Raw genomic sequence first — 72089 nt, 5'->3', positions numbered from 1 at the left:
CCGCAGTGTTACGGGAGCATTCCAGCGTTGTGTTTCCCCTAAGGAGGGTCAAGAAATCTTACGTGAGATTCACGAAGGGGATTGTGGCCATCATGCCGGCTCAAAATCCCTTGTGGCCAAGGCTTTTCGTCATGGTTTTTATTGGCTGACGGCTCATGCTGATGCGGAGGACTTGGTCAGTAAATGTGATGGTTGCCAGAGGTTCTCGCGACGGGCTCATGTGCCGGCTCAGGAGCTGAGGATGATTCCAATTACTTGGCCATTTGCGGTCTGGGGGCTTGATATGGTTGGGCCTTTTAAAAGGTCCAAAGATAAGAAGACCCACCTCTTGGTGGCAGTTGACAAATTCACAAAGTGGGTTGAAGCAGAGCCAGTTAGCAAGTGTGACGCAGCCACAGCGGTTCAGTTCATGAAAAGGGTGATATTTCGCTTTGGCTTTCCACACAGCATTATAACTGACAATGGTACCAATCTGTCTAAGGGCGCCATGGAGGAGTTTTCTAAACGAGAGCATATTCGACTTGATGTTTCATCAGTGGCTCATCCTCAATCCAATGGTCAAGCTGAGAGAGCTAATCAGGAGGTCTTGAAGGGCATTAAGCCCCGGCTTTTGGTCCCTTTGCAACGGACGCCGGGTTGTTGGGTGGAGGAGTTACCCTCCGTGTTATGGAGCATCAATACTACTCCTAACAGGTCTACGGGTTACACGCCTTTCTTCATGGTTTATAGAGCGGAAGCAGTCCTCCCCAGTGACATCCGTCATGACTCGCCTCGAGTGGTGGCTTATGTTGAGGCGGATAATGAACAGGCGCGCCAAGATGCTCTTGACTTGTTGGACGAACAGCGTGACGTGGCAGCAGCTCGCTCGGTGATTTACCAACAAGACCTGCGCCGTTATCACAGCCGCCGGGTTAAGTCCCGGGTCTTCCAGGAAGGTGATCTGGTGCTCCGGCTCATCCAAGATCAAACAGATGCACACAAGCTATCCCCGCCTTGGGAAGGTCCCTTTGTGGTCAGCAAGAACTTGCACAACGGGTCATACTACCTTATTGACGTTCGGGAGCATAAAGATTCACGCAAGTCGGAGGAAGAGACCCGTCGGCCGTGGAACATAGCTCAGCTTCGGCCTTATTACACTTGAGCCACCGGCTCTCATAATGTACATATTTCTATAACCATGTATATATAATAAAGCAGGAACTCTGTCCTTTTCTCCTCCAAAGGTAAACGTGTTATTTCCATTACAACATCACATGGTCACTTGGAGGTGGATCCGGCTTATGATCGTATTCGAATCTAGCCGTAAACAATGTAATCACCTGGGGGCTTCCTGTTCAAACATAGGTCGTATTCGAACCAAAGAGAACATAGCTGTCGATACCCACTTGATTGGCAAAGTGCCAAGCTCATTGGGGAGTTTTCTTTGATCATATTTGAATCATAGCTCAACCCCCTTTGGGAACCGACGTGGATCGTATTCGAATCAGCGTCGTTAAACAACTCTTAAGGTCATTTGGGGGCTTCCTGTTCACACATGGGTCGTATTCGAACCAAAGAGAACATAGCTGTCGGTACCCTCTTGATTGGCATCGCCAAAGCCACTGGGGGCTATATGATCGCATTCAAATCTTAGCTTAACCCCTTTGGGATGGTTCTCTGGTCGTATTCGAACCGGAAGCCCCTAAAGTTTTTGATCTTCTAACTTACAACAAGTTCTGTTGGTCACATCAACAGTGTGCAAGGGCGGCTTTCCTTTGCCGACTTAATTTTGATTCACAATGTTGATAACATATAGTAAGTATTCTTGACGCTGGTAACCCGGAGTTGAGATCTTCACCTCATTATTCGGGTTACATAAGCCGGAACTATACTCGAAGGCTCGTAAGTATGCCATTATGGTTACATCAAAGATGTAATTAAGGGCCAGTCTTCGGTGATTTTTAATTCATATTCCGGGTTATATATGTAAGGTCTATGGTTCTCAGTGCGGTAAGCCGCCTAGAGACTTGTGACTTGTTTTTCTATGCAGGATGGTTAAGGACAACAAATGATCAATTATGACCCGGAGGAATATAAGGAAGCAACTTCAACGGAGCTAAGCATTCAACATGTGCACGATGGCACGACAAGATTAACATGTTTGTCCTACTCTATTACAAGACTCCCCGAGTCCAAAAGGTGAGGCATTGTTTTAAAGGCATAACCATGGGACGCCTAAGAGTCAAGATGCTTGCTGGGTCGAAGTTTCCGGCTCATCCCTCTCCGCTCCTCTGGCTGTTCCCATGACCTGGAAGGTTGACGATTTCCAGTCAATGCCGCTCAAAGCTTCAAATTGAGCCTCCTCGTCAATTAACCCGGCCGGGTCAACTTCTGGGGCGAAGGTATGCTTACGAGTCGGAGGGATCAACCTGATTGCTTTGTAGCATGGAGTGGCGATCCTCTGATTCTTCGAGTCATAGCCCGGCTGATACTTGGTCAGGTCGGTGTCATTCCCAATCGAGGTGGCCACCGGGCGCACGATCTTCACACAGGCAGCAAAGTCTTTTTGGTCGAAGGGGGTGCCGTCTTCCTTCAGGCTGGGGTATCCAAGTGCGATGTCTGCCGGGTCTAGCTCCGGAAGAAAAGCCTTGGCCCGGCTCAGAGCAGCTATGGCTCCGGCTCATGCAAAGGCCCGTCGCAGCTCTTGGAAACGCTGAGGAAGAATGGCAAGCCGCCGAAGTACGTCCGCCAGGTGAGTCGGAACCTCATTGGACAGGGCCACAACGGCCAAGGCGCGATGTGACCCGGTGTAGAGTTGCTCCACCAGAGTGTACACGGCCTTCAGCTTGGTCAGCACATTTTGATTGAGGTTGGCGCTTCTGGGACCTGTTTTACAACATCAGGTAAGCCGCTAGCAACGATGGGACTTATGAGACATAAAGAAGGTACACTCATTGAAAGCTCGCAGAATGACTTATCGAAGATTGCGGCGACCATCTGTGACACATGGCGTTTTAAGCCGGAGAGTTCGGCGGTTCTCTCCGTCAGAGCAGCCTCCGCCTGTTCGGCCCGGCTGACCAAAGCAGTTTTCTCCTCGGTCCAAGTCTTCCTTTCGGTTTCAAACTTCTTCTTCAACTTCCTTTGTGCAGCAACACTGAACTCGAATTTGGCGTTGGCCTTCCAGGTCTCAGTTTCCTGAGTCTTCAGGCGGTTCTTCAGCTCAGAGATTTCAGCTTCAAATTTTTTGCAAGCAGCCTGTACAAATTCCGGGTTATAGCATGAGTGATTGTTATGCAACATTAAAGTCCCAAGCACTTTCCAAGCAAAGACACTTGGCACTTGGGGGCTAATGCATATTGAAAGATTCTATTTACAAATTGCCGGTTCATGAAAGTAAGCAGGAAGTTAAGTCTACAACATATTCTATCATAAGTAATAGACTTGGGGGCTAGCATAGTAAGACTGACTATGGAGTAAGCAAGAGATTTGTACCTCAGATTTTTGTTGGATCTGCTTCACCATATGAATCTCCAGATCCCGGCTGTTGTGCACTTGACCAATGTAACCCGAGACAATGTCTCCAATGCTCAAGTTAGCATAATCAGTAATTTCCAATCTAGCCCGGCGGCGCTCTAGCAGCTCTTCCTTGGCAGAGCATCTGGCCAGCACGGTGGCTCTTCCCGGCTCAACGTATTCAGTCCGGGTAATCACCACATCCTGGTCATCGGCCGGTTGAGCTGAGCTGGGGATCTCCGGGTTAGCAGAAGTCTCTATGATTGGCTCGTCGGTTGGAGCGGTGGCTTCAGGAGCAGAGGCAGCTAGCGGCTCTTGCGCGAAACCTCCGGTTCAGTCAAGACCGGCTCTTCGACCGGTTTATTCTTCTTCGCTCTCTTGCTGAGCTTTGCTTGAGCACTAAAAGGACAAAAGGTTAGTACAAAAGCATGAGTAAAGATAAGCACAACACAAGATGATCATCGTTACCCGGGTGCGGTCTTGAAAGCCGGCAGGTTAGATTGCATAGAATCACCAGAGGAAGGTGAAGTTTCCTGATAATTTGAATCAGAAGAATTGAGCGGTTGACGAGTAACGCCCGCCAAAGGATGAAAAGGATATAAGTTGGAGATAACCTCGGTCCGGCGCTTCCTTGATGCTTCAGGTAAGCCGGAGGAGAGGTCTGCATCCTTGTTGGTCCGGGTGTACCGCCGGCTCTCATGAATCTGTTGCTTCAAAAGAAATTGAGGATCTTGATAAGCTAAAGGATGTGAAAATCTTACTTTCCGGGTTACTCTTCGGACTTTCAGCCTTGGCAAGGGCTCCGAGTCGGAGGAAAGTGTCGTTACCTCTTCAGTCACCGGGTTACTTGCTCCGGTGTCATCCTGCTGATGATCAGTATCGATAAGGTGGATAGGAATAAACAAGAAACAAAACAAGAGCCTACAGATTCAGGGGTTACCTCTGACTCGGAGTTGTCGCTTAGCTGAAGCAGCTCTGAGGCAGTAGGCCTGCTTCCCTTCTTGCGGGGAGCGGCTCTCCTGGCGGCTTTCTTAGCCTTCCTGACTTTTTTGGCCGCCTCATGGTCATATTTGACCTTCTAGAACTTGTCATTAGCCTGAAACATACAACAAAGATTTCTTAAGGTTCAGATGAAAGCTATTAAAAGGAAAACCAAGGTGTTCAGGTCAGTGGCTTACCGCCGGAGCCGGGTTAGCTCGGCAGAAGGGGTTTAAGCCGGTTTTCCCACAGTCGGCTAAGCTCTCATTCAGGAGAGACTTGGTCATGTCGTCCATGATGTCCTCAGGGAGATCGTTGGGGCTGTGCCACAGAGGGTCATCTTTCCGGCCTGTGTAATCGCACATTAAGCCGGGGCGGCGGCTCAAAGGGATCACCCGCCAAGAGATCCAGACCCGGACCAGATCAATGCCGTTGAGGCCGTTTCCCAGGAGAGCCTTGATCTTATTTATGGTGGGGATCAGAGGTTGACGCTCCGCTTGAGATAGTTTGTCTGGCAAAGGGTGATTTGGCTCCAGACGCAGGGCACGAAAGCCGGGCAGAGGGCTCTCGTCAGCCAGAGAGGTGTCCTGGCAGTAGAACCACGTCTGGTTCCAGTCCTTTGGATGGCTTGGCAGTTCAGCGTAAGGAAAAAGGCAGTCTCTCCGTCCTTGAATGGAGATTCCACCAAGTTCCAAGCTCGGCCCGTTGGCGCACTCATTCTGGCGGTTCAGATAAAACAACTCCCTAAAAAGCAGTAGGATGGGCTCTTCTCCAAGATAGACTTCGCAGAATACTTGGAAGTTGCAAATATTTGACACAGAGTTGGGTCCTATGTCTTGCGGCCGCAGATCAAAGAAGTTCAGAACCTCTCTAAAGAATTTTGAGCCGGGCGGTGCGAAGCCCCGGCTCATGTGATCAGCAAATATCACCACCTCACCATCTCTTGGTTGAGGTCTTTCCTCCGACGGGTCAGGGGCACGATAAGACATGATCTCCTCTTGGGCAAGTAACCCGTCTTCACGAAATCAGCTAAAGTGTCGTCGGTGACATTGGATCTCATACAGTTGCACGTGATGGGTGCCTTGGGAGCTTTGGGTGGCATTGTGAAGGATGAAGCCTATGACAAAAGGAAAATGTCCGGTTCAATTATAAGCCGGCAGACGTATACAGTTCAATACTCAAATGGCGGCTTATGAAGGGGCCTAATGATACATGGCTAAGTGCATCAGGTTATCTAAACCGCTGAGGGTATCGTGAGTAATTCAAATTGTCTACAGCTTTATCATAAATGAGCCAGAAATTTTACAGCGCGTGGCTTCTTTTAAGCCGGTAATGTGAGCCGCCATAGCTAAACAGATGCAGTTTTTGACTAAGTGTGGCGAATACAAGTTCCACAGACCGCAGTAATTATTTTGGATCAAACGGTCGGTTAAAAAGAAAAATTTCTAGACCTAGAACTGACGCAGAAGAAGTTCATGGATTTAGGATGGGATCTTATTTCAAACAAAGGGGATCTACTAAAAAGAAAAATTTCTAGACCTAGAACTGACGTAAAAATGGATGTGCAACAACTACCGCAGGAGCTCTGTACTACTCTTGGATCAAACATGACTATAGTGGAAGAACTACAGGAAACTCGAGAAGAACAGCGATGAACAGAGGAGGAACAGTGGAACCCTAATGTGGATCTACGGTGGAGAGGTGCAGGGACTTACAGATGCGGAGTTACTGCGGAGGTTCGTCGCGTTTCTCTGGTCACGTCAGGTTGATACAGCGGCCTGAGTTGGTGAAGGCGAGGAAACCCGCGGCGGCAGCGGCGGAGCTCGGGCGGCAGCACAGTGGCGAGAGGAGGAAGAAGATGGAGGCGACGAGTAACTGGAGGCTCATGGGCTGGGCTATTTATAAGGTGAGGCTCATAAGTGGGTGCGAGAAACGAGGAGGCCACGGCGTGATTATCTCGCCACGAAAGCGCCTCGATTTTCGGGATAGCCATTAAAGATAAGATCCGTTGGAGTATAACAGAATAAAAAAATGGACTTAATGGAAGATGATGTCATGGCGGGTTACCAGGAATCCGGAAGATGACGTCACGGCGGGTTATAACCTTCGCCCGACCATAAGCCGGAAGATTTTTTCTCTCAAAGGAATTGAAGATTGACATGAACCGGTTCAAATCAATATGGGGCCTAATGTTGAGGATATAACCATTAGAGTCACCCGCCCAGGAGGGGCCGGGTTACTCATAATGGTCATCACGCGAAGCCCAGTACCAAGCTTGAAGACGGCGGGTTAGATAATGGGCTTAAGACCTGGAGGAGGCTTAAGGCCCGTAGTGATAAACCGCCGTATGGCAAGACTTGTAGTGTAAGGCAAGAATAGTTGAGAGTCCGAGCCGGACACTCTTATGAGCCAGCTGGGACTCTGAGAGCCGCTGGGCGACAACCTCTCTATATAAAGGGATGACCCGGCGGCGGTTTAGGGACAAGTAAGATCTCGTCGAGAGCCAGGCATAGCGATCAAGCTCCCTGGTCATCAAAACCGTAAACAATACCACCTCAACAGGACGTAGGCTTTTACCTTCACCGTAAGGGGCCGAACCAGTATAACCCTCGTGTTCCTTGTCCCGTTTAACCCCTTTAAGCTTCCTAGCTGCGATGGCTCCACGACTAAATCCTAGCTCGAGGACATCTGCCGTGACAATTCCACGACACATATAGAAAGCAAAAATGAGTATGTTGGGATAATCTTTCTAGCATTTGATCAATAAAAGGTAAAGGGTAATGATCTTTCCTAGTAGCTTTATTCAATTTGCGAAAATCAATTACCATTCTATAACCTGTAACAATTCCTTGAGGAATTAATTCATTCTTATCATTAGGAACAACAGTAAATACCTCCCTTCTTAGGGACACAATGAATAGGGTTTACCCATTGACTATCAGCAATAGGATAAATTATACCTGCCTCCAGAAGCTTTAGTGTTTCATTTCTTACCACTTCTTTCATCTTAGGATTTAACCGTCGTTGACGGCTAACAACTGGCTTAGCATCTTTCTCCAATTTAATTTTGTGCTGACATAGAGTGGGACTAATGCCCTTAAGATCATCAACAGTATATCTAATAGCAGCACGGTGCTTCTTCAGAGTTTTCAATAATTTCTTTTCTTCATGCTTTCAAAGGTTAGCACTAATAATAACAGGATATATCTTATTTTCATCATGATAAGCATATTTCAAAGAATCAGGCAATTGTTTAAGCTCAAACACGGATCACCCTTGGGTGGAGGAGGATCCTCAAGGATTTCAATAGGAAAATTGTGTTTCAAAATGGGACCTTGCTTAAAGAATACTTCATCTCACTACTAGGAAAAGGCCTGCTAGTGGCGCACCTGTTTTGCCTACTAATGGCGCCCTACAGGTGCGCCACTAGCATCACGCCATTAGATTTTTTTACTAATGGCGCACCTGTTGTTTTTTACTAACGGCACACCAGGCAGTGCGCCATTATCTCGGGTCACTATGGCTTAATCTCGGGTCAATATGCTTAATCTCAAGTCAAATCGCACTCCATGGTCAAACTTCCCGAAAGGTCACCCATCCTCACACTACTCCAGCCCAAGCACGCTTAACTTCAGAGTTCTATCCAACCCTAGCACCAGCTCACTTAACAGGCACTTGTTGATATATCTAGCATATCAATCCTATTAAACCTTGTTGATGTCTAGGACTTTGTTCATGTTCATGAGTGTGATGAAATATTGAAAAAATATTTCAAACTTCCGTTCATATTACGTATCATATTTTGAACATTTTCTCCAAAAAAAATTGAAACTCTTTTTCAGTTACTAGTGGCGCACCTAGCAAATGGTGCGCCACTAGTAAGTTTGAAATTTTTTCCATTTTTCCCCCTCGAGATCTTAAAAGTCCCGTATCTTTTTTTCTGTTAGGTTTTTGGGGATTCTAAAAATCTTGAATTCGGATGTATCTTTTCGAGTAGATGATTTTTCATATAAAAAACTTTTTAATCCGAGTTCGTATGCAAAAGTTATGCCCATTTTACAAATTCCAGAGAGATTTTGCAAATAAAGTTGAAATTCATATTTGTAAATTTTCCCAACAACTAGACCACAAATCACATGGGAAACTTATTTTTTTGACATTTCCATCATTTTCTTTTATTTTTCTAAAACTGAAAAGGCGGTCCACCGGGGGGGCATTCAGTGGAATTTTTGGGCAAAGTTAGTAATGGCGCACTGTGGGTGTGGTGACTAGTAATGGCGCACCACACCCACGGTGCGCCATTACTAACTTTCAAAAAAAATTGTTAGTAATGGCGCACCGAGGGTGTGGTGCGCCATTACTAGTTAAAACTAGTAATGGCGCACTGTCCCCTGGTGCGCCATTACTAGTTTTGAAAAAAAAATTGTTAGTAGTGGCGCACCGAGGGTGTGGTGCGCCATTACTAGTTTTTAAAAAAAATTGTTAGTAGTGGCGCACCGTGGATGTGGTGCGCCATTAGTATTTGGACACTAATGGCGTACCAACACATGGTGCGCCTTTAGTATATAGTAGTGGCGCACCACATATGTGGTGCACCATTAGTGTCCATATTATCTATAGCCATTTTCCTAGTAGTGTCTATTTCTCTTATTTCATTCATAGACATATGATTTTCGTGGTCTGGCAAATATAGTTCTAAAGGATCATCAGGAGGCACGGCAATAGAAGCAAGACCAATAATTTCATCTTTACTAGGCAATTCTTTATCATGGGGTTGTCTACGAAATTTAGAGAAATTAAAATCATTAGACATATCCCCTAAACCAATAGTAACAATATATTTCTCGCAGTCTATCTTAGCATTAACAGTATTCAAAAAGGTTTAGCAAATATAATGGGACAAAAGTTATCTTGTGGGGAACCAAGAATAAGAAAATCAGTAGGATATTTTATCTTCCCACACAAGACTTCAACATCTCTAACAATCCCAATTGGTGATATAGTATCCCTATTAGCAAGCTTAATCGTAACATCAATATCTTCTATCTCACCAGGTGCAATATAATTCATAATTTCTTTATATAAGGTATAAGGAATTGCACTCACACTAGCACCAACATCACATAAGCCATGATAACAATGATCTCCTATTTTAATAGAAACAACATGCATGCCAACAACAGGTCTATGTTTATCTTTAGTATCGGGTTTAGCAATTCTAGCAGCTTCATCGGAGAAATAAATAACATGCCCATCAATATCATCAACCAAGATATCTTTAACCATCGCAATACTAGGTTCAACTCTAATTTGCTTAGAGGGCTTGGGTGTTCTAATATTACTTTTGTTGACCACAGTTGAAGCTTTAGCGTGATTCTTATTCTAAGAGGGAATGGTTGTTTCTCAATATAAGCAGTAGGAATAATAGGATCCACATTATAGGTAATAGTTTCTTCTTCAACTTTAATAGTTTTAACTACTTTAACTTCAATGGGAGGATGATATTTAAAACACTTCTCCTTAGGGAGATCAACATGAGTAGCAAAAGATTCACAGAAAGAAGCTACTATCTCAGAGTCAAGTCCATAATTAGTGCTAGAATCATGAAAAGCATCTGTATCCATAGAAGATTTAACACAATTAAACTTAAGGTTTATACCTGACTCATTACCTTCGTCGATATCCCAATCTTCAGAGTTGCGTTTAATTCTTTCCAGTAAATCCCATTTGAATTCAATATCCTTCTTCATATAGGAACCAGTACAAGAAGTATCGATCATTATGAGAAAGCCGAGCGTAAAATTTTTGAATAATAATTTCTCTTGAAAGCTCATGATTGGGGCATGAATATAACATTAACTTAAGCCTCCCCCAAGCTTGAGCGATACTTTCTCCTTCACGAGGCCAAAAATTATAAATATAATTTTGATCACGATGAACCAGATGCATAGGATAAAACTTTTAATGAAATTCCAATTTCAATCGATTGTAGTTCCATGTCAATGCCTTTCCCTTCAAAGATAAAGGGAAGACCTTCTTCTTGACAACATCCTCAGGGCATACCTGCAAGCTTACATAATCCACAAACTTCATCCACATAGATTAGGTGCATATCGGGATGTAATGTTCCATCTCCTACGTAAGGATTAGCTAGCAATTTCTCTATCATACCCGAAGGAATTTCATAATAAATATTTTCAGTATGTGCAGTAGGTTGAGGAGCAACTCTTTTATCTTCTAGTCGAGGTGAAGATACCCCGAACAAGCCCCTCAAAGGATTATTTTCCATAGTAACAAGTGGCAGTAAATTTCAGCACACTATGTAAATGTTTCCTTACCAAAGGCGCTTCACTCCCCGGCAACGGTGCCAAAAAAGAGTCTTGATGACCCACAAGTATAGGGGATCTATCATACTCCTTTCGGTAAGTAAGAGTGTCGAACCCAACGAGGAGAAGAAGGAAATGACAAGTGGTTTTCAGCAAGGTATTCTCTGCAAGCACTGAAATTATCGGTGACAGGTAGTTTTGTGATAAGATAAATCGTAACAGGTAACAAGTAATAAAAGTAAACAAGGTGCAGAAAGGTGGCCCAATCATTTTTGTAGCAAAGGACAAGCCTGGACGAACTCTTATATAAAGCAAAGCGCTCCCGAGGACACATGGGAATTCTTGTCAACTTAGTTTTCATCATGCTCATATGATTCGCGTTCGTTACTTTGATAATTTGATATGTGGGTGGACCGGTGCTTGGGTGCTGCCCTTCCTCGGACAAGCCTCCCACTTATGATTAACCCCTCTTGTAAGCATCCACAACTACGAAAGAAGAATTAAGGTAAACCTAACCATAGCATGAAACATATGGCTCCAAATCAGCCCCCTACAAGACTTCTCCCATGTCCTCAGGAACAAATGTAGCTACTCACAAAGCATATTCATAATCATAATCAGAGGAGTATTAATTATCATTAAGGATCTAAACTTATGATCTTCCACTGAATAAACCAACTAGCATCAACTACAAGGAGTAATCAACACTACTAGCAACCCATAGGTACCAATCTGAGGCTTTGGAACCAAGATCGAATACAAGAGATGAACTAGGGTTTGAGAGGAGATGGTGTTGGTGAAGATGTTGATGGAGATTGACCCTCCCTCAATGAGAGGATCGATGGTGATGACGATGGCGATGATTTCCCCCTCCGGGAGGGATGTTTCCCCGGTAGAACAGCTCTACCGAAGCCATAGATTGGTTCTGCCCAGGTTCCGCCTCGAGACGGCGGCGCTTCATCTCGAAAGCATCCTTCTGATTTTTTTTTCCAGGGTAAAAGACACCATATAGCCAAAGACGGGCACCAGAGGTCTGCCAGGGGGCCCACAAGGTCGGTGGGCGCGCCCAGGGGGTAGGGCGCGCCTCCCACCCTTGTGGCTGGCTGGTGGCCCCCCTCTGGTACTTTCTTCACCCAATATTTTTTATATATTCCAAAAACATGCTCCGTGAAGTTTCATGACTTTTGGAGTTGTGCAAAATAGGTCTCTAATATTTGCTCCTTTTCTACTCCAGAATTCCAGCTGCCGGCATTCTCCCTCTTCATGTAAATCTTATAAAATAAGAGAGAAAAGGCATAAGTATTGTGATGTAATGTGTAATAATAGCCAAAATGCAATAAATATCAACATAAAAGCATGATGCAAAATGGACGTATCAAGGCCGCTCGTACCAAGGCCGCGTCACCTCATGCCCCTCGTCGGCGTCACGGGATCGGCCAAGCCTCTTCTTCGGCGGAAGTAGCCCAACCTCCTCCCGAGGGGCTTTTCCCTTCTCCACCGCAGAAAACCTCCTGAGCGGCGCCATGGATGCTTCGACAAGACGGCGAGACAAGGAAGAAGGAGAAGAAGGAGCGGGCAGCGAGAAGGAAGAGATGAGCAGGGGGCTCAGCCCCTTCCCCCATTTATAGACAGAGGGAGGCCAACCGCCGGCCTCCATGATCCCTCGTAATGATGGTGTTTCTGCATGCAGCAGGCTATAGTCAAGTCTGACGGTTGCCGAGGCTGCGTGGGGAAGCGGAGAGGCCCACGTCCCATCAAGCGCCACGCGTCGACCAGGCCCGTAGGCGGTTGGGGCCCGTGACGCTCCGCCCTTGCCCTTTCGCTTTGCCTCGAAGCAGAGTCCGCGCGTGCCTTGGGCCCGGGGGCTACTCTCGGCATTATGGGAACCGGGGTACCCAGACTTGCCTGCCTGCGGCCCATCACATGGCTCCATTGACGGCCTGCTACGGCCCATCTTAAGCACCAGCAACGCGAGACCCTCATGAGGCGGGCGACGCCAAGACCTCCAGAAGGAGAGGCCTCCTCAGGCTGGCTCCTGAGGAGCGGAGACTTCTATGCAAGCCCCCACCTCTTGAGGCTCGGGTGACGCAAGCCATGACGACAAAGGCCAGGAGGGCGCCCGTGGGCGCAGTACAGCAGGTTTCCTTTTTGGTGCTATGGAGGCAAGCGCAGGTGCGGAGTCCCGAGGAATCAACCAAAGGTTTCCATTTCCATGCTACAATACCAAGACCACCATGACGGCTGGATGGAGGTCATCGCCGAGCCCACCACGGCGTCACGACCAGAAGCTTTGCAGACGACGACTACCTTTTGTCAGGATAAGATGTACTAGTTGTCTCCCTTCGAATTTGGCCGTTGTGGGATCCCTTCTTGCCTTCATTTTGGGAAGAGGACCAAGGCCACTATAAATAGAGCCTAGCCACCACCATAGGAGGGGATCCGGATCCAGTCCATCCTCACCCACCAGCTCACACAAGCACAAGAACACACCTCCTGAGGTTCTTCTTCCACTGTACTAGTTCATCCTCAGCCCACCTCGAGGCTAATCCACCACAAAGCAGGAGTAGGGTTTTAAACCGCAAGGTGGCCCGAACCTAGGTAAACTACTGTCTCCCATTTCCTTTCGGTTCATCGAGCTAGGACGTGGGATCGACGAGTTAGCAGACAAGGGAGGTTGAGTTCTTCGCACGCACCCCAGAGTTCGAATTTATCCAGGGTCTGCGGAGCCCGGAATTCGACAAAAAGATAGATTGGTTTGTAGTAGATTGGATAAATAGATCTTGCAAAAACGCAAAATAACATAAATAACAAAAATTGCAGCAAGGTATTTTTGGGTTTTCGGAATAATAGACCTGGAAATAAAAGCGAATTAAAAAAGATCTTGAAGAAATATGATAAAGAATAGACCTGAGGGACGTAGATTTCACTAGTGGCTTCTCTCGAGAAAAATAGCATACAACGGGTAAACAAATTACTATTGGGCAATTTATAGAACTTCAAATAATCATGACGATATCCAGGCAATGATCATTATATAGGCATCACGTCCAAGATTAGTAGACCGACTCATGCCTGCATCTACTACTATTACTCCACACATCGACCGCTATCCAGCATGCATCTAGTGTATTAAGTTCACGGAAAAATGGAGTAATGCAAAAGGAGCGATGACATGATGTAGACAAGATCTATTCATGTAGGAATAGACCAGATCTTGTTATCCTTAATAGCAACGATACGTACGTGTCATGTCCCCTTCTGTCATTGGGATTGAGCACCGTAAGATCGAACCCATCACAAAGCACCGCTTCCCGTGGCATGAAAAACCGATTTAGTCGGCCTAACTAAACCAAAGATTCAAAGAACAAATACGAGGCTATAAGCAATCATGCATATAAGAGATCAAAACTCAAATAACTTTCATGGATAATATAGATCTAATCATAAACTCAAAGTTCATTGGATCCCAACAAACACACCGCAAAAGATTTACATCAAATAGATCTCCAAGAGACCATTGTATTGAGAATCAAAAGAAAGAGGAAGCCATCTAGCTACTAACTAAGGACCCGAAGGTCTATAATGAACTACTCAAGAATCATCGGAGAGGCACCAATGAGGATGGTGAACCCCTCCGTGATGGTGTCTAGATTGGATATGGTGTTTCTGGAACTTGCGACGGCTGGAATTATGTTTCCTCGACTCCCCTAGGGTTTTGAATTTTCGAGGTATTTATAGAGCAAAGAGGCGGTGTGGGAGGCGGCTGAGGTGGGCACAACCCACAAGGGCGCGCCTGGGGCCCCAGGCGCGCCTAGGTGGGTTGTGCTGCCCTCGGAGGCACCCTCTAGTACTTTCTTGGCCCATCGTGCATCTTCTAGTCCAGAAAAAATCGCAAAAAAGTTTCGCGGTGTTTGGACTCCATTCGGTATTGATTTTCTGCGGAGTAAAAAACTAGCAGAAAATAGCAACTAGCACTGGGCACTATGTCAATAGGTTAGTCCCAAAAAATGATATAAAGTTGCTATAAATGATTGTAAAACATCCAAGAATGATAATATAACAGCATGGAACAATAAAAAATAATAGATACGTCGGAGACGTATCAGTATCCCCAAGCTTAATTCCTGCTCGTCCTCGAGTATCATGTTCATCACATATTCTTTTCTTTTGTAGCATGGACATTTGGACTTTTGTATGATTCAAAGAAATAGTTTAGTTTTGACATGAAGATTTCAATACTCAAGCATATCAACAAGCAACCATGTCTTTCAAAATATCAACACTAAAGCAAGTTATCCCTAGCCCATTATGCTCAATAATTGGTCCATTCATGAAACACACTCTCATATTATTTACACCCAATGCTCAAGTGCAATCATAGTGCCCCTTAGTTGGTGCTTTAAAAGAGAAGATGGAGACTCAAATAAAAAAATTGCATAAAGTAAATTGAAATGCCCTTCGTAGAGGGAAGTAGGGATTTGTAGAGGTGCCACAGCTCAAAGCGGAAAAAGATAGGGATAAAACTTTTTGGGTGGCATGCCTTTCCTGTCAACGAAAACGATCAAGTAGTTCCCAATACTTAGGCGGTTCCCAAACTCAAAATAAAGTTTATTACTTTTTCCACCATACTTTCACATTCCACGGCTAACCGAATCCACAGGTACCGTCCCGACCAACACTTTCATTTCGGGACTGGGCATCCGTAATACCTTTGTCGTACTCTCGTGCAATGACAAGTAACAAAACACTCATCTTGAGAATAACACATCTAGCATGGAAAAATATCAGCCATCCCCTCCCGTTTCATGAGCGGTACGAGCACGCAAAAAGGAAATTTATTTTGAAGATTAGAGATGGCCCATACAAATTTGCTTAGAATGGAAAAAGAATACCGCATATAGGGTAGGTATAATGGACTCACATGGCAGAACTGGGTTTATGGATTTTGGATGCACAAGTAGGAATCCCACTTAGTACAAGTGAAGGCTAGCAAAAGATTGAGAAGCATCCAACCAAGAAATGAAAAATCTCATAAGCGAGCATTAAGATTAACTAAAACTGAATAATGCACCACAAGTAGGATGTAATTTCATTGCATAACTATTTACTTTCGTGCTTACATAGGGAATCACAAACCTTAACACCAATATTCTTACCAAAGCATAATTACTCATCAACATGACTCACATATTATATCATCATACCGCAAAACTATTACAAAGAATCAAATTTATTTTGTCCAATGATCTTCATGAATTTTTTTATTATACCCCTCTTGAATATCTATCACTTTGGGACTAATTTCATACGTTCCTTCTGATAGCTCAAACAAATCTAAGTGAAGAACATGAGCATAAAAATATTCTTCAGCAAAATAATTTTAGTGAAACATGAGAGAATTTATTAGAAAAATATTTCTAACTCTCAAATAAATCTAAGTGAAGCATGAGATCATTTCTTCAAAAATATTAAAGCACACCGTGCGCAAAAAGATATAAGTGAAGCACTAGAGCAATTCCATAGCTCAAAAAATTTAAGTGAAACACATAGAGCAATTCTAGCAAATCATAGCATAATTTTGGCTCTCTCAAATATGTGTGTCCAGCAAGGATAGATGACACAAACTAAAACGCAAAACAAGCAATGACTCATATAATACAAGACACTCCAAGCAAAACTCATGATATGTGACGAATAAAAATATAGCTCCAAGTACAATATCGATGGTCGTTAGAAGAAACAGGGGATGCCACTCGGGGGCATCACCAATCTTAATTGCTTGTTCCTCTTTGAATAATAACTTGGGGTGACATGGGCATCCCCAATCTTAGGCTCTTCTTACTCCTTATTCCACCATCCATCGCGATCTCACCCAAAACTTAAAAACTTCAATCACACAAAACTCAACAAAATCTTCGTGAGATCCATTAGTATAAGAAAGTAAATCACTACTCTCAGTACTGTTGCAAACCCATTCATATTTTATCTTTGCATTATATCTACTGTATTACAACTTTACTATAGCTTATACCCTCCAATACAAACCATAGATTCATCAAAATAAGCACACAACGCAAAGAAAACAGAATCTGTCAAAAACAGAACAGTCTGTAGCAATCTGCAAACTTCGAATACTTATGTAACTCCAAAACTTCTAAAAAAATAGGACAACATAGGAAATTTGTACATCAACTGTTTGTAAAAAAATTCAGAATTTTCGTTGCTTCTGTGATTTTTGAAAATTATTTTACTGGACGCAAAGGTTGTTGTTTTCCAACAAGATCAAATCAACTATCACCCAACATGATCCCAAAGGCTTTCCTTGGCACAAACACTAATTAAAACATAAAAACCACAATCATTGTAGTAGCATAATTTTGCAAACACTCAAGATCAGAAAGGAAAAGACAAAAATAAATTTTATTCATTGGGTTGCCTCCCAACAAGCGCTATCGTTTTATGCCCCTAGCTAGCCATAATGCATAGATCTAAGTGTTGTTCGTCTTTAGTTTCCAACTCCTCAATAAAACACTTAGAATTCTACAAAGATTTAGTATACAAATTTTCAATAACAATACTCCTAGGAACAAGTTTGAAGAATTCATTCTTGCACGTACGGTCCTTTATCACTTCAACAAAATCTGGGTGAATACTAATCATCTTAAGGTCTTCTTTGTTACTATTAGAAGTTGCACCCTTGTTTTTAGTGACTTGATTAACCTTGCCAATTTTTACCGGATTTTCTTCAATAGCGGAAGAAAAAGGCGTGCTTAAATTACTAAAAAATTCTTCTAACTTTATCAATTCTAGCGGGATCTCCTCTATTCTTTCGTTGAATGTGGGTTGTTTTTCTTTTAGTAATTTATGAGAGTCTCCCGCTTTTGACCCGATTCTATTAGCAAGATTGTGCATCCTTTTATCTAATTTTTCAATATTTCTTCAGTGAGCATTTTCTTTTCAATAGCATCTAGCCTTTCCATAACATGCTCGAGAGTTATAGTTGTTTCATTAATCACAAGAGGTGGTGAACCCACTAGATTCCCCATGGCATTAAAAGCATCTAGAGAAGGACACATCAAGAAATTCCCACCGGTAATCGTATCAAGGATGAATCTATACCAAGTGGTGATGCCCACATAAAAACAGCGAAGAAGAACAATGGTAGATTTCTTACGAATATATCTATTACGAGCATTGCAAATCCTATACCAAGCATCTTTTAAATTCTCCCCCCCCCTTTGTTTGAAGTTAAGAACCTCGTTCTCAGGGGTGCACGCAATAGAGGAAGAACTATCCATAACGACAAAAAGTGATAAACAAAATTGCACACAAAAACGGATCTGACGAGAAAATGGCGGACGAAAAAGAGGGCGAATAAAACGACAATTTTCTGTAAACTGGAGGAGATGAAAATGAGAGGCAAATGGCAAATGATATAAATTGCAAGGAGATGAGATTTGTGATCAGGAACCTGATAGATGTTGATGATGTCTCCCTGGCAACGGCGCCAGAAATTCCTTTTGATGTGGCTTGAACTACGTCGGTATTTCCCCAAAGAGGAAGGGATGATGCAGCACAACTATGGTAGGTATTTCCTCAGTGATGAGACCAATGTTATCGAACCAGTAGGAGAACCACGCAACACTATGTAAACGGTACCTGCACACAAAGAACAAATACTTGCAACCCGACGCGTAAGAGGGGTTGTCAATCCCTCCTGGGTAAAAGATAGATTGGTTTGTAGTAGATTGAATAAATAGATCTCGCGAAATCGCAAAATAACATATATAACAAAAATTACAGCATGGTATATTTGGGTTTTTGGAATAATATGTCTGAAAATAGAAGAGAATAAATATAGATCTCGATGCAAATATGATAAAGAATAGACCCGGGGGCCGTAGATTTCACTAGTAGCTTCTCTCAAGAAAAATAGCATACGACAGGTAAACAAATTACTGTTGGGAAATTGATAGAACTTCAAATAATCATGACGATATCCAGGCAATGATCATTATAAAGGCATCACGTCCAAGATTAGTAGACCGACTCCTGCCTGCATCTACTACAATTACTCCACACATCGACCGCTATCCAGCATGCATCTAGTGTATTAAGTTCTTGGAAAGACGAAGTAATGCAATAAGAAAGATGACATGAAGTAGACAAGATCTATTCATGTAGGAATATACCACATCTTGTTATCCTTAATAGCAACGATACATACGTGTCATGTCCCATTCTGTCACTGGGATTGAGCACCGTAAGATCGAACCCATCACAAAGCACCTCTTCCCATGGCAAGAAAATCGATCTAGTTGGCCTAACTAAACCAAAGATTCGAAGAAGAAATATGAGGCTATAAGCAATCATGCATATAATAGATCAAAACTTCCAAGAGACCATTGTATTGAGAATAGAAAGAGAGAGGAAGCAATCTAGCTACTAACTATGGACCCTAAGGTCTACAATGAACCACTCACGCATCATCGGAGAGGCACCAATGAGGTTGATGAAGCCCTCCGTGATGGTGTCTAGATAGGATCTGGTGTTTCTGGGACTTGCAGCGGCTGGAATTGTATTTCGTCGACTCCCCTAGGGATTCTGGATTTTTAGGGTATTTATAGAGCAAAGAGGCGGTGCGGGAGGCGGCCGAGGTGGGCACAACCCACTAGGGCGCGCCTGGGCCCCCAGGCGCACCCAGGTGCGTTGTGCTCCCCTCGGAGCCCCCCTCTGGTACTTCCTTGTCCCATCGTGTGTCTCTGGTCCAGCGAAATTCTCCAAAAAGTTTCGCTGCGTTTGGACTCCGTCTGTATTGATTTTCTACAAAGTAAAAAACAAGCAAAAAACAGCAACTGGCACTGGGCACTATGTCAATAGGTTAGTCCCAGAAAATGATATAAAGTTTCTATAAAATGATTGTAAAACGTCCAAGAATGATAATATAACAGCATGGAACAATAAAAAATTATAGATACGTTGGAGACATATCATCTAGTCACTTCACTGTGAGGAGTAGCACGTAATAATTTTACCAACGGGTAGTACAGTACTACTACATTGGTAGTACTACTAGTACTAGCACCACCGTCTGGATTTAGTAGTACTACCACCTCCGTCAGGTTTTAGTATGTGACTAGCAATATCTAGTAATCAATGTCACAAAAAATATACTAATCCCTCTGTAAATAAATACACGGAGTATTGTTTTATTCGGTTTTGAACGTAGTTACCAATGATATTATACACGCTCCCTACTCCTCTCCCTTTCAGTAGACGGCTCAAATCTGAAATCTCATCAATCAGACTACTATTGTACTCCCTCCGTACTGGTGCATTACTCACGTTACAAAAACCATGTAATCCCAAAACTTTTAGGCATGGTGCATTAACTACCCACCTCGTTCCCTGTTTTTTGCCATGAAAAACGAAATCATCCAATAGGAGACGTGGGGTTCGTATGCATTCAATGGCTTGAGGCTACTTAACACAACATGCAGTGCTCAATTCTCTGCATGCAATGACATTAATTACAAAATACTACTCCCTCCGTCTAGGTGAATAAGTCATCTTAGGTTGTGCACCATGACCAAGGAAGATGGGAAAACGAGAGAACATAATGTTTATTTGCTAATTAATAGCATTGCATGCAATGAACTAACCACTGCATGTCGTGTTTGGTAGTCTCAAGTCATTCAAAGCATGCACGCCTCGCATCTCTTATTGGTTGATATGTCAAGAAACAAGAAATGAGGTGGGAGTTAATGCACCTCGCCTAAGTGTTTTGGGATTATTTGGTTTCATAACTTATACACCTAGACGGAGGGAGTAGTAAGGCTAGTCATAGTGGGGAGTAATTTTAGACTAGTAACATGCATATGTTACTAGTCTATGTTAGTACTTTTATAGTGGAGAGTAACATATGTGTGGTATCATGCAAGTCATCATTTATTAAGATGTAGACTCATTTTATCTTAGGATGCGTTATGTTATAGTAACATATTATGTTACTCCAAACACCTCTCTCCTCATTAACTACATGCCACATAAGCAAACTTCTCTTGGGGTGTGTTATGTTACTAGCTAAGGTACTCCCACTATGACCAGCCTAAACATCAAAGTTCTCTCGTTTTGCCCCAACTTGGTCTCGGTGAGAGGACTACCACACTGCATCGGTACGGAAGGGAGGGCCTAAGAGTAGATGGCCAACACACATGTGAATACAACGCAGTCTGCACTTCTCATATAAAGGCTCCCCGTCAGTCCAGTCTACAAAATCCTATGCACCTACGCACCCTAACCAAGGGCAAGAGTGATCACTCCAATCGCAAGATCAGTTGACTAGAAGCTAGACCCATGGAGGAGATGAACGCGAGCATGAGCTGGCTATGCCAGATGGTCCACGATGCCGGCCTGCGGCCCGGCATCGAGGAATGTCTCCAGGTCGTGCTTGAGGCTGCCAGGGCGAGAGGCCTCTTGGCTGACAGCGTCGTCTCCTTGTTCGACAAGGTCCTCATCGGCTTCCTTGACAAATTCACCATCATTAAGAAGCTCGTGGATGACCTTGACGTACGCCTCCAGCCCACGTGCCCAGGCTCTGCGATGCCCGCCACCCTTAACTGCCTCTATGGTGACAACCTCTTCGGCGCATTGGTGGTCGTACGACTTCCCACCGTCGCGCTGGAGAATGTCCACCTTGAGGTCGCGCTCGCCGCGCAGCGCCTAGCGCAGCAAGACACCATGGACATAGTCATCCACGTCTATGAGAAAATCGTCCACTAGGACTACTACGTGCAAGAGGAGGACGATAGGACGCTGGCCTTCTTGGATCGCAGGGCAACCTTGGACGGCATTGTACAGAAGCACGTTGAGCTCACCGCCAACGTCGTTGCTCCTCACATGTCAGTTGGTGAACCGGCGCACTAGGGCATGAGGATGTCGTTGATGGATCCATATGTATCTTTATCTTTCCATCAATTCCATGTAGTAGTATATTGTACTAGTAATTATCTTACCTTTCGCATCAACTTCATAATTTTCGTACGTACTCGTACTCCCTCTGTTCCTAAATATTTGTCTTTTTAGAGATTTCAAAACATACGGATGTATATAGACATATTTTAGAGTGTAGATTCACTCATTTTGCTCCGTATGTAGTCACTTGTTAAAATCTCTAGAAAGACAAATACTTAGGAACGGAGGGAGTACCATGCATGAACCGCGCTAGAACCAAACTTCTCATTACTCTAGGGAAATCATTATTTCTATCTATTGGTCGCGCCAAGGAGCATACCCATATTTTACAAGTTACAAGTTCGAAAGGAAAAGCCTACCGTGTTCGTGTCACACCCCCACACGGTTGGTCCAGGACGCCGCTCAAGGGGGAATGCATGATGTGTTGCATTTTCACTTACATTTGGAACAGCAGTTGAGCAAACTGACTATATGCAAACCCCACCCCGCCCACCGCGCGATGGCTGAGTTAGAGAAAACAGGAGGGAGAAGAGATAGTTGTAGCAGGGACTCCAAGAAAATTGGTGTCAGATGGGACTCGTGGGTGGCGTGTGTCATACTGCTAGACGTGAATGCTAGTTATGGCCCATGCCACCCCACTATATCGAGGTGCTGGTTATGTAGAGTGGACACATTATCTCTCCAGGAGTACAGTACACCACTAGTACTACTCACATTGTCGCGAAATTTCCTGGAGTCCGTGCTCAGCTCTCCTCTCTCTCTTCTCAGCCAGCCAGCAGAGACGCGGAGTGTGCCCATCGTCTGTTAGCTTACACGTAGTCCCACATGTCAGTGAAAACGCAAGACGACCCACTGAACCTGCACATCTTTCACCTCGACGTGCTGGTGATGAAAAACAAATCCAATAAAGATCTTCGGTGGCCGCTTTTGGAGTTACTCAAGAGTAAGATTCTATTTATAGTTTAACCCAGGATGCACATCACGTGGCTTGAACTAGCATTCCATTTTCTTGCATGGCATGACCTGGATGTTGGATGTCCCACGTGTCGGCAAAAGGAGGAAGAACTCGACCAAATCTTCTCCACATTTAGACCGGAGGAGTAGGAAACACGGCAAGCCTTGTGCCTACATCATACATACAAGCCCACCTCACGCTATCACCATATTTCTCGGCCTCCGTGCGACACCTAGCTCTAGTTGATGGTATACTACTACTAGGACTAACTATTGTACTAGCATACTATTAGGTTGGCTCTATGTGATGTGGCAACTTCATATAACGGGATGTTGGCTATACTAGTACGGTACTCACACTCCAAGAAGTGACTGGAAAACCATTCATAAATTGAGTTTATCACATGCATATGCAAATGCACCATTCATTACATACAACAAGTCATCAACACACAATGACAACGAGGATACATGTTTGATTATAGATTATTTCTAACAAAACATTCTAGCAAATACTAAAGTTTTTATCACACAACAAATAACAAGCAATGAAATGAACTTCAGCTCAACCAATCCTCGGCGTTGGAAACGCTTGCTTTGAACCATAAGTAAGCCTTTGGGAAGGTTCAGCTATTGTCAATATTGAAACCAACGCAAGACTCACCATCCAGGATAAGGCGGCCTATATCAAAGCGATGAAACAAACTTCAGGTCAACCAATCCTTGGAGTTGGAAACGCTTGCTTTGAACCATAAGTGATTCTCTGGGCAGGGCCAGCTATAGTCAATGTCGAGACCAACCCAGGACTCATCATCCAGCCTGAAGCGGCCTATATTAGGACGCATATTGTGATAGCCAGTGTAGGGAACCATAACAATGTCTGATGTATAGATATATTTGCTTCTCATAAATGGTAGTAACGTTGTGCCAATAGCAAAAGGATCGCCTTTCACCATCATTGGATAGTTTAGTCCAAGGAAGAGTGAGTTTTCTCCAAGACTATCAATATTGAACCAAGGAGAAGGTGCTGGCACTAGCACACTAGTATCCATCCCGAATACCCTGCAACGGATGTTGGAATAGGTCCGTAGAGTGCGACCATGGGAGACAACACCTGCTTCCTTATTAACATCAGCAGTGCCCTGTATATAGACAAGAAGAGGTGATCCATCGGAATAAGTTGCCAGGCGCCACTGAGTATGTAGGTCCTGCTCGTGATCATCACCATCGTCATCTCCCCCTTGGTTATAAATTTTTTTAAGTATAGGTGGTGGAATGTTCACAGGACCTTGGAAACACAAGAAGGTTAATTAGTACGGGGATACTAACTTGCATGCATGTGGACGAAACAATTCTAATTATGGTGGAAGACAAACGTACCGAAACAATAAGGATTCCATGCAAAAACAGTGCCACGAGTGGTGGCAGCAAACACAAGATGCTCATATTGAATTGCATCACAGTACTCATCCGTGGACAGAAATCGATTTTTGAGCAATACCCATTGAGGCGTGGAAGTAAGGACAGCAACAAGCTTGTCGAAGATAGCAACAACATGATAGTTCATGTAATCCCAAGAGTGGTTGGGAACTCGAAAAATTCCTATCTTCCGTAGACGAGAGTCACCATGATCGTATTTGAACGTACGTAGATCATATGTGTGCTCAACCTTAGGGCACTCTGAGATTTTTGGAAGTGGAACCCGGTGACGAGTGTACACATTCATGAGTACCCACTCGCAGTTGTACCTAATATAAACAACCCAATCTCCATGCGCCTTCCTAGGCCTTACCCTTCAGCGATGGCATCCTAACATCACACGTATCATTATCAAGTGGCATGAACTTGCACAAGGCAAGGCTTTCGTCATCCGCGCGCCAGCGAGCAGGGTCATGGCGAAGAAGATAGGGGAGATCAAACCGCTCTTGGACCCTTGGGTTCTTTGTAATGATGTTATTTGTTGAGTCGAGAATGGTCTTGAACAAACCTGCCATGCTAGCTGAGGTGATGACGTTGCACCGATCAATGAGTTCCTCCACCACATCATCTTTCAGATCGGGGCAAGAATAACGGGGTCGTTTCTTGCCTGTTCCCTCCATGGACAAGACGATCGAACAATGGCAGAAGGAAGAGTGACGGGAAATGGAGGGAGGAAGAGCATGCGACAGCAGTTCCAAATCAAGAGGGAAAGGTGAAGAGGTGGTGGATGGTTGCCACGGTATAGGAAGAGGCGCCCCGGCCTACATAGATGTCCGTTCGGAAATTGTACAAAAGGACTCGCTGTCATCTCACTGACATGTTGGAACGGGACCACATGTCAACAAAACATGGTGTGTCATTTCTCGTCCAAAATGCGATCTGGCCGCATTGGCCTGAGGTGCCGCACTATTTCTTGACTTTATTTTTTTAATTAATGGCGTTCCATTTAGCTTTGAAGCACAACTAATTGGTACTGTATGCAGAGAAAATACAAACTACTCTACCACTCCTCCACCTCTAGTACTAGTACGTATCAAAAAAGATACTATATAGGTTGGAGCTTCAACTCTTTCTTGCTAAGTGTTGCCCACTTGCTTCTCACAATATCACCCTCTCTCAAGATCTGAAAAAGATGGTAGTGGCCCCTCTCTCTCCCTCCTCACCGGTGCTCACAGATCCGCCAGGATCCCGTCTGTCGGGGAAGAAAAGGACATGCAGCATTGACGCACTCGTCGGCGGCGAGCGAGGTCACACACTGACGACAAGGCCATCCTCTCAGAACTAGCACCCACATGGGATGGCCTCCGTCCCCAAGCTCGCTGACGTAGTGTGTGTGGAGGATGACGACCACGAGCGAAGCCACTTCCCACCGACCCTCAGGTATGCTACCTCTTTTTGAACCATACTCTTGCTCTATTGCCCCATCTGCCACGTCGCCGCATGTGGATCTTTTTCCACTCCACCATCTCTCCAATTTTCTATCCTCTACTCTACTGGTCACGCGGACGAAAACCTTAATTTTCACTATTAAAGGAAACCCTACTTCATCCAGACTAATCCATGTCTGGGTTGAATAAGGAAAGGAAGGGAGAAAGTACTGTCAAGAGACTAGGTATCGAACCCGCATCTAGGTTGAAAAGGGGAAAATCAATAGCTAAGGAACAAGTCTCGTGTCTCTTGGTTGAAAAAAGGGTAGAAAGGCATGACAACGCAATAGAGAGTGACTAGGTCAATCGGTTTGTTGTCCTCACATATGAAAAAGGTAGCTAAAGAGAATAAAAATGGGACATAATCCACAATGTTGCATGGATATTTGTTGCTCTGGGCAACCATACCTCCCTCGCCACTCTATGCATCGGTGGAGGTACATCGTACTGGTGCGCCCACTGTCCGAATGGGCCTGCCATGCTCTTATTGCCACCCTTTTTCTGTTAGTATAATGCCACCGGTAAAGTCAAGCAATGCTACTACTAAAGTGATGCCACATTTAACTAAGGGATAATTAGATTTATGCCCCTAGTTGTGTCCCACTCGTCTGTTTTACCCCTAATTCCCAAAAGTCACTGGTTCTGTCCAAGTCACTTTGCTCCTATTATGCTTTTGCCCTTTGACCGTTTGACCATCAGTTTGAAAACTCCATAACTAATTCATACTAAATCAAAAAAATGCAAATAAGATACCAAAATGTTCAGAAAAACATCACCTATATGTCAGTGTCATTTGCATTCATGAAAAAAGTGTTGGAAAGTGCCCATGTGAGTTTTAGCTCTTATGCTACCACCATGAATAGTAAAATCTAAAAAAGTTCAAAAAAATTAAAAAAAATTGGTGGCAAAGAATGAAAAATGTTTTAGGGTTAGCTGTTGATTGTGGATGTATTAAAGATTTTTCGGCTAAGGCATTCTAATGTTGTTGCACAGCCAGTATACCAACAATGAAACTTATTACTACCTTCAGATTTTTGCACTGTTAATGCTTATAGATTACATACCTCACATTAATGAGATAAGTCAATTTTTTGTACAGTGTCACCAAAATGCGAAGGCGTTGTTGTCATTTTATTTTGGTTAAACTACACAAAAAATTATGAAGAGAAGAGGAAAGGTCAAGAGTGGGCACCTCCTCCTCCTCCTGCTGTTTTCTCGATTCGTTTGATCATGTTTTTATGTTTGATCGATTATCAAGGTTGGGATAGCAATTTTTAGGTCCCCTCGAGTTCGAAATGATATTTACCTTGAAGGTACATGGTTTGCAAACTATCATTAGTTAATAATGCTAGTTACCTTCAGACTTTCGTATTTTGTTTAATGTTGTTGCACAGCTAGTATACCAATGCTGAAACATATTACCTTTACATTTTGTATAGTTAATGCTTATAGAAATCTTCCAGTGCTAGCTTATGGAAATCTGTTCAGTAAAACCACTGTAATGTACCCCCTAATAATAAAACTACTCTACTGTTGCACTAGCCACTGGATTAGTGTATATTTGTACTATTCCAATGGTGTTGCATTAGCGTATGGACATATATAAGGTGTGGCAAGCTTTCCCAGATATGTGCTCAAGAAAACTACTGCCTGTTTTTCAAAATACTAGACGTTGGGTACTTTAAATTGAACTGCAAAAATGTCTTATATTAAGGAACAATGGGTGTAGAGTTCACTCAAATTATGTCGGTAAAGCTAGTCACAGCTTTGTTAAAATTAATGTTTATTATGTTATCGGAGGAGGTCTGCATGTTTGTCTGTAATGCCTGTCGATTACATACCTGACATCATGATGTAATGGTAAGTCATTTGTTTTTGTACAGTGTCACTGAATTGTCAAGGCGGTGATGGCATTTTTTTATTTGAACTGCACAAAATATGCTCAAAATAAGAGGAAAGGTCAGGAATGGTTCAATCTATCAGAAAATACTATGTATGCCTTCCTGACATCAGCCGTTGTTGCCTTATTTATTTCTTCAAACAGGTGGTTAGAAACAGTCTTGCTACCTTTTCCCATTAAGAAATTGGAATGCTTATCTTTGTGAGTCTATGCTTTAACTAGTGCCACTTTCATAGTAATCACACTTTCAATATCTGTGTATCCAGGGATGCTCGATTTTAGTGGAACTGCACAAAAAGTCCAAATGGTTCAACATTATGAGCATGTTCTCTTCCAAACCGTTATATCCAATTGGTGGCACTATGAGCTGTTCATTACGAAGGTACATGGTTTGCTACTATCTTGGTACTCTTGTTGTTATGCCATTAGATAGTAATATTAGTGGTCTGCATGTGAAATTATTGGCAGGGTGGACCTACATTGGAGGTGCAGGACATGATTCAATGATTGGATGCTCAATTTCGGTTGTATTGATTTCACCTCTTCCATCACTATGAACATGGATATCCTTGGTCTGATGAAGTGTAGGCGCTATATTTCTTCTCTGTACCAGCAAATCAATTCAGTACGAAATTGTCCAGGGCAAAACATGACAGTATCAAATTGTCCAGTGCAAACATGACAGATGCCAAGCGGAAACGACAAGCAGAGACGTGTTTAAACAGAAATACAAGGTGGGGTATTGTGAGAACCCAAAATTAACTTCCAGACCCTCCTGTGTATATTTGTCAACCCCGGGATCGTTGTTGACAACACAGCAAAATGGTATCATTGTACAATACATAAATGTATTACAAGTTTAATAAATCTTGCCACAAGGCTTACATAGGGAAATGTCTAATGACATTGAGAAAACAACGGAAAGTAAAATACGTAGTGACTCCATCTCAGCCACAGGCACTCAATGTAGTCCACGTGACCTCACTCCTACGGATCGCCATAATAGTCGTAGTCATCACCTTCATCTTCATGGAATTTGTTGCCAACCAAATTATTGCCATGAGTACATTACGTACTCAACATGCCTCCCTCGCGGAAGGACCTATTAGCTACATGTGGCTTCAAAGGAAGGTTGTATGGCTCATTTGCATAAAAGCTAATTTTGTTTGAAAAATAGCAGTTGAATAAAAGTAGTTTTTGATGAAAAACATGTTTTATCTCCATAATAACATTCATCAAAGTGAGGATCCTCGATCAACTCATGTCCTTCATAGGTTCTAAGAACAGGGCAAAGAGGGAATAAGCAAGACATGTCTTGTATGTCAGGAAATATTCATGTGTCGTCCATGACCGCGGACACGGCTATTCGAATAGTTTTACACTCTGCAAAGGTTGTACACTTTACCCACATGACACAATCCCGGCTTCTTGCCACTAGCCATCGCTAGCGTAGTACACCATTCGGTATACCGGCAGGGAGATTGTGACGAGGTCATTGGAATAGATCCCCCAAAGATGTGACATGCCCACCGGGTCTGGCGCATGGAACTGAGAGTACATCCTCAATCCGGTCCCCCCATCTGTGCCGGGGATACTCCCCGCAGGGAGCTATCCCATCTGCAGTATGACGACATCCACACCTAAGGCTGACTAGCTTACTTAACCAAGCCAGTGCCCATATAGCATGTGGATGTACTGTTATCACAATCTTCAAATCCAAGACTTATTAGGCCTCATGTGGCACGGACGACTTATTTCCCCCATCAACTTGTGACGGGCTGCCAATCGCTGTTGCCTGCGATAGTATTCAGATGGTAAGTTTCACCCAGAATAGAAGAGGATATAGGAAATCAACAAGGGCCAACCGGCCTTGCTCAGCGATAAGTTTCAACTGTCAATGACCCAGAGGTCATTCAACAAAGCACCTACAGGGTAATAAGCATGTCTAAGCATTTCTACTCTACTAGAATACTACAATTCTACTCAGGTGTCAAGTGAATAGGCGACAAGTGGATCAAGGTAATGTGTCAACTGACACGCTAGCTACAAGATTAAAAAGCATGCATATTGTAACCATAAAACTCAATGCAAATTTTGTAAACCATAGGATAGGTGTGGTCAAAGAAGGAGGCATGCCTTCGTTGTTGAGTCCTTCGGTAACCTGATTGTCTTCATGTCCAACATCGTCATCACTCCCTACTCGTCATAATGATAACAAATGAAAATGAAATAAATACAAAAGCACCAGTAAATCCAAATAACATCCAAAACATATTAAGAGTGGATGGATAACAGGATATTGATCAAGATGGAGATTGCAAAATGAAGTAGCACGATAGGAAGGTAAGAGACATGATTCAACGGAGGGAGAGGGTTAGGTTGACACGGCTAAGGAAGGTTTGCCAACAAGACTAACGTTCTGATACGAACTATGCTGTTGACCACGAGTAGTTCCAACAACGCATCTCGACTAACTATATAGAAAACTACTATATAACAAACACAATGGCATCAAACACACATGAAATGGAACAATCCTATGCATGAGGACAAGAAGGCACAACATGGCATCATAATGATAAAAACTTACTTCAATAGCATCCAATTATATACATCAACTATATATATAATCATTCATAAGCAAGTGTTGACAAGCAGACCAACATTATAAACCATACTAGTTAAGCAATCAAACACCATTGAACAACAGGAATTGAATTGATCTAGGTTTAGACCTAAATCATTATTAAAAGAAAATAGGACCAAGTACATAACATCAAATCAATTCGTTTGTCAAACAATTAACAAGAAGCTATACAACACAAGGAACAAAAGGATGAACAACTATCCTAGACATGATATGATTATGAGCGGTAATCAACCACAAAAAATATTTAGATAACTCTAAATATTTATAATGGTCAAACATTAAGTAAAGGATATGAATCCACCAAGCATCTAATAGCACGCATTCCACAACAAAAGCCAAACTAACACTAAGGTGAAATGTAATCAAACCATTAATAGAAAGATGCACCTAATACAAGGCATGTGAATTATGAATAACTAGTGGTCTTAACAAATAACACAAACATCAGACATATGAGTTCTACTGCAGGATGCTGCTAACGCGACACTACGATCAGAGACCCTTCTATGAAACTGTGTGCGGTGCAATAATCGCAAACGGTGGTGTAAAAAACCGTCAAACAAGGTGCAAAACGTTTGCGATGGCGGAGCCATCAAACACGGTTCAGATTTTAGTTGCGTGTGCGATGCAGGGCATACGGTTGATCCAGACGAACTGTTTGCGATTAGATAGAACAACAGAAACGGGTAGCCATATCAATGTGTGTGTGATATACGGCATACAGTTCGCTCCGATGAACTGTTTGCTATTAGGGAAAGCAACAGAAACGGTCAGCCAGATAAAGGTGTGTGTGATATACGGCATAAGGTTCAGTTGAATGAACTGTTTTCAATTATGAAAGAGAACATAAACGGTTCAACTTAACAAGATGTGTGTGATACGCGGCAAAAAGGCTCGGAGGTTAATTCGAGAACAAGTACATGGGGGTTAATTCGACATACATGACTTATAAGTTTCACAGAAATCATATCATTTTTTTGGAAAACATTTAATTGCGTTGAATGTATATAGTGCTCCGTCCTATTAGTTGAATTAACCTTGAGGTCCAAGTTTTGAAAACATTCCGTAAACTAACAAGATAGAACTTCATTCCAGCCAATCAACATGTGTTCAAAATTTTTTTATCAAAAAGTAACGAGATAGACCTTCTTCAAGCCAATCAACATGTGTACAAAAAACAAAAAATGTCAAAAATTACAAAACAAGGACCTCGGGGTTAATTCAACTAATATGATGGAGCACTATATACATTCAAAGCAATTAAATGTTTAAAGTGACCCATCACATCAGTTAATTTAACATCGAGGCCACTTCCCATCCGGTCACCCATCTGATGACTACTCAAGCCTCAGCACAGTTAACTTGGGAGTTCTGTTAGATGAGCTATCGGTAGGGAAGCTGGTCCTTGCTGTTGTAGGATCCCTCTTTGCATCCTTTATTGGGCACCCGGATGACTGACTATTGCCGCCCAATGGTTAATGCCACGTCCCCCGCATGGCAATTTTTGCAGTGGGTAACTGCATCGTCGCGCCGCGCCCGGCGCAACCGCATGCACACGAACGTGTGTGATCGTGCGCTGGCCCCAAACACTGGCAGCACAACTTATAAATTTACGGATGGAGTACTAGTTACAGTGATGCATATAATTAAGCAAAGGGATCGCACATGTCTGTACTGACTGGAACAAGAATGCAATAGCACAATAAGAATTAAGGCCACAATGATGCGATCGAAGTGGTGGTTACATGAGGAAAGAAGAAAGATGCATCCATCAACGTACGACCTGCTCCTCCTCAACTCAGTGCGCCGGGCCACCGACCGGCAGCTAAGGAGCGGATGCTTTTGTGGCGAGGTTAAGGTGCTTCTTAGCAAAGGCATCCAAGGCTTCCAGCCGGTTGAAGAAGGCCAATGTCGTAGCATCCTCACTAACCTTGTAGATACCTATGTACATGATTCGCTCGTACACGTGGATGTGTAGGTCGACGAATTCTTGCAGGGTGAGGCGCCTCGCTGCGAGCGCGACCTCGAGGTGGACATTCTTCGTGGGATCGGCGGGCAGTCGCAGGGCCACCAATGCTTGAAAGAGATTCTGACCATGGAGGCCGATTAGGGTGGCAGGCGATGAGGAGCCCGGGCGCGCAGGGTGGAGGAGTACAGCGATGTCACCCGTGAGCTTCTTGACGATGGTGAACTTGTTTGTGGTGGCAACGATCATCTGGTCGTACTGAGAGTCATAGCGGGCATCGACGGCGGCCATCCACCAGCCAGTCGCCAACACCGTCTGGAGACAATCCTCGGTGCCATGCCACAGGCTGGCGTGGTGGACCATCTGGCACAGCTGCTGGCCGCTCGCGTGCATCACCGCCATGGGTCTGGAGTGAACACTTTTGCGCTTACTACTATAGGTGCTTAGGCAAATGCTTAGGTGTGTACGATGTGGTAGATGCATTGGAATGGAGGGGCGCCTTTATATGAGTGCAAACTGCGTTGCATTCACGTCGTGCTGCCTCTTTTCCTGGTCCTCCTACCATTACTTCCCTTATGCATTCACGCGATGCTAATTGAAGGAGGATGCATCATTGGCCATTCAACATTTCGGGAACTGCTACCCTCTCCCTCGTCTGCATTAAAGTCGTATCGGGAACTGCGTCATCCGCTGTCTAATCGAATAGTACTGCGTCGTCCGCTGCACGTTCGGCTGAACGCGCCTCCTCGCCTCCATCTATGCTTAATTACTGGATTTTAGTTGAAAAAATTAGATACTGCTAGTGATTTTTAGCTTCATATTTTGACAAATCGCAGTGTTACGAGGTTGACAAATGGCAATGTTACTAAATCAACAAATGTCAATCTTTCCAGTTTGACAAATGGCAACATACCCAATATGATAGATGCAAATCTTACCAAATTGTTTGTAAGTGGTTGCACCCGGGTCATCCAAAAGAACCGTTTGTGTTCAAGAGATGCACAAATTCTGCTCTCACTTTGCATAAGGATGTTCTATCTAAAACGTTTGCGAGCAAGCGCCATTAAAACCTATAGCCATTAAAACCAAGACATGTGGCATCAAGTGGCAGCTATTTTGTCAAAATGCCTTTGTTGGCTGTTATTTGAGTGCGCCTTCTCTCAAAATGGACAAGAAAAATACATCTGCATGTCGGGTGCCATTCCATGATAGCATGCCAAGTTTCATGAATTTCAGACGAGTGTTGGATTTACTAGAAATTAAAAACAAAGTATCTCAATGTTTTGCCGGCAATCAACGGTGCTCTCATTTTTCAAATTCATTCCCGTTTCTTGCATTAGACCTAAGCATGCACCCAAGGACAAATATTTTATTTTTCAACCAATTTATATGCACTGGAGCATGTGCATATAGTTCAAATTTGAATTATGCACATAAATGCATTGAAAACTCAGTTAATGCATAAAAATGTCCAAACGAACCCCGAAAAAACACAAAATTTAACACAACACTCCTGTTGTTCTATGTTGACACGAGAAAAAATTTGAAAGCAATAAAAGGCAATGGATATCGTTTCGTCCCCAAAGGTGGGACGTTCCCTACCGAAACCATCATGCTTGTGTGAGAAGCTCTGGTTTGTGAGAAGCATATACCCAAACCTGCCCCAAATGGGAAAAAATTACCACGGCATGTTGATGCCGCTCCATGATAGCATGCCAAGTTTCATGAATTTCAGACGAGTTTTAGATTTACTAGAATTTAAAAACTAGGTATCTCAATGTTTGCGGCCGAGTGACGGTGGCAAGCTGTTTGACATTCATTCCCATTTCTTGCATGGGACCTAAGCATGCACCCGAGGACAAAGATTTGATTTCTCAACCAATTTATATGCACTGGAGCATGTGCATGTAGTTCAAATTTGAATTATGCACATAAATGCATTGAAAACTCAGTTAATGCATAAAAATGTTCAAACGAACCCCGAAAAATCACAAAAATTTACACAACACTCCTGTTGTTCTATGTTGACACGAGAAAATTTTGAAAGCAATAAGAGGCAACGGATATCATTTCGTCCCCAAAGGTGGGACGTTCCCTACCGCAACCATCATGCTTGTTGTGAGAAGCTCTTGTTAGTAAGAAGCATATACCCAAACCTGCCCCAAATGGGACAAAAAAATTGCCACGGCATGTTGACGCCGCTCCATTGTAGCATGCCAAGTTTCATGTATTTCATACGAGTTTTGGATTTACTAGAATTTAAAAACTAGGTATCTCAATGTTTGCGGCCGAATGACGGTGGCAGTGTGTTTGACATTCATTCCCATTTCTTGCATGGGACCTAAGCATGCACCCAAGGACAAAGATTTGATTTTTCAACCAATTTATATGCACTGGAGCATGTGCATGTAGTTCAAAATTGAATTATGCACATAAATGCATTGAAAACTCAGTTAATGCATAAGAATGTCCAAGCGAACCCCGAAAAATCACAAAAATTGACACAACTCTCCTATTGTTCTATGTTGACACGAGAAAAAAATTGAAAGCAATAAGAGGCAATGTATATTGTTTCGTCCCCGAAGGTGGGACGTTCCCTACCGAAACCATCATGCTTGTTGTGAGAAGCTCTGGTTTGTGAGAAGCATATACACAAACCTGCCCCAAATGGGACAAAAAACATACCACGGCATGTTGATGCCGCTCCATGATAGCATGCCAAGTTTCATGAATTTCAGACGAGTTTTGGATTTACTAGAATTTAAAAACCAAGTATCTCAATGTTTGCGGCCGAGTGATGGTGGAAGGGTGTTTGACATTCATTCCTATTTCTTGGATGGGACCTAAGCATGCACCCAAGCACAAACTTTTGATTTTTCAACCGATTTATATGCACTGAAGCATGTGCATGTAGTTCAAATTTGAATTATGCACATAAATGCATTGAAAACTCAGTTAATGCATAAAAATGTCCAAACGAACCCTTAATAATTCCAATTCTTTTACGACACACATGTAGTTGCATGTTCACTGCAGATAAGAGGGCTAGCAATTCAAACACCGTCCATTGCCACTGTGACCCCATTATGTAATTCAAATCAAGATGAAAAATCAAGTAGATCCCACACAGTTTATTATAACCAACCGTGTGAGATGCAGCACAAAATATCTTGGAGCACCGTCGGAGTATAGTACGCATACGGCTTACGCGAGAAGGTACGACGGCTACAGTCCACAGCGCTCTGAATAAGTGACCGTGTCTGATGACACTCTGCGCACCAGTTTTTTCGGTGAAGCGATTCCAAATTTTCCGCTTCCGCAGAAATATCTACCTCCCCGCCTCCCTTCCAAATTCCACATTTCCCCTGTTTCCGCCTTCCTTTCCAAGTTCAAACCTTCACTCCTTGCTTGCAGCGCCGCCTCCTCGCCGGCGACCCTCCTTCACGCTGCTCGGCCTCACCTATCCAGGCAGGTAATCCACACCCAACTCCCATCCTCCTCCTCCTTCCGCATCCCACATGCCCCGACCGCTGGCGCGAGCGCGACACCTTCCACCCAAATCCCTGACCCTTGCACCAAATAAGCGCCACCCTAAGCCATGGTGCACGCAGTATAGCCAGGATCTCAAGGAGCATTTGGCAGCAGAGAAGCAAATCGCAGCCGCGCGCGTGGATGAGGTCGCGATGGCTGCCATTCGTGCCGACCCCCAGATCTTGGAGGAGCACCTCACCGTCGAGGCCACCGTCAACGCCTCGCGCACCCACGCCGTGACGCGGTTGGCTGCTTTAAACGACAGTTCGTGGCATTTTCTTGAGGCCACCGTCGGTGCCTTCGATGAAGACTACGGGGTGTTTTCTCAGCGTGCATGTGCTTACCTCATCTCGAGAGCTAGCAGGTTGGTGCCCGGAGCGGCTCGGGCAACTTACCACTACGACGAGGGCACCCACACTGTGGAGGCCTCGCACTCTTCCATGTCCAAGGAGCCAATCGTCATTGATATCTCCGACAATGAGGAGTAGCTTGTCTTATTAGCTCATTATAAGGACCTATGTTCAGTTTGCTAGCTACTGCCTTTCCGTAAAAAATTCTAGTGGATTGTTCTATCTACTTTTACCATGCAATCTTCTGATCTATAGTATATGTTCTATATGTCGTGCAATGTGGTGTTCAGTTAACTGTTTGGTTCAATTCTGCAAATGTGATGTTGAATTCTTCACGGTGCAATTTTCCAAGTTGTCAAGCATGCTTGGTTTGGTTAACTGTCCGATTTTCTATTAGGAGTATGTTATATTGTGCAATGTGGTTCTCATTTAACGTTTGGTTCATTTGTTGTGGTGTTTAGTTAACTGGTTGGTTCAATTCTGCAATGTGATGTTCAATTGTTGTGGGTGCATTCTGTTATTGTATACCATGTGAGAAATAAATCAAATTTGGTTGTACTAAATACATGAGAAACAAATACAATTGCTATATTTCCAAGATGTTAAGCATGCTTGGTTTGGTTAACTGTCTGATCTTCCATTAGGAGTATGTTATATTGTGCAATGTGGTGCTCAGTTAACATTTGGTTCATTTCTTGTGGTGTTTAGTTAACTGCTCGGTTCAATTCTGCAATGCGATGTTCAATTGTTGTGGCTACATTCTGTTATTGTATACCATGTGAGAAATAAATGGAATTTGGCTGTACTAAATACATGAGAAACAAATACAATTGCTATATTTCCAAGTTGTTAAGCATGCTTGGTTTGCTTAACTATCTAATCTTCTATTAGGAGTATGTTATATTGTGCAATGTGGTGCTCAGTTAACGTTTGGTTCATTTGTTGTGGTGTTTAGTTAACTGCTTGGTTCAATTCTGCAATGCGATGTTCAACTATTGTGGCTGCATTCTGTTATTGTGTACCATGTGAGGAATAAATCGAATTTGGCTGCACTTAATACATGAGAAACATATGCAAGTGCTATATTTCCTAGTTCTTAATCATGCTTGGTTTGGATAAATGGGTTTTCCATGTGGCTTGAATTAATCTGATGAATCTGCAATGTGCTTATTTATCATCAACATATTTAACTGATAGCATGCAAACCCTTACTTAACCCGATGACTAACTACCTTATATGTGTTGCAGGGAAACAATGGGAAGCGCCGAGGTTTACAAGATGTTACTAGCTATTATACCTTGCCTTTTTTATTCCTTTGTCACATTTCCAATATAGAGAAGATATTTATGCACATCCTTGTTTTCTGGGTTCACTGATGACAACCTCTCAAACCACCACTGTGGTCAGGAGTCGAGGAAAGTTTTCATACAACACCCACGGTTCAATATTGAAGTGTTCCTCAAGAGGTCGAAGGATGGACGGTCAATCATCCACAGGCACTGGCCTAAAGTTGCAAAGACCTTCAACATGAATGAAGGCTCAATATTCCCCTTCTGCTTCACCAGTTTTCCAGATGAGATGCATCTGTCTGTGTACCGTCTATGATGCTAATTTCGGAAGGTTCTAGATGTTGCATGTGAAACTTGGTGCTGGTGCAGTTGTGTAATGGGGTAGCTGAGTGGTAAAGCTATATCATGTTGTACTCGGATGTATTTCAATAAATGAAATATATTATGTGCTTAATATGAATGCCAATTAGATTAGTAAATGGATTATTAATAATAAGGCAATTAGCCTACTAATTGGCCAATTAGCCTACTAATTGGGTTTTCCTATTGCAAACGGTTATTGAGAAAACACCGTGGGCGATGACCTCACGCAATGCACACAGTTTCTAGGAATAAGCCGTGTTGGATCAATGAACAATCACACACGACATTCTCTTCAAAACTATTTGCATTACACCACCTTGTGCAAACATTTTCCTTAGAGTGACTGTGTGGGATGTATATACGAACGGAAATGTTTAGCGGGGACTGACTCTGTGGGATGTACTTACGACCGGAAATGATTTCGCCTGTATAATTGTATTTTTTAGCACTACTGTATGTATAAACGTATTTGGTCGGTCACCGGTCGCACATGACATCATTTTGCCGAGCATGTGTGCCAGGAGGGCATATCCCCGACGGTTTCTGGGTCAGTCGGTGTCGGGTGGTAGGTGCGACATATGCCAACGGGTGGCTTATCATTGTGGGAGCCAGTAAGACGTCGCCGGTGCCTGGAAACGGGATGAGGCGAAGACATGCACGCCGGCGAATCTTACCCAGGTTCGGGGCTCTCCATGGAGATAACACCCCTAGTCCTGCTCTGCGGGGTCTCCGCATGATCACTAGATCAACACAAGTGGCTACAAGTGGCTCCTTGAGCTGTTTGGCTAGAGGAAGAACAAGGGCAAGGCTAGCTCTCCTTTTCTCTCTACGTGGTGTCTAAAACTCTAAGAGATCAACCCTTTGCATGGGTGCCCTGGGGGGTTTATATAGGCCTACCCCCAGGGGTACAATGGTAATCCGGCTGGACGCGGGTCCTAGCCGTCAGTGTCTGTATTCGCCGGCTTCTCCGCCGATCGCTGGGGCCCGCCGACTGGTGGGTCCCGCCGGCTGCCGGCCCCACCGCCTAGGGGTCTTGTCGGTGGCTGGTTATTGTAGCCTCGCCCCTGATGATGAGGGCTTTGTCGAGGTAAGCATGGCTACAGTGCCCCGCCTGGCGGGCTATCACTGTAGCCTTACCTCGTCTTGTTTCCTTAATGATGCGCATACTTCGAGGGAGGGAGGTAGCCGGCTATTGGGAGCCGGCTACCCCCCAGGCCGACTGGGGAGGCTTGGCCGCCTTTGAGCGTCTCTCTGGCTGAAGGGGCACGCCGCCCGCGGGCCATACTGGCGCCTGTCGTGGGTGGCGTCATGGTAAACATGGCAACAGTGCTGCGCCAGACGGGGGATGGCCGACCCGTACGGCGCACTGTGACCACGCGTGCTCCGGGATTCGGGGGTGGCAGGCTATATTGTAGCCATGCCCCGTCCCGTCACCGTTATGTGGGTGCAATCTTGGCCGCTTTCTGAGAGTCGGTCCTCTTGTGGCCGGCTTCTTGGAGTCGGTCCTCTTGTGGCCGGCTTCTTGGAGTCGGTACTCTTGTGGCCGGCTTCCTGGAGTCGGTCATCTTGTGGCTCTCTTCGGGAGGGTTTTTAGGGCTGGGCTGTCTTCCAGTAGTCGGCCTGTGAGACAGCCGGACAGGGGAAGGCGACCCTGTGCTTTGGATGCTCGAAGGCTCGATCGGCCCGATAATTTTTTGAAGAGCCAGGGGAGTCGGTTTGGCTACCCGTGGCCATTTACTCCGACAGTAGTCCCCGAAGCTGGTTGAGCTTCGAGGCTGAAAGGAGGACGAGAGCCTCAATCAGCTTCCTATCTTGAAGAGCCAGCAGCTAGGAGCCGGCTTTGGTCAGGTGCGCCGTCTTGGCGAGGTTTTGAAGTCTGAAGGCGGGAGCCAGCTTGTGTGCACGCCGGGTTGTGGGCCGGCCGCTTGCCACCCGCGCGCCACGTGGCACCCTTCGGCTGGAAAAGCCTGCCAGCCCACGCTCGCTACGGGACGCCGCTGCAGGCCGGGGCCCACCACCTCCACGCCTAGGCCTAGGCGTGGATCTTCTGTGGCCCAAAATGGGCCGTTCGCCTTCCAACGGCAGTTTCTGCACGTCGTTAGGGCGCAATAATCGCGGGACGTGGGGGAGTCAGCGCAGTTAATCCCACGTCCCCCCCCCCCACGCCTCGCCTCCTCGGCTTCGCCGCACGAGGCTATAAATAGGGGGAGGAGGGGGAGCGGCAGACGCTCGCACGCTCACCCTCGCTCCGCCATCTTCTTCTTCTTCCTCTCCGTCGCTGCAGCCCCTCGCCGCTGCGCCGTTCCTCTAGTCTTCGCTGTCGCCGGCTGGAGCCGCCGCCGTCGCGCGACTCCGGGTAATGGTCCAGTCGGAGGGCCTGACCGGGTCCGACCTGCTGGCCGCCTTCGTGGTGTGCCGGGTGCTCCCGCTCCCAGGCCGCCCACATATGATCTGTCAAATGAGCGGCCAACTTGATCTGAGTTGGATGCGCACCAAGGAGATGCCTCACTCTGAGGTAGCTCTCATGGTGAACTACCTCGCGAACTGCAAGCTCACCAACGAGTGGCAGTTTGGCAAGGAGCCGTACTCCCGTGCCCATCCCCCGCCTATGGTAAGCTTTCTTTATCTTCTCTTCTTTACTTTTGTCACCAAGTTTCTCTTGGCTGACTCTGACCAGTCGGTTTGTCTTGGCAGAGCCCCCTCCTTCAACCGGCGGCCGGGGCAGCGGGGGCGGAGCACCAATTTCTCCCCGACCGGGTGGCGCATGACTTGGACGACCCCGACTTGGGGGCGGCCGCTATGGATGACAACACCGACGGGGGAGGCGGCAAAGCAGGCGGCTCCAGGCTTGGAGCCAGCTTCGACGACTGGTCAGATGATGACGAGGCGGAAATCGTCCCGCGCCGCCAGCCGGCGTCCGACCATGGCGCGGGCTCGTCTACCGCGCCGGCTGCAAGAGGCGGCGCGTAGAAGCGCCGGGCCGCGCCGGGTCTATTCGACAGTCGGCCGAAGAAGCCCAAGAGTACGGCAGCGGTGACCAAGCGGGACGAGGCAGCCGCGAAGGCTGCCCGCTTCCGCAAGGTGGTGAAGCAGCCACAAATGGTTTCGGCGTAAGTGTTGATTTTCTCACGTATTCCTTCTTTTTCGTCGATATCTTCTGAATCCTCGTCTTGACTTATCAAACAGGGCTCTGCACTCTCTTGAGCAGACCGCTGCCGCCTCCGTGGTTGGATCGGCGGGAGGATCCGCAAGCACCCATCGCATGGACCCCCGTGCCGAGCTTCAAGAGGCGACGGAGAGGAACGCGCGGGAGGCGCGGGAGGCGGAGGAGCTGAGGGCGGCCGCTGCCAAGGCGGCGCAGGAGATGGCGGAGGAGTCGGCGAAGGCACAAGCCGACGCAGCGGCCAAGGCTCGGGCGGAGGCTGCAGCCGCAGAGACAACGGCGGGGGCCTTGCTTGTCATCCCCCTGCGCGCCGTGGCGCCCGAGATCCCGGAGCCCCCGCCGGAGGAAGCCGGTGGCGACCTGCCGGGGATGGAGAGGGAGGAGGACGACGTCGTCGTCCGGGAGAGGGAGGCGGCACCGCCATCGCCGACTGGGGCGGACCAAGGCAGCCGGCCTAACGCGCCGCCCGTGCAACCGGCTGGAGGCGAGCCGGCTGCGAGGACAGACCTGGTGGTCCGGTCGCCATCGTGCCAGCACGCATGGAAGGCGAGTTCGGCGCCGGACCCACAGAAAGCCGCAGGCTCTAGCTCGTCGGCCCAGGATCTGGAGACGGCCAGTGCCGGCTCGGGGAGGACGCCGGGTGGTGGGACGGCTGTGGTGAACGTGGCGGCGTAAGAAGTCCGGAACCGGCTTCAGTCCCAGGCCACCGTGCTGAGGCAGTACAATCAAGAGTTCCTCGCGACACAGACGGCCATTCGGGTGAGTCTTCCCGCTTTTTTGTTTCTTGATCTTGATTTCTTCCGTGGGGGCACGTCAGCGCACCCACTGGGTGTAGTCCTCGAGTTCCGAGTCGGCTGCTCAGCAGGCGGCTTGGAACTTCTTAGTAGACTTCGGTTGCTATCTTGTTTCTTATTCGCTCCTCTGTCCTACTTGCAGGACTACCACAACCTCCACACGGCCGCCTTCAACTCACAGGCTCGGGAGCTGACCCAGAAGACCGCTGATCTAACTGAGAGCCCGAGTAAGTGTTTCATCTTTTATCTCACAAGGGGCGCGTCAGCGCACCCACTAGGTGTAGTCCCCGAGATTCGGGGCGACTGCTGAGCAGTCGGGCCGGATCTTTCCTGGCGACTTCTTTCTTAATGCTTTTTCCTTCTTTGCCATATCTGCAGAGGCCAATGCCAACCTGAGGGAGCAGTTCGGTGGGAGCCAGACCGCCCTTCGCGCCAAGGAACCCGAGTTCGACGCCTTGGCTCAGGAGCCCGACCGCTTGGTCAAGAAGCTGGCCGACCAGGAGGAGAGCCATAAGGCGGCCCTGAAGGCGGTGCAGGACAGCGAGGCCGCCCTCCAAGCCGAATACGAGACCGAGGCGGCAAGCTGGGCTGAGGCAAGGCAATCGCTGATCAAGGGCTACGGCCAGATCGAAGACTTGGTTGACGGTAGGCCGCCTTCTTCTTCGTTCCTTCGCTTGCCGCTTGCCATTTGGTCCATTCTCTGACTTTTTTGTTTTTCTCTTTCTTTCTTACTTGTGCAGAGTACTTCCTTGGTTACTCCACTGCCGCCAGCCAAGTCATCGAGGCCCACCGCGAGGCGCAAAGGCAGGCTGGTGCTGAGATCGCGCCGAATGCTCGTCGGTCGCTTGAGGATCAGCTTCTGGCAATCCAAGCTCGCCTCCAGCCGGCTCACCGCATGCTCCGCCATCTTCAGCGCGTTGGGGCACAAGTGCCGGCCACCCTCGGGCCCGGCGAGGTGGTTCCCCGTACCCCCAGTCAGACTGCCGACTGGCTGGAGGTAGCGGTTGGCCGCTTCGAGGCCTGGAAGGCTTCTGCAGCTCGGTCAGGCGCCAGGCGGGCGCTGGAGTTTGTCAAAGCTTGGTATCCCGAGCTGAGCTTGGACCAGCTGGCCATCTGGCGGCAGGAGGCCGACACGGAGCTGGAGGCGGTGCGGCCGGCTATCATCCAGCGCGCCTCGGCGATCGCCGACTACACCGACACCAGCGCCTTTGCTCCTGAGGTGGATGATGACGCATTGCTCAGCCGGAGGAGTGGTTCGGGCTGAACCCAGCGGATGGTGAGGACACGGCGAAGGAGGTCGACTCCAGCGACAAGGGCGAAGAGGAGGAGGGAGAGGATGGTGAAGACGCCGTGCCAGACGGTGGAGCAACCGGCCAGCCTCAACTTGATCATGCCTCCAGCAATGAGGCGCGTGCGAGCGCGCCGCCTGCAGCCGGTGATGATCAAGCCGAGACTCGTCAGCCGACCACTCCTCCAGCCGGCACTGCCGTCTCCACCGACCAGGCTGGCTCGCCTGTTGCACCCTTAGCCTGATCCGCCGCCTTCGCTTTCCTGTTTATTGCTCTTTGAATAATATTTTGTTAAGTTTGCGCTGTTCCACCCACTTAGGGTGTATTCAAACTATGTTGAATGCCGGCCTTTTGAAGGCCTTTTGTGTAAATATAATCATGCATGTGTTTGGCTTCCGATTGTATTTGCTTTTCATCTTTTTGGCTGTTTCCTTTGCCGCCCTGCCTTGGTTGCTGCCTTCCCAGCCGGACAGCTGCTCTGCAGTCTGTGGCTGGAGAAGTGCTTGGCCGTTTGGGAGGGCAAGTACTCTAGCTTTCTTAGATTGTAGCAAGGTGAATGGGAAGCCGGCCAGCCGGCTGTTCTGACAGCCGATTAGCGGGGTGGGAGGCCGGCTTGTGTTATATAAGTTTGTTAGTCCTTAGCCGTTTTTTGTGTGGGCATCCTTTCCTGCCTTTGACTCTTGCCAGTCGGACAGTCAGTTCTTCGAGCTGCGACTATCAACAAGAGAGGGCTCGGGTGCCGGGACACTACTTGTCTGACTGCAGGTAGAACTTTAATATAACTCAAGGCGGCAAGTCCCCGGGCCGACTGATCGAACCCGGTGCCGGACAGAAAATCAAATTTAATAATACATTCATAGGTATGACACTCTTCATACATAGATAAAAGAGGGTAGTCCCCGAGTGCACCTCAGGGGGCCCGTTGTCTTGTACTTAATACAAAAGGTAGCGTGGTACATACTTCTTTTAACTGTAAAATCTTCAAAGGAGATTGGCGTTCCATGGTCGTTCTGACTCCTTGCCGGAATCATCTCTCTTGCATGCCTTCGGCTTCTGTGCGTCGATCAGGTAGTAGGAGTCGTTGCCTAGGGCCTTGCTGATGACGAAGGGGCCTTCCCAAGGGGCCGAGAGCTTGTGCTCGCCGGTTGTTCGCTGGATCAGCCGGAGCACAAGATCGCCTTCTTGGAAGGATCTTGGCTTGACCTTCCGGTTGTGGTAACGGTGCGAACCCTGCTGGTAGATGGCGGACCGGCTGAGTGCTAACAGCCGGCCCTCTTCCAGTAGGTCAACGCCATCTTCTCGCGCTTCCTTGGCCTCCGCCTCGATGTACATGGTGACCCGAGGTGAGTCGAACTCAATGTCAGTTGGGATGACAGCCTCGGCACCATATACAAGGAAGAAAGGGGTGAAGCCGGTTGACTTGTTCGGGGTAGTACGCAGACTCCAGAGGACAGCCGGCAGCTCATCGAGCCAGCAGCCGGCCGAACGCTCTAGTGGTACGACCAGTCGGGGATTGATGCCGGAGAGGATGAGGCCGTTTGCTCGCTCGACTTGGCCGTTTGACTGCGGGTGGGCAACGGACGCTAAGTCCAATCGGATGCCCTGTGTCGCGCAGAAATGTGCCAGTGCTCCTTTGGCAAAATTCGTGCCATTGTCGGTGATGATGCTGTGTGGTACGCCGTACCGGGTGGTGATATCTGCGATGAATGTCACGGCAGTCGGCCCGTTCAGCTTCTTGATTGGCTTCGCTTCAATCCACTTGGTGAATTTGTCCACGGCAACAAGAAGATGTGTCATGCCGCCGCGCTGTCTTGAATGGGCCCACGATATCCAATCCCCAGACGGCAAAGGGCCAGGTGAGGGGGATGGTCTTGAGTGCAGAAGCCGGCATTGCTTGGAGCTGAAGACTTGGCACCCTTTTGCAGCATCTGACTAATTCTTTGGCGTCTTCCAAAGGAGTCGGCCAGAAGAAACCATGGCGGAAAGCTTTGGCGACAAGTGATCTTGAGGCCGCGTGGTGGCTGCATTCGCCTTGGTGGATGTCCTTGAGGATTGCTATGCCCTTCTCTGGCTCGATGCAGCGCTGGAAAACTCCAGTGACGCTGCGCTTAACGAGTTCTTTGTTCACTATTGTGTATGCACCGGCTCGGCGCTGAACTTGTCTTGCCGAGATCTCATCAGTCGGCAGCTCTCTATTTACCAGGAAGTTAAGGATGGGTTGGCCCCATGATGGAGCTGTGACTTCTTCTATTGCCAACATGGCTACTGCTACCAGGGTGGGTGGGTTGGGTGGTGAAGAGTTGGAGTCGGCCACCGCCTGTTGTGTCGTTGCAGTCCCCGGGCCGACTACTGCAGTCCCCGGGCCGGGTTGTGAAGTCCCCGAGCCGGGTGCGACTACGGCAGTCCTCGGGCCGCCTGTCGAAGTCCCCGAGCTGCCTGCTGGGTTCCCCAAGTCGGATCCGACTGCATCAGGGGCAGGCGGTACGAAGATGGAGTCTGATTCTGGAGACGGCTTGACAGACGGTTTGAGGAGGCGTTGAAGAGAGACGCCGGTTGGTATAGCTTGTCAGGTGGAGCCGCTCCGTGCCAGGGCATCTGCTTGCTCGTTGTCGGCCCGTGGCACGTGGAGGAACTCGCATCCTTCAAAGTATCCGCTGATTTGTTGAACGAGGAATCGGTAGCTTGCCATGTTTGCATCCTTGGCGTCCCAGTCGCCGGATGATTGTTGGACTACCAGATCCGAGTCGCCATAGCACAGGATCCGGCGGATGCCGAGCTCTTTGGCTAGCCGGAGCCCGTGTATGAGCGCCTCGTACTCGGCCACGTTGTTGGAGGCGACAAAATGAATTTGCAATGTGTATCTGAGTTTGTCGCCCTTGGGAGAGGTGAGGACGATGCCGGCTCCCAAGCCGGTGCGCATCTTGGATCCATCAAAGTGCATCCGCCAATGAGTGGAGTCGGGAGCCGGCGGTAGGTACTGGGTCTCGGCCCAGTCGACAAGGAAGTCGGCCAATGCTTGCGACATGATGGCGGTGCGAGGCTGGTAGAAGATCGTGTAAGGAGCCAGCGCAATGGCCCACTTGGCCACTCGGCCGGATGCATCCCGGCTGCCTATGATCTCGGCGAGCAGGGCAGTCCATACGACCGTGATGGGATGCTCTTGAAAGTAGGGCTTCAGCTTCTGGGCAGCAAAGTATACTCCATAGCACATCTTCTGGTAGTGCGGGTAGTTTTGCTTTGAGGTGGACAGTACTTCGCTCAAATAATACACCGGTCTCTGGACTAACTGGGCCCAGCCTTCTTCTGGGCGTTGGACCACAATCACTGTGCTGACCACTCGGCTAGTCGCGGCAATGTAAAGGAGCATGGGTTCTTTCTCAGTCGGCGCCGCCAATACAGGTGGCGTGGTCACCATCTTCTTCAACTCGTGGAAAGCTTGGTCTGCTTGGTCGTTCCACTCGAAGTGGGTGGACTTCTTCATGAGCCGGTACAGGGGGAGAGCCTTCTCTCCTAGCCGGCTGATGAAGAGGTTCAAGGAGGCTAGGCACTCGGTGAACTTCTGGACGTCTCGCAGCTTGGTAGGGATCTCCATTCTCTCTATGGCCTTGATCTTCACTGGGTTGCACTCGATGCCGTGTTCGGAGACCAAGAAGCCTAGAAGCTGGCCGGCTGGTACTCCGAACACGCATTTATCAGGGTTGAGCTTGATCTGAAACCGGCGCAGGTTGTCAAATCTTTCTCTGAGGTCTTCCAGCAGGGTGTCGCGCTTCTCCGTCTTCACCACAATATCGGCTACATAGACGTGGGCATTTCTGCCGAGTTGCTTGAGGAGGCATTTCTGCATGCAACGCTGAAAAGTGGCACCGGCATTTCTCAAGCCGAATGTCATAGTCAGGTAGCAGAAAGCTCCGAATGGTGTGATGAAGGCGGTCTTCAGGCGGTCGGCTCGATCCAACTTGATCTGATGGTAGCCTGAGTAAGCATCCAAGAAACTCAATAGCTCGCATCCGGCTGTGGAGTCTATCACTTGATCGATTCGAGGTAAGTTAAACAGATCTTTGGGGCAGGCTTTGTTGAGGCTGGCATAATCTATACACATGAGCCATTTATTGTTTTTCTTCAACACCTGGACCGGGTTGGCAAGCCACTCTGGAAAAAACACCTCCATAATGAAGCCGCCTGCCAGAAGCCGGGCTATCTCTTCTCCTACAATCCTTCTCTTCTCCTCCGACAATCGGCGGAGAGGTTGCTTGACTGGTTTTGCGTCCGCTCGGACGTGTAGCTTGTGCTCGGCGAAATCCTTCGGAACACCCGGCATGTCCTTTGGGGACCATGCAAAGATGTCCCAATTCTCACGGAGGAAATCGACGAGCTCGCCTTCCTATTTGCTATCCAGGTTTGCACCAATGACAGCAAACCTCTCCGGGTTCTCCGGGTCCAGAGGTATCTTCTTTGTTTCCTTGGCCGGCTGGAAGGAGCCTTGAGCATCATATTCCATGGGATCAGGGGACAGGGCCGGCTGCTTGCCGGCCATGGCCATGACTCGGTCCAGCATCTTCTTTTCTTAAGCAATCACGAGGGACTCGGCCAGCCGGCTGCTGGCTGCAACACACTCAGAGAATTTCTTGTAGTCTCCGACTACGATGATGATTCCCTTTGAACTCGGCATCTTCATCTTGAGGTAGGCATAGTGGGGCACAGCCATGAACTTGGCCAGGGCAGGTCGGCCAAGCAACGCGTGGTAAGGGCTCTCTAGATCCACCACTTCAAACCAGACTGCCTCTTGGCGGAAGTGATCCTTGTCTCCGAAGAGAACATCCATCTTGATCTTGCCGATTGGCGAGCAGAATAGGCCGGGTACGATGCCATGGAACACAGTCCGGCTTGGCATTAGCTGCTTCGTCTTGTTGTTCAGCTTCTCCATGGTGTCGCGGTACAGTATGTTGATGCTGCTCCCACCGTCAATCAGTACACGGGAGAAACGAGCAGCTCGCCTTTCTGTCGCGAGGGTGGCGTCTAACACCAATGCATAGGAGCCGGGAGACGGCATCACCTCTGGGTGATCGGCCCGGCTCCAGCTGATAGGCTTCTCAGACCAATGCATAAACTCTGGGTTGTGAGAGGCGACCGCGTTGACTTCTTCACTACTAGGAAAACGCCTACTAGTGGCGCACCAGTTTTGCCTACTAATGGCGCACTACTGGTGCGCCACTAGTACCACGCCACTAGTATTAAATACTAATGGCGCACCACTGGTGCGCCATTAGTATCTGGTATACTAATGGCGCACCACTGGTGCGCCATTAGTATAGGCCACGGGGCGCCATTAGTATAGGCCACTGGTGCGCCATTAGTATAGGCCACGGTGCGCCATTCGTATTTTTGAATTTTGAAGGCGGGAAAATAGTAGTGGCGCACCGTCTAACCCCCACCGTGCGCCATTGCTATTTTTGAATTTTGAATTTGGATCTGGATCGCGCTTTTTTGCCCATTTTTTGCTTGTTTTTTTTGCTTGTTTTTTTGCATGAAATTTTTTCAAATTTTTTTCTCGTTTTTGGATCTTGTACGTTCTTTTGTCGTGTTCTTTTGCCGGAGAGGAGTTCGCCGGAGAGGAGGGCCGAGGTCACCGGAGAGGAGGAGGAGGAGGTCACTGGAGAGGCCTCGCCTACATCACTGGAGAGGACGAGGAGGTCGCCGGAGAGGAGTTCACCGGAGCACCGGAGAGGAGGAAGGAGAAACCATGAGGGGAGGGGAGGAGAGGAGGGAGGAGGAGCTCACCGGAGAGGAGGGAGGAGGAGATCACCGGAGAGGAGGGAGGAGGAGATCACCGGAGAGGAGGGAGGAGAAACCGTGAGGGGAGGGGAGGAAAGGAGGGAGGAGGAGGTCGCCGGAGAGAAGGAGGAGGAGGTCGCCGGAGAGGAGGAGGAGGAGGTCGCCGGAGAGGAGGAGCGGAGTATGGTGGAGGAGAGAAGGGGAGATGGAGTGGAGGAGAGGAGGAGATGGAGTGGAGGAGAGGTGGAGTGGAGGAGAAGCATGAAGAGGTAAGGAGGAGAGGACCACGCCCAGCCATATATACGGCATAGTAATGGCGCACCGTGGGCAGGTGCGCCATTACTAACTTTGTTTTTATTTTTTTGATTTATTTCAAATTTTGAAGGCGGGAAGATAGTAATGGCGCACCATGGGCAGGTGCGCCATTAGTAAGTTGGAATTTTTTTGAATTTTTTTGCCTCTCCAGATCTTAAAAGCCCCGTATCTTTTTTTCTGTTAGGTTTTTGAGGATTTTGAAAATGTTTAACAGGGTTCCCCTCGTTAAATTCGGATGTAACTTTTCGAGTAGATGATTTTTCATATAAAAACTTTTTCATCCGAGTTCGTATGCAAAAGTTATGCCCATTTTACAAATTCTCGAGAGATTTTGCAAAAAAGTCGAAAATTCATGTTTGTAAATTTTGCTAACAACTAGACCACATATCACATGGGAATCTTATTTTCTTTTATTTTTTTGACATTTCTATCATTTTATTTTTTTAACTGAAAAGGCGGTCCACGGGGGGGGGGGGGGGGGGGGGTGCATTCGGGGGAATGTTTGGGCCAAACTACTAATGGCGCACCATGGGTGTGGTGCGCCATTACTAGTTTAACTAGTAATGGCGCACTATCCCCTGGTGCGCCATTAGTAGTTTTGAAAAAATATAAAAAAAATTTACTAATGGCGCACTGTGGATGTGGTGCGCCATTAGTATTTGCACACTAATGGCGCACCAACACATGATGCGCCATTACTATTTAGTAATGGCGCACCACATGCATAGTGCGCCATTAGTGTCCATATTGGCTATAGCTATTTTTGTAGTAGTGCTTGGTGTTGTCGGCGCCGACTGCGCCTGTCTTCAATTTGGCTTGTGAAGACGGCGTAGGCGGCGTGCTCGTCTGGGAACTCGTCTTGAATGGCTCCGACTGCTGGTCGAACAGCCGGCGGCTGCGGGGCTAGAGGCGGCAAGCCAGCAGGTGGAGGCGGCACCAGCCCCTCGCCTTTGGAGATCTGCGTGAGCCAATGACCCTTCCGGGTCGTGTGGTTGGACGGCTTCGCGCCGCTGTGGAACTTGCATGGGGCATCAAGGGTTTGCTCGTAGGAGAAAGCCGGCTGCCAAGCCGGCCTGCCGCCCTTCTGCTTCTTGGGCGCGGGCCGTTCTTAAGGTTGTTCGTCTTTGACTGTAGCTACTTGCCGACTGGTGGAAGGCGGCATAGGGGCCTTGCGCTTGTTGTCGTTCTGGTAAGGGCGTCGACTGGAGTCGCCAGCCGGTGTCTTGGGAGCCGGAGCGAGCACCTTTCCAGAGGCATCCACTCGAAGCTCGGTCTTCATTGAAGAGTCGGCCGTGGCGTACTTGTCTGCTATGATCAGCAGCTCGTCGAGGGTAGTCGGCTCGTCGCAGAGAAGCCTGTGCTTGAGGAGGGTGCCCTCTCGGCACCCGGCAGTGAAGTACTCTATGGCTTGAACCACGTGCACCCCTTCGCAGGAGTTGCGGAGCTCGGCCCAACTCGTGAGGTAGTCGCGAGTTGATTCGCTGGGCCCTTGGACGCACAAGGAGAGCTGGCGGGGCTTGGGAGGCCGCTTGTACGTGCTGGTGAAGTTGCGGATGAAGACTTCCGTGAAGTCTAGCCAGCTGTTGATGCGGTAGGGCTTGAGGCTGTTCAGCCAAGTGCATGCCGTGCCTTGAAGCATGAGCGGGACGTACTTCACGACAACGCGCCTGTTGCCGTTCGCTATGCGGACTGCGGTGGAGTAATCGATCAACCAGTCTTCCGGCTTCACGGAGCCGTTGTATTTTGGCGTGTCTCTTGGGAGCGAGAACCCTTTTGGGAAGGGTTCATCGTGGATGCGGGGGCCAAAGCAAGGCGGGCCGACATCATCTTCTTCTAGCGCCAGGGATCGCGCTAGGCGGTCGATCTGGTGGCGGGCGTCATTCTCGCTGACTCCTTCGCGGTGGCCCAGTCGGCCGCCGAGAGTCGGATGCATAACAGGTGGCGGGGTGGGATATCTCTTCCCACGAGGTGGGGGAGGAGGCGGATCGCCTCGTCGTTCCACAGCTCGGGGTCGGCCTTCTGCGTCGTGCTCGATGATGAGCCGAGTCCGACTGCGGCTAGCAGCCGGCTCCTTGTCTTTTCTCGCGCGGGCGCCGTCTGCAGTCGGCGTCCGAGATGTCGCGCCGTGCTCTCGGCGTGGGGGAGGACTTTCAGCGCAGGCGCTGGCTTCATGCCGCTCTGCGGCCGCGTCGATCAGCTGTTGGATGCGTCTGGTCATGTAGGGAAGCTCGTCGGCCCCTAGCCCGTTCAGCTCGTCTACGGCAGCCTGAGCGGCACGCAGGTTCTCGAGTGGCCTGGCGTAGACTGGGCGGTCTGCTCCCAGCATGCTGGCGATGGCCGCGCCGCGCGTCTTGACGATGCCGGCTCGGCTCGGCCCGCCAGGAGGCGGCGTACCAAATGCGGCGCGGTCGACTTCGCGCTGGTGAGCCTCAGCGAGGCGTCTCATAGATGCTATCTTCTGGCCCTCTGCGACGAGGGCGAGGAGGCATGCCTCCAGTGTCTCGGTGTCGGCGTCGGCCGGGATGGGGACGGACAAGTCGTGCAGCGCCGCTTGTAGGGTGTCGTGGGCGTTCTCGCCTGAGACGGCGCCGTGGCTGATGACCAGCACCTCGGTGACAGCGCTGCTGCCACTGTCGGCTCGAGGAAGGGGGTCGTCGATGATCACCACGTTGGTGGGGAAGGCGTCAAGCGATGCCATGTCGGAGTCAACAAGCATCGAGTCGGTGGAGCCGACCGACTCCAAGTCCATAGCAAGCTCGCAGGACACGTGAAGCTGGTCGAGGAGGCTGATGAGGCGGCTCTCGGGGCAGTCTGTGCCCGTGTCGAACGCAGGCTCGTCGGAGATGCGAGCCTCGCCAAGAAGATCGGCGAGGCAGCTCGCCGCGCAGGCGTCATCGACGCCTTGCTGCGTGTCGGGGCAAGCGCCATCGGGCGTGCCGGGCTGGCTACGCTCGATAGGAAGGAAAAGGGTTCCCGTCCAGAACAGGTCTGCGGACGACGGTGCACCTCGCCCCACGGTGGGCGCCAAATGTCAGGTGGTAGGTGCGACATATGCCAATGGGTGGCTTATCATTGTGGGCGACAGTAAGACGTCGCCGGTGCCTGGAAACGGGATGAGGCGAAAACATGCACGCCGGCGAATCTTACCCAGGTTTGGGGCTCTCGGTGGAGATAACACCCCTAGTCCTGCTCTGCGGGGTATCCGCATGATCACTAGATCAACACAAGTGGCTACAAGTGGCTCCTTGAGCTATTTGGCTAGAGGAAGAAGAAGGGCAAGGCTAGCTCTCCTTTTCTCTCTACGTGGTGTCTAAAACTCTAAGAGATCAACCCTTTGCATGGGTGCCCTGGGGGGTTTATATAGGCCTACCCCCCAGGGGTACAATGGTAATCCGGCTAGACGCGGGTCCTAGCCGTCAGTGTCTATATTCGCCGGCTTCTCCGCCGACCGCTGGGGCCCGCCGACTGGTGGGTCCCGCCGGCTACCGGTCTCTTGGCCGACAGGCCGGCTCCACCGCCTGGTGGTCTTGTCGGTGGCTGGTTACTATAGCCTCGCCCCTGATGACGAGGGCTTTGTCGAGGTAAGCATGGCTACAGTGCCGCCGCCTGGCGGGCTATCACTATAGCCTTACCTCGTCTTGTCTCCTTAATGATGCAAATACTTCGAGGGAGGGAGGTAGCCGGCTATTGGGAGCCGGCTACCCCCCAGGCCGACTGGGGGAGGCTTGGCCGCCTTCGAGCGTCTCTCTGGCTGAAGGGGCCCGCCGCCCGTGGGCCGTACTGGCGCCTGTCGTGGGTAGCGTCATGGTCAACATGGCAACAGTGCTGCGCCGGACGGGGGATGGCCCACCCGTACGGCGCACTGTGGCCATGCGTGCTCCAGGATTCGGGGGTGGCAGGCTATACTGTAGCCACGCCCCGTCCCGTCACCGTTATGTGGGTGCAATCTTGGCCGCTTTCTGAGAGTCGGTCCTCTTGTGGCCGGCTTCTTGGAGTCGGTCCTCTTGTGGCCGGCTTCTTGGAGTCGGTACTCTTGTGGCCGGCTTCCTGGAGTCGGCCATCTTGTGGCTCTCTTCGGGAGGGTTTTTAGGGCCAGGCCGTCTTCCAGTAGTCGGCCTGTGAGACAGCCGGCCAGGGGAAGGCGGCCCTGTGCTTTGGATGCTCGAAGGCTCGATCGGCTCGATAATTTTTGGAAGAGCCAGGGGGAGTCGTTTTGGCTACCCGTGGCCATTTACTCCGACAGTCGGCGTTTTGGGACTGGGGATGCCCAGACTTGCCTGCCTGCGGCGCGTGGCGTGGCTCCACCAACGGCCTAGTATGCCCCAGCTTCGGTAGGAGCAGCCCAAGACCCTCGCGAGGGGCCAACCCTCGCGAGGCGGATGACACCAAGACCTCCCTGGGGGCAGCCTCACTAGGCTGGCTCCCAAGGAGCGGAGATATCTATGCAAGGGACACCTCGCGAGGTTCATGTGACATGAGCCGTGACGACCAAGGCCAGGCGGGCGCCAGCGGGCGCAGGGTACTAGTTTCCTCTTTGGTGCTAAAGAGGCAAGCGCAGGCGAGGAGTCTCGAGGCATCAGGCAAAGGTTTCCATATCGGTGCAACAAGACCAAGACCAGCAAGACGGCAGGACGGAGGTCATCGCGGAGCCCACAACGGCATCACCACCAGAGCCTTTGGCAGGCGAAGACCACCTTTTAACAGGATAGCTTGTACTAGTTGTCCCCCTTAAAACTTGGCCGTTGTGGGATCCTTTCCCGCCTAACATTTGGGAAGAGGACAAGGGCCTCTATAAATAGGACTAGCCACCATCATCGGAAGAAACTCATCTTGGATTGGATCCATTCCATCCTCACATCTGCCAGCTCATCGAGCTCAAGAACACCTTTCCTCCTGAGGTTGTTTACCCGCTGTATTAGTTCATCCTCAGCCCCTCGAGGCAATCCATCACCACACTGGAGTAGGTTATTACACAACGCAGTGGCCCGAACCAGTATAAACCTCTGTGTCTCTTGTTCTTTGGGTTCATCGAGCAAGACTGTGGGATCGTTGAGCGTGCGAGCTAAGGAGAGAGAGTTCTTCATGCGCACCCCAGAGTTCGAACCTCACAAGGGTTTGCCGGAACCCGAAATCCGACATTTGGCGCGCCGGGTAGGGGTGCACCGAGACTTTTCCTCGGTCGATCCACGTCTCACCGCTCCGCCAGTTTCATGGCTGATGCTCGTCGGTCCCGCGCTGAGCGCCGGGCCGCTCTCAATGCTCGCGTCGCCCAAATGGCACCCGTCGGCGGGCCTCCCCGTTGCTCACCATCACCTGCTGCCAACGCCGCCACTGGCCCAGCGGGAAACGAGCAGCAGGATTTGTCACTGCACCCCTCTGTGCGGCGGGGCGGACGCACCGCCACCCCGTCGCTGACTCCGGCTGGCTCGTCGTCCCACGCTCGTCGCGCACCCACGGACACGCAGGCCGCGCTGCTCATGGCACGCGAACTCCTGCGTTACCGCCCCGTCGACGACCTCTACGAAGACTGGCTGGACCGCATCGCCGAGCTCATCAGCGCCGCTGGGGGCTCTCCCGCACCGTCTCTCTCGCTGCCACGTCCTCCTCCTGCTGCGGGCGACATAGCCCATGGAGCGCCTCCACCACCTTCGCATCAAGACGTCGCCCTCGCACCAAGATGCGCGACCCCGCGGCGCGACCCACCGCGCAGGGCGCCCGCACGTGAAGAAGGAAGCTGCCATGAAATCCTGCGGCCACGAGAAGACGCTTCTGCACTCCCAGCACCACCACATCAAGACTGTGCGCCGCCCGTAGGGGCGGCGCATGGGTACCAAGACCAGGCTCCACCTCCGCGACGGGCTCCAGTGACTACAACAGGCTGCCGTGCCTTCACTCCTGAGCTGCGTAGCGTCGTCTACCCCGGCAAGTTCAAGCCTGACCTGCCTCCGTGCTACGACGGCACCCCCAACCCCGCTGAGTTCATGCAGCTCTACGAGCGGAGCATCGAGGCAGCCAGCGGTGATGAGAAAGTCATGGCGAACTGGTTCCCCATGGCCCTCAAAGACAGCGCGCGCTTGTGGCTCCTGAACTTGCCGCGGGATCGATCTCCTCATGGGGCGATATGCGCGAGCACTTCGTCGCCAACTTCCAGGGCACTCACGACCGCCCGCCTGCCGCTGGTGACCTGCGGCGCATCAAGCAGCAGCCTGGGGAAACCCTGCAGAAGTACATCTAGTGCTTCAACAGCGTTCGCCTCAAGATCCCCAAGGTAACGAATGAAGCCATCATCTCAGCGTTCTCCGATGGTGTCCGTGATGTCAAGATGAAGGAGGAGCTCGCCATCCACGAGGACCTATGGACGGCTTTGGAGATGTTCAACATGGCGACCAAGTGCGCGAGAGCTGAGGAGGGGCGCCTCTCCCTCCTCGAGCTTCCAGCTGCCGACCCAGAAGACAAGAAGGCCAAGACCAAGGACGTGAAGCGCAAGGGAGCTGCCGTGCTCGCGGCTGAGCCAGAGATGAAGCGCGGTTGCGACCACCCGGAGTCGTCCAAGGGCAGCCGTCCGTTCTACGCCTTCCACGACGTGCACAACCACAACACCAACGACTGTCAGGAGCTCAGGGCCATTCGTGGATGGGTGCTTCAGTCGACGCCCCGAGCGCAACGACCGGGGGTACGGCCGAGGAGGAGGATGAAGTGGAGGACGCTGGGACGACCGCGGCCCCCACCAGGAGTGGCGCAACCGGCCTCGCGAGGATCGTTGGCAGGACCAGCCTCGCGAGGGCACCTGGAGGGACCAGCCTCGTGAGGACCGTCCGCAGGGCAAGGCTGGGCTCCCTCCGCTACCACCACCACCGAGGAGGAATGATGGCCATCACCAGGACGAGGGCCTGGGGGCTTCCAGGAGCCGCGCGCCATCGCCTACATCTTGGGTGGCGCCCAGGCCCCAGCCTCCTAGCGCATCTTCAAGCAGTTTGCCCGCGAGGTGAACGCGGCTCTCCCCAGGCTCGAGGCTACGCGCCCGCTCAGGTGGTCCAAGTGCACCATTACCTTCAGCTCATCCGACCAGATCAAGTGTGCGGCAACTGCCGGCGCCCTCCAGATGCTCTCCTCACCCATCATCAGCAACATCTAAGTCACCAAGACCCTCATCGATGGCAGCGCAGGGCTCAATGTCTTATCCGTCGAGACGTTCGACCGCCTCCAAGTGCCATATGATAAGCTACAGCCTACCAAGCCCTTCTCAGGTGTGACCGACGGCTCCACCACCCCGATCGGGCAGGTCCACCACCCTGTCACCTTCGGCAAGCGTGACAACTACCGAACCGAGCTCATCGACTTCGACGTCGCCCACATCCGCCTGCCGTACAATGCCATCCTCGGGTACCCAGCCCTGGCCAAGTTTATGGCAGTGACTCATCATGGCTACAATGTCCTCAAGATTCCAGGGAGCGGCGGCATCATCAAGGTCGCCTGCGAGGAAAAGGATGCAGTGTGCTCTCTCGAGCACGCTTACCAGGCTGCAGCGGCCGAATATCGAGATAACGAAGGTGCCGCCTACCCTCTTGAGGCAGACCCCAAGAAGCAGAAGCAACTACTCTGGCAAGGGCCTCAGGAGAGCGGTGTGTCTAGCGGCACCACCTCAGGACCCGCGCCCACAGATGGGCTCCCTCCCTCGCATAGGAAGGCGCGCCCGGCGGCCTCCTCAGGCTGGGCTTGGGGGCTCTCTTTTGGAGGGCTTCTGACCTAGCCCATGTCACGAGGGAGGCGCTCAGGCACCACGTGGAGGCATGCTTCGCTGCACGCTTCCCTCAAGAGGGCACAAGGCGTGGAGTGCATGGTGCTCAGGAGTTCATCACCAAGGCGATCGAGGAGCTCCAAGGCAAAAACCATGTGCGGCGACCGCCGCCCACCACCTGGCGCGGCACCGCGTCCTGGCGAGGACGACGAGCTGCGCGTCTGCGTCGACACCCCAGGACTGGGTGGCATCTCAGGAGCGTTTCTGGCCTTTGCGCGTTGGTCGGTGCGAGGGTCCACCTCACAGCTATGTTCGCATGCCATTCGGCTTGCCGAACTCGGCTGTCACCTACCAGCGCAACTTGCAGAGCGTTCTGGCGGCTCAGGAGGCCAGGCATCACGCTGTCCTGGCAGAGATGGCGACAGTTCTTCATGAGCCGCCCGGGCCCCCGGAGCCTCACGAGGCTCAGGACCCAGGCGACTCGTGAGGAGCAACCCCTTCAGCATGCGTATTCGGCCACGTCAACATCTCTTCAACAACGGTACCAGGTGACTTTCTCCGGTTCGTTCAGTTGGGGGCGCCCCTCGGGCAGCATTATCCCCAAGTCGCACGGGCCTGTCCCTGCGACATGTATCCTTTTGCATCTTTAGCTTATTCTGTTGGGGGCACCCCTCGGGCTGCATCATCCCCAGGCCGCATGGGTCCGTCCCTGTGGCATGTATCATTCTTGCATCTACTTGAACTAGCTTGCCTCCTTGCATGAGTTACCCTATGATTATCGCCTGCTTGCCTATTGCCCTTCGCGGCTACCCGCGTTGCTGACTGGCCTCCTGCTCATCCCGCAATGGGGGCTACACATGCTGGCACGGCGCTTGTGCTCGGGTCCGTCCCTGCAACGCTGACAAACCTGAGTGGTCGAGCTCTGGCTCGGGCACGCCCCGCGCACATCACCTCACCAGACCATCAGTGCCTTCATCTTCTTGCGGAAAGACCAGCGGTAGGGCAGCAAGCGCGACTACAAGCTGCATTCTCCCCTCGCACTAACCTGCAGGAATCTCCGGAGCCTAACTATGGGTGGCCCCGCCAGCTCCTTCCTTTTATCATGCAATTCGCTTGCGCATTAAAGGGGGAGCTCCTGAGCATCCTGTCTCAGGAGCTCTTACTGACTCTCCAGCCCTCACCCCCTGGCCTTGACCACGGCATCGTGACCTGGCATACCAGCAGCGGCTGAGCTCGCTCGAGGGTGGGGACCCGAGGATGCAGAGCACTTAGAAGAGCATGAAGAGGAGGGGAAGCTGGCGCGGACCTAACCTAGCTGAACCACCGCCGCTAACGCGCAAATCGGGCGCTACCCAAGAAATCACCTCAGGCTCGCTAAGTTAAGTCGCGCATTCAAGTTAGCCAAGCGCTGTGACTCAGGATCTTCGGCTCTTGCAGCTTTGCTCCGGCAATGCCGCCTTCCTTTTCTGCCTTCAAGGAGCTGCTTGCACGCTAAAGGGGACCTCTTCAGCATCGCGCCTCAGAAGCTCTTACCAGACCTCGGGCCGCTCACCTCTTGGCCTTGACCACGGCATCGCGACTTGGCATACCAGTGACGGATGAATCCTGCCTGGGGACTAGGACCTGTCAGCGTACAGCACTAAGCTACCGCGAGGAAGAAAAGGGGGGGCAATGTCGAAGCAAGACATGCAACCGCGAACATAATAATGGGAATAAATCGGCGCAAAAGCACTACAAATCTTTACACACCCCCACGGGGTTCATCCCGATTCCTCGCAGGGAACAAAAGAAGAAGGTTTACGGGAGTCATATCTACAGACGTCGCCGCGGACGCCATCATCAACAGTGGGCCACGAGGGGCGGACGCCAGCCCCATCCGGATCATCGGCGACGACGAGCAGACGCCGCTGCCACGCTCCGGCCACGACGACGGCTCGGGGGCACGTAGCTGACGTCGCTCGTCTCCGGAGTCTCATCAAGCTCAGGAGAGTCACCGGATTCCCAGGAGCCGTCGCTGCTGCTGGAGGATCTACTGGCATGGCCGAAGGCGGGCTCAACGCCCACTGCCGCGCCACCCTGGTGCCCCCCTCCAGGGCAGTACTCCAGGCGGCGGCCTTCCTCATCGAAGACCTTGAAGAACATCATGGAGGCGCCGTCATACTCGAAGTGGATGGCGAGGGCCCCCTCCACGCTGCTAGCGCGAGCGACCTCGCCCCATCCACAGGTCATGAAGATCTTGCCCAGGGAGACGACCTCAACCTCCGCTCTCGTTGCCGGGGTGCTACACTCAACATGCTGCAACCATAGCTCGAGCGGCCCTCTCGGCGGCAGCTCTTTTGCGAAGAACTGCGGGAATCTGATCCACGTGCACGGTGGCATCGCCGCCCACACCACGAGCTCGCACGAGGAGCCCTCGGCATGAGTTTGTGGGCCAGCGGCGCGTGCCACCACTGCCTGGCCACCGCGGCCGTGGCGCGAGCGGCGCGGGGGCTGCCTCCTCCTCCGGAGCCTTGCGCTTGGGCATACAAGGGCAGCGGATAGCCAGGAGGAGGCCGCTCGTACCAAGGCCTCATCACCTCCGGCCTCGTGATGACGTCGCGGGTGCGGACCAACCTCTTCTTCGGTGGAAGTAGCCCCTGCTCTTCACGAAGGGCTTTTCCTTTCTCAGCGGCGGAGAATCTCCTTATCGGCGCCATGTGTGTCACGGCAAGATAGAGAGACGAGGAAGAAGGAGCAGGCGGCGCGAAGAAGGAGATGAGCAACGGGGGCTCCACCCCTCTCCTCATTTATAGCCAGAGGGAGGCCAACCACCGGCCTCCACGATCGCAAGTAATGATGGTTTTCTTCTGCATGCAGCAGGGACTCATCAAGTCGAACGGTTGCCGTGGCAGCATGGGGAAGTGGAGGCGCCCACGACCCATCAATCGCCACGCGTCAATCAAGGCCGCAGGCGGTTGGGGCCCGCGGCGCTCCGCACTTGCCCTTTGGCTTCGCCTCGAAGCCAAGTTCGAGCGCGCCTTGGGCCAGGGGGCTACTATCAGCGTTCTAGGACCGGGGGTGCCCAGACTTGCCTGCATGTGGCCCGTGGCGTGGCTCCACCAACGGCCTGGTACAGCCCAGCTTCGGCAGCAGCAGCCCAAGACCTCCACGAGGGGCCAAGCCTCGCGAGGCAGACGACCCCAAGACCTCCCTGGGGGCAGTCTCACTAGGCTGGCTCCCGAGGAGCGGAGATATCTATGCAAGGGACACCTCGCGAGGTTCACGTGACGTGAGCCGTGACGACTAAGTCCACGCGGGCGCCAGCGGGCACAGGGTACCAGTTTCCTCTTTGGTTCTAAAGAGGCAAGCGCAGGCGAGGAGTCCTGAGGCATCAGGCAAAGGTTTTCATATCGGTGCAACAAGACCAAGACCAGCAGGACGGCAGGACGGAGGTCATCGCGGAGCCCACAACAAAGCCTTTGGTAGGCAAAGACCACCTTTTGTCAGGATAGCTTGTACTAGTTGTCCCCCTTCAAACATGGACGTTGTGGGATCCCTTCCCTCCTAACATTTGGGAAGAGGACCAGGGCCTCTATAAATAGGACTAGCCACCATCATAGGAAGAAACTCATCTTGGATTGGATCCATTCCATCCTCACATCCGCCAGCTCATCGAGCTCAAGAACACCTCTCCTCCTGAGGTTGTTCATCCACTATATTAGTTCATCCTCAGCCCCTCGAGGCAATCCACCACCACACTGGAGTAGGGTATTACACCACGCGGTGGCCCGAACTAGTACAAACTTCTGTGTCTCTTGTTCTTTGGGTTCATCGACCTAGGTCGTGGGATCGTTGAGCGTGCGAACTAAGGAGAGAGCGTGCGAACTAAGGAGAGAGAGTTCTTCGTGCGCACCCCAGAGTTCGAACCTCACAAGGGTTTGTCGGAACCCGAAATCGGATAGGGTCGTGTGGGAAGGAGCCCCCCTATCGCAGTAACTCACTAGGTGACGGTTCCAAACGCCGTCGCGGAAAGGGGTTAAAAACCATTTGTATAGCACTAACGTGTACCAGTGGAGTGATCATGAGAAGATACTAAACAAGGATATTCTCCTTAAAATAAGAAAAAATAATTATCCAATAACAAGACAACTAGCTATAAGATTACCTTCACATGCTTGAAATAACAAATGACGATACACACACTAAGTGTATGATCAAAGCACAACTCTGTTAACATGACATATCACTCGTACTAAACATATGATGAACTAATTAAGGCAAAAAGTATAGAACACTCATAATAACAAAATGATACAAATTAAAACATATATGAGTAACAATAAACTAGGCAACTATAACACATAGAACATCATAAGACATGAAAGATTACTTGCATGAAAGATGTCTAGGAATACAATAAAGCGTCAAAATATAATGAAGTTTAGGCATGTAACAATGTAACAACTAGATATACCACTAAGCATGCAAGATCAACACATAAGCTACACACTATGCTACCAATACAATACACTCATAATAACAACATAACCCAGTTGATATCAACTAACCAAACATCAAGCATGTCATTGGCACACAACAATATCATGTTAGTTGAGACTTATAAGCACAAATGATAAATCATACTAAGTAAGTAAACATATAGGCCATGGCATCAATGACATCAAGCAGTGAAATACCAAAGCATGAATAATGGAAATGACATGCATTTCCTATCTACTATACAACTTACACTTGAACGAACATAGGACACTCAACTAGGCATGATCTATAACATGAATTGGTACACACACACCATGCAATATAGTTATTCAAACACAACATCATGATATGGCCTTTATCAGGCAAGAAGAAATCCTACTTAAATGAATATATGAGATCATAAACTACCAGATGTATCTACTAACCAGTAAAGGTTAACCCCATGTGTGATCTTACAAACGTATTAGCAATCTAATAACACATGCATGGTAGGATACAATGAAAGCGTGATTCGACTTTGAGCAAGTGCTAACATGGCATGGCAATAACTAAGCATGCATAGCTACCAGTCTAGGCAAATAAAACATCTAGGATAATTAACAAGCAATGCTAAAGTAAATCCTAAATTTGACAATATCAACACAACACCAATTTAAGAAATACAACCACTAACTATATAATATTGGATGCCAAAACATCTATGAAATAAGAGGAATACTATGCAATAATGTGTCACTTTCCTACCACAATAAGCAATAATCTCACGCCATGATACAACACATAATCTAAATGCTAATTGTATGCCTATGCGAAGCAATTCACCACAAGTATAATGTTCTAAGTTAATATACCGATTCATGATAACTAGTATAAACAAGACTAGATACCACACACAAATGAAATAAACACCAACCTATAACATGGTGTTATATCAAAGTTATACAACACACATGCAAAATAATATAGACATCTATCATAGACATGGAATGATTTAAAACCATAAAACAAACTTGGGACATGGATGAAAATGCATATGTAAACCATATTTAAAATATCGCAATGCTAAACAAAAATTAGACCAATTAAAACTTGAAGTGTCCCCAGATTAGATAAATGATGCAACACCTAGAAAATTCTAAGGTATTATAAGCATGGCAATCATTCACCAAAATTTGTGCGCACACATACAATAAGTATCAAGCATTAAGAAAATAATAATAATGAAATTATCTTAACAATGTCCCAAATCTAATTAAAAAAATAACACCCTCCAAGCATATACGAACAATAATAATCCAATACACCAATCAACTTCTACACATGGTGATCATCCACTAGAACTTGTACAAACGCATATGATATGACTACGTGCCGCACCAAAGAAAAATATCACATGTAACATCATGTTCAACGGTTTTCAAGTAACTATAATTTGTAAAAACATAAATCGAACAAGTTACTTGCCACACCTAAAAATTCTAAGACAAATAGCATGCGCTTCTAGGCATATCACGAACACATTAAAATAACCTACTAACATAAAAGTTAACCGAACTTGAAAGACCAAATAAAAAACGACTATGATCATATTTATTCTACCGTTCACAAGATAGAACCAATCAATCTAACTCCACCATGGGGTTACTATGGGCAAGAGGAACAAATCATATGTTGAACACAAGATCATCCGAGGAACTAAAACTACGCTGACATGTCGATGCCATCGGATGGCATTTGTTCTTACATCGGCGCAAGCAACGACATAGATAGGTTGTATAAAGGTGTCTAGGAGATACAGTAGATGATGATGATTACGCATGCAAAAGGAATTTGATAGACGCTCACCGAGTTTGACGAAACGGCGCGATGAACTCGACGAACAGTGTAGACGGACATACAAAATTATTCGCGTGTGGTCAACGGATCAAGTTCTTTCTTCTCTGAATGGATCCATGGCATGAAGGGAACCTTCTGGCACAAGGGTACGGATGAAGATGCTTGGAGTCACCGAGATCGCGTGCCCGCGTCCATGGAGCAGCATTAGTTCATGGCGGATTCTTGGGAGAATTAGGAAGGGCGAGGGCGGGGGTTGCTACGGGATTGGAAGAGGAGGTCGAGACGCACTTCTACATATCTTCGGAACTTGAAATGATTGAGAGTTGATGGAATTAGAGGAGGGGCTTCCTTCATGGTATTGTGTGTTCATGGATCGTACAGAGGGAGAGGAAGGGAAACAGGTCTCGCTAGATGGGATAGATGGCTAGTGGAAAATGGAGAGAAATAGGCAGGGTGGAGGAATTAAAGGAAGGGCATCCGTTAACACGCGTGGCTATTGAGGTTTCCTCTTCTGTCAGTTGTGTACGTGAACTTACAGGAAGGAGTGGAGGTGCTCGCTAGGAGGGCTGGGTGTTGGCCCAGTTAGGCTAGGCCCAAGTGGGAGGGAAAGAATAAAATAAAAGTCGGCCTTTGGCCCATTCCTGTTGAGAGAACAGGGAATAGAAAAATAAAGATGTTGTAGAATGGGTTTAGGAAATTTGGCCTAGAGTTTAATAGATAGAAAAGAATTGACTTCTCTTTTTGGAAAATATAGAGAACTAATAAAAGATGAAACAAATATCAAACTATCCAAGAAATCCACGAAAATGCAGAGTCACATATTTAAATATGTAGAAGACAAAAAAAACCAACTAGAAGAAAAGAACAAAACTCAAATTTAATTTAAGTCCGCATTAGGTCAAATTAAATCCTCCAAATTATAGAAATCCAATTTAAGCTTTGTTAACAAATAAGACAAATGAAATTTTCTCGCCCTGATTTTTGGAAAACTTTTCCTTAAACATTCCGAGAATCGAGATGTTCCAGGTATATGTTTACTAGCTGCTTGATATTTGTGCAAACAAATGTCTAGCCATTGCTATTTGGCAAACAAACAAAGTGACCTCAATTTTGGTGGAACTGCACAAGAGAATAGTATAGTCATTGCATGCAGTGCCATTTGAAAATAGACACAGAAAGATTGGATAGTCACTTTATGTACTGCACAAAAGTAGTAATGTACTATTTATTGACCAACACTAGGTGCTTAATTGCTTTGGTCTCATTATACAATGGGCATCATTTTTCCTAAGTTAAAGTTTGTATTCCGAAAATAGTCTCGCGTGTGATCGAGAGAAGACCAAATCAGATTGCAGTGGATGTTCCTCCATGATGTGTGGTTCATTCTCACGGTTCCAGCTGTTGGTGAAACCACTTACGTTTGCAAAAGGAAATGTAGACTTCACAAACTAATTTGTCTTTCACTCTGTACTAAATGTTGGCCCAGAGAAGCATCCATGTTAGTAGCAAGAACAGATGTCTTTTCTAGAGCTTAGCTTTTGGAGCTACATATTTGTATATGATCTGTGAATCATTGAGATGCATTAACATATTGATCTGATGTATGAGAATCATACTAGTTGGTTGTGAATTTGCACTACTAATGTGAACATATTACAATGCCAAGCCTATGAGTCTCGTGTGAACATTTTGAACGGATCGGCTCTTACTATTATGCACAGCATGATCCTTATTTCTGTGTGCTCAGTGTTTACAAGTTACTAGCAGTTCCTTATTTCTGTTCGCTCAGTGTTTACAACTTACTGATCGATCACCAGCTAGCCTACTAATACGCTACTAGCAGTTTTAGTTGTGACGCAAGATCCAAAGGTGGCAGTTTTTTGAATAAAAATGCCTACCTCTGAAGAAACTGACATGCTGTTCTGAAGAAAATGCATTGCGAATCAGAAGAAACTACCAACAAAAACGTGTGCAAATGCCTTATGTCCCAGCGAACGTTCATCAGCTATTACAGTCCTACACATACACTATCCGACCGACTCGATCGTACGCAAATAACCAGCGGATCACGCACGTACCTCATCTGGATTAATTGAGCGCACTTGTTTGACTGTCATGCCGATGTGCGACCCAACACAGACGGGACGCACCATTGACGGGATGGATGGGACGGCGCAGTGATAATTTCAGTTTTTCTAGTTTTCCACGACAAGCTGGCGCGCTAAGCCATGCCTGCTTATGCATTGAATTCCGATGACCGCGGTGCATGTCGTGTTTCCCACGACATGCTGGTTCACTTTCCTTCCGCCTATAATTACTGGTTCCCGATGTTCTCCGATGGCACCATCCCCCAACTCGCCCTATCCTCATAAGCCCCCACCAGCCCGATATTGCTCGCCACTTGCCCTCGCTCTCGCCACATCCATTATGCCCCTGCCCGTCCGCAATAGGCGACGCCGGAGGCAGTCACCGCTAGAACTAGTGTTCGGTTTTTCACCGGAAGGCAGATAGAGGGAGGAGGCACTCTATCGGTCTTTAGATGGCAATGCGGAGTATGAGGACTTGTTGGAGCGCGGCCGCCTGGCGGAGGAGCAGCATATCACCGATTTGCGCCGCCAGCAGGGCATGGAGCAGCAGCGCACGGACGCTCTGAGTCGCGAGCAGAGCGCCTGGAACTAGGCCGACTACGTGGAGGTCGGCTCCCGGCAAATAGCCCTGGAGGTTGTCGGGCATGCACGCGTTCGCGACGCTGAATTTTACTACCAGCTCGTCAAGTGGGTTTCCCGCTTAGAAGCCGAAGCTTCGGTGGACCACGCCGGCATGGAAAGGGCCAACGCGCGCGAGCAACACGCTCTATCGCACCTCTGGCAAGTCCGAGGCGAGGAGGAGGACATCGGTGCCAGCATTTAGCGTGTACCGCAGATGGCGGGCGGCATCGTCTAGTTAGCTAAGAGTAAGTTAGTACCTGTACACTACTAGAGTATTAGTGGGAGTACATAGTTAACTTGGCTATGATCCTTGTCAATGTGGAAGTTCAGTAGTCTATATCTGGATCAGAGCTGCTACTTTGCTCTGAATGTTGAACTTTCCGATTGAACGTATGGAATGGGCTATTATTTTTTTTAATGGGATGCATTTGTCCGCCACGGGTTTAGAGGCTGACTTGTGGGCCTACTAGATTGATGCATACACAATCAGGAGATGATTGTACGTGGAGAGGATGATAACAGGGACCCACCAGGGTCATGGCAGTACGCAAGCAAGTGCCTCCGTATTTAAAGCCCAAAAAATGGTTCCTCCTAATGGATTTCTGACATCTAGGTCCTATGGCATTGTCAACATAGTCAATAAACGAGAGAATTGCACAACGAGCGGCTAACACCAGGGACCCAACAGCTCGCCCAGTTCTTTTTGTTTTTGAGACGGAAGCAGGGTGTAAAATTGGCTGTGCGGGGCACTCTGGCCTGTCTAGCCAGCCTTTTATTTTATGTGTACCACAAGACCAACCCAGTAGTTTTTTCGTTTCTGAAAATGGCTAGCCCAGTTTTTTGTTCTTTTGCAGAATACCCAACCGAGGCCTACTTGCTTTTTGTTAGCCCTGCAGGGAAGCAAATCTTTCAAGACGAGAAGAGTTGCATTTGGCTTGCCTAGAAAATGGGCTATCCGTAATGAGAAACAGGCTGTACATTTTTAATGCACATCAAACAGGCAATTACTTACAATTTTTTCCATTTCGAGATTTTAAATTTCATTGATTTTTATGCGTGGAAAATTATTTCGATTTTATATTGATATAAATTTATTTTTCAAATTAGTTTGAATGTGACTCGAAATTTTGGGATTAAAAACAGTTCGGACCGCACCGAAATATGAAAAATTTCATATAATTTTTTAACCGTGGCCACAATATGGGCTGTAAAGCTAACAAGAAGAATATGGGCTCCAAAAAAATACTTAAGAATTAGCAAATGGGCTATAAATTATTAGAAATAATGGCAGATGGGTTGTATGCTATTTTCCACAGATTTGAGGCTGACTTGTGTGCCTCCTATAAGTTGATGCATACATTTTCGTAAAAAAAGTTGACGAGTACGCTTTCCTAAAAAAAGGTTGACGCGCACGCAAGGCCGTGTCAACTTAGTCAACACACGAGAGCAGTGATTGTTGGATGTCCATCCAACTGCCGTCATGCTTCTTCAATGTCTGCTCTTCTTGCTCCATCAGCTCAAACCAGCATCAGCGGGACTGCCTGCTCTCTCCTTCGGTGGCCGGCTTTGATGTCGCGCAGGCTTTACCGGCCCACCCTACTCCCACCGCTGGCCAGGCCATCCCTCTACCCACCCGCACCTCCTGTTATTTTTCGGTGACGGCGCGCCTCACCCCGCAACAGACCAGTCAGCCCTCGTACTCCCCTCAGTGTGGGCATCCGCTTTTGTGGCTTCACCGGCTGCGGGTCATTCCCTTCCTGGGCCTCGCCGTCGTCCACCGCGTTGGTGCTCTCGGCGCGGCGTGGACAACATGGTCAACAAACAACAACCATCGGAAGAGGGATGTAAGTGGAAAGGCTGACAGTAGGGACCCACACAAGCAAGTGCCTCCTAATTATGTGAAAAAAGATTGCTCATGCTGACAGCTGGGACCCATCGGCTGTATCTTCGCACGGAAGGAAGTGCCTCCTTGTTATGCGAAAATATTCCTCCCGATGATAGCTGGGACCCAGGAGATTTGGTGGCTGACTTGTGGGCCTACTAAGCTGACGCGTACGGAGGGCTTTGTCAACTTAATCAACAAATGATTTTAGCAGCTGGACCGTTGGATGTTAATCTAACAGTCGTGCTGCTTCTTCAACCTATGATCTTTCTCCTATCTCTCGTGGGCGGCAGTGCTGCGGCGCACCCGAACCAGTCAAGTTCCTACTCCTCTCCATCTGCGACTCCACTGCCGCGTCTTCCCCATCTCCGGGTCATTCCAGTCTGGGGCCTCGCCGTCGTCCATCGGCCTTGGTGCGCTCGGCACAGTGTGGTCAACGTGGTCAAAAAATGAGAGTCATCGAAAGATGACTATACGTGGAGAGGCTGACAGTGGGGACGCACCACGCCCATGGACGCATGCATGCAACTGCCTCCTTTTTACCCTAAAAATAATATTTTCTCCCCCTGATAGCTGGGACCCACTAGCTACATCTTCGCACATGAGGAAGTGCGTCCTTATTACAGGAAAAAAATGATTCTTCCCCCTGATAGCTGGGACCCACCAGCTATATCTTCACATGCAAAGAAGTGCGTCCTTATCGTCCCTGACAGCTGGGACCCACAGCGTTGTCTCTCTAGTCGTGAAAGTGTACGTACATACTGATCGATCGGTCTCTCTATAGCAATGAACTGTGGCCGAGTAAGGAGCAGCATGTGTCGTACTAGAGGTGCGGGCATAGCATGTCACGCAGTCCCGTCTATATCGTGTACACATACGTACAACCACGGTGCAAGAAAGTAAATATGGCTACATACGTACATACACGCGGGGTCTCAAACGCGTACAGCAACATCATCTTATTCTTCGGCAGCCAACCGGCTGGGTCGCAATGGAGGAAACAGGGTTGTGTTCATCGGGAGGCAACCGACTAGGTCAGAATACATCGTGTTCATCGGGAGCCAACCAGCTTGGACAGAACAGGCGAAACGAGGTCTGGCGTACCGTAGAACAGAGGAAACGTCCTTCTGTTCGACCGCCTATGGTCCAAACGGGGTCCTTTTCATCAGGAAGGGTCTGGCGTACCTCAAAATGGAGGAAACAGACTTCTGTTCAAGTGCCTATGGTCGAAACGGGGTGCTGTTGATCGGGAGGGGTGTGGCGTACCACAAAACGAAGGAAGCGGACTTCTGTTGGAGCGCCTACAGTCGAAACGGCGTACTGTTCATCCACCGTCTACTACCTCGCTCCAGCCTCCACCGGGAACTATTCATCCATCATCGACTTCCTCCTGCCTCCACCAGCTACTGCTCAACGCCTCGCCGCACACACGCGCGTACGTGTATGAGAGAAACATGCAAACCTCCATGCATCGCTCAGCCCCAACCATCCACCATAATCGGGAACTCCTTGATATTTTCCTTGCCCTCACATCTACCATGATTTTTTCCGTCATGGACGGCCCAAAGACTGTCAAGCGGGTGCGTCTCTGGCCCGCCCAGGACGAAAAGCCCATTTTCTATCATGATTTTTTGTCATATAAGTAGGAGCCCACCACATCTATGATGATACGTGCTTTTGTCACAATTATCGTCATAGAAGTGTCATAAGCATGATAGAAAAACTTTTCATTCGGGCCAAAATGTCACGGATGTGTCTCTTTTTTGTAGTGATTTGTTCTTTGTGTGCAGGTACCGTTTACATAGTGTTTCCTCGTTCTCCTGCTGGATTGATACCTTGGTTTCACAACTGATGGAAATACTTACCATAGTTGTGTTGCATCATCCTTCCTCTTTGGGGAAATACCGCTTGACAGTCTATGATCTTTCTCTAGCCACGTCAGACTACCGTTTCCAAAGACCACGAGGACCAGAAGCGCCAAGTTAAACTACCATTGCCATGTATTTCATCAAGTTCGATGACGACCTCCGAAGACCTTAGATTCGTCAAGTTTCTCTCTGAAAATTACACGTGGGGATTTTCTGGAATTGTTATTTATTGTTTCCGGCCTCATTTAAACTTGCCTAGATGGGTAGATTACATATGCTTCACCTCTTGCCATGTTAATCAACATTTAATCTTGTCATGTATATAAATGAGAGCGAACTAAATAATTGAATGTGGTGTTTCTTCAATAAGTAACTCCTTGCATATTGAACTCCACTTAATTTGTAGTATTGTTTGTTGCCCTTTGCCATGCCATGTCTCATTAAAATGGACATGCATCATACTTGATTGTGCATCATGCCCTGTTTATGCTTTTTTGTTTACCGTCTTCTTCGCTTCTTTCCGGTTGTGCTTCTTCTCGATAGTTCTGGTTACGTTGCGATTGTGAGGATCCGTTCGACTACATTGGCTCATCTACTTCATGGATTCGGTTTTCTTCCTAGGGGATTCCAGGCAATATGACCATTGCCTTGGATATCACTACTATCTTTGCTTTCTAGTTGTCTCGATGCTATCTCTATGTCTCGCTACCTACCACTTGTTTGTCAAGCCTCCCAAACTGTCATGATACTGCCTCTAACCTCCACTACCCAAGAAACCGTTGTTTGGCTATGTGACCTCTTTGCTCAGCCCCACTTATAGCGTTGCTAGTTGAAGGTGCAGTGCAGGTTGTTCCATGTTGGGACATGGATATCATGGGATGTCATAATATCTCTTAATGCATCTATATACTTTGGTAACCGGTGGAAAACTCGGCCTTTTGCCTGGTGTTTTGTTCCACTCTTGCCGCCCTAGTTGTCATCATACCGGTGTTATGTTCCTTGATGAGCGCTCCTAACGCATGTGGGGTGTTATGGCCCCCCTGACCATTCGCTTAGGCTAAAACACCTCTAGGAAGGCCCAACATGGTTTTAAAATTTGCCAACATAATAATATTGATAAATAATTAATTTACATAGGGAGTTAGTGCTACCCGAGGATTCTTAATTACACATAATACAGTTGGGCCAGTGCCGATGGTGTTGGTCCAGAATGGGCGGACTACGGGGCCACCGTAGGGCAACTCGATGTCTGGTTTTACTCGTAGGCTTTCCCATCCGGTCGTATCTTGAGAACGATATATGTGTGGCTCCCATCGGGGTCGTCGACACGCCGGGAGCTCTTGCTGGTTTAGTTTTGCCTTTGACGAGTGACTTGTCCACTGGGATTCCTTATGGTAAGCATCGTGTTTTCAAAGTGTGAGGATGTTACATCAGATGCGCGTGGTAATTTATAATGGACCACTTGGAGCATGATACGTCTCCATCGTATCTATAATTTTTGATTGTTTCATACCAATATTCTACAACTTTCATATACTTTTGCCAACATTTTATATTATTTTTGGGACTACACTACTGCAGGATGCTGCTAACACGACACTACGATCAGAGACCCTTTGACGAAACTGTGTGCGATGCATTAATCACAAACGGTAATGTAAAAAACCGTCAAAAAAGATGCAAAGCGTTTGCGATGTATGATACATCAAACACGGTTTAGATTTTAGTTGTGTGTGCGATGCTGAGCATACGCTTGATCCATACGAACTGTTTGTGATGAGACAGAACAACAGAAACGGGTAGCCAGATCAAGGTGTGTGTGATATACGACATACAATTCACTCATATGAACTGTTTGCGATGATCGAGGTGAACACAAACGATTCGGCATAACAAGATCTGTGTGATACCCAACAAACAGGTCGGTAATCAGAATTGTGTGCGATCATTATAGATAGCCCATACGGTCTTTTTTGTGAATTGTGTGCTCGTAAGGGCACACAGTTCAACAAACCAGCCTGTGGGCGATAATTTAGAAGATCTCTATCGAATATGTATTACTAACCGTCTACGATGAGATTGAGAGGATAAACAGAGATAACAAACTAATATGAGAAAACGGAAACAGAGATATATACAGTCTGCTTAATTTAGTCCTCCTTGTTGTTGTTGTTGGATGGCCCTGCGACATCGTCTTGGCGAGGACGCTTCTTGCTGCTAACCGTTGGCTTTTCATCGCCGCCGCCGTCGTTATCGTCATTGTTGTCCTCCTCCTCCTCGTTCGACCATTCCTCCTCCTCCTCATCATCATCCTCTTCTTCATCCTCCGACAGCTCCTCGTCCATCTGGTTGTCGCCTGACGACTCCGGAGGCAGCGTCCCTTCCATGATCTGGATATCATCGAGCTCTGGGCTCGACGCCGGACTCATGGAAGACGAGCGGGATGATTCCAATGTTAACCTATCATCGGGCGCCAGACTGCTGGCCGAACTGTCGTCCTCGCTATCGCTCGACATGGCTGCACAGTGTGTGCTTGTGTGTAGCGCGGCCTGCTGGGGACGATGA

The sequence above is a fragment of the Aegilops tauschii genome, chromosome 4, assembly GCF_002575655.3.
Source record: "Aegilops tauschii subsp. strangulata cultivar AL8/78 chromosome 4, Aet v6.0, whole genome shotgun sequence".
In the NCBI taxonomy this organism is placed as follows: Eukaryota; Viridiplantae; Streptophyta; class Magnoliopsida; order Poales; family Poaceae; genus Aegilops; species Aegilops tauschii.
The sequence above is the reverse complement of the archived record's forward strand: the minus strand, read 5'-3'. Positions refer to the sequence as shown.